The 72,089-nt window shown below is 36.4% G+C and overlaps 3 protein-coding genes across 3 annotated transcripts; 2 read left to right on the top strand and 1 right to left on the bottom strand.

Annotated features, from left to right (window-relative positions):
* Positions 1 to 18,119: 18,119 nt before the first annotated feature.
* LOC141388188 (uncharacterized) lies at positions 18,120 to 20,144 on the top strand. The gene has a single exon (XM_073958214.1). It carries the CDS (start codon positions 18,120 to 18,122, stop codon positions 20,142 to 20,144), a length of 2,025 nt encoding a protein of 674 aa, XP_073814315.1.
* Positions 20,145 to 20,921: 777 nt separating this feature from the next.
* Positions 20,922 to 24,939, top strand: LOC141388187 (uncharacterized). Its single transcript, XM_073958213.1, has 2 exons — positions 20,922 to 23,222; positions 24,820 to 24,939. Exons 1-2 carry the CDS (start codon positions 20,922 to 20,924, stop codon positions 24,937 to 24,939), a joined length of 2,421 nt encoding a protein of 806 aa, XP_073814314.1.
* A 2,574-nt stretch (positions 24,940 to 27,513) lies between these two features.
* LOC141388186 (uncharacterized) lies at positions 27,514 to 28,125 on the bottom strand. Its single transcript, XM_073958212.1, has one exon. The coding sequence runs from the start codon at positions 28,123 to 28,125 to the stop codon at positions 27,514 to 27,516; it is 612 nt and encodes a 203-aa protein (XP_073814313.1).
* Positions 28,126 to 72,089: the final 43,964 nt, after the last annotated feature.

The following is a 72,089-nucleotide window of genomic DNA, read 5'->3' as shown; positions in this document are numbered from 1 at the left end:
GCAGTAACCCTTTACCTGTTTTTGGATATGCACAAATCAATGTACATATTATGTACATAACTTCGAAAAAATATAAGTGTCTATAATCATAGAGGACTGACTATGTGACCAGTGCTTCTTACAGGGACGAATGATTTAGAAATATATATATAGAATTCCATTTTGAGAGAAAAAGTCCGTGTCATAGACCAACTGTTGTTATATGATACTTATCGACTTATCGATGAATTTAACTCTTTTAGTTCTTCTGATTTGTTTTCGTTTCTTTCCGGTGTCGGCTATTTATCGTGTAATTTATTAGTTCCTCGAACATCTAACAATACATGTATTGATAACATCCATAGTAATAAGAAATAGTAAAGAGTAACTTGAGAGAACGGTCGTGTTTTTGTTTAGCTCCGGTTAAAAAGCAAATTGTGGTGATATTAAATATATTTAAAATTTGAAAAGTGCTCCACATAATGTCTGAATATCGCTGAAGTGGTTGAAAACAATGGATATACGTTTCAACAGGAAAAAAGGCTCTGTTTTATAAATAAATTTTTCACGAAATTTCATGAATTTTGTTGTGCATAACAAAAAAGGAAAAAAAACAAATAAAATCAAGAACTTTGTGAGAGTGAGAGTCAACTGAGTGCATTTGACGTTTACCAAAGATAATCAAAGGCGAACAATAGATTTTTTAACATTATGTTAAAAAGCTTTCAATCCACACTCGAACCGCCAAAAATACGTTAAAAAATCCCAATAATTGCTTAATTTGAAATTATTTGAATATAATACAACATCCTAAAAGTATGCTTTAATTACATGTGTTAACATACATACATACATAAATATATCAAATCAAATCCCCTGTAGTAAACGTGACTAAAACTGTTACATTTTAGTTCCGGAGAAACTCCTTTTAAGAAATATAAAGTGAAATTAACAATGCCTTCAACAACTGGACGTAGGAGTTTGAGATCAAAGAAAATTTTTTGTGGTCAGTGTAAAATAGAAATCAGGGATGGAAAAGAAGACTTTATAGAGTGCGATGAGTGTTCAAAGTTTTATCATTTTACCTGCACAAAGTTGGATAAAAAAAGATTTGAATACTTAATAAAACACGGAGATGAAGAATATGTGTGTCATGCGTGTAATATAAACAGTGATGGCAATATTGGACAGCAGTTAAAACGCATGGAGGAAAAATTAGATAAAATTGAACGCATGGAGGAAAAATTAGATAAAATTGATCGCTTAACCAATTCAGTGGAGTTTATGTCATCAAAATTTGATGAGCTAATGAATGGCATAAATGCCAATGCGCAAAAAATAGAAAAAGTAGAAAAGGAAAACACTAAACTAAAATCTGAAATAAAAACATTAAAAGATTCTATAAAAATGTTGAATGATCAACGCGTTAAGAACGATTGTGTCATAAATGGAATAGTTCCATGTGATGAAAAAAGTGCTGCAGAAGTAGTTATTGGACTTTCAGAAACTATTGGAGTGAATATTACCGAAAAAAGTATTGAAGAAGCTTATTTTGTGAGAAATAAAAGCGTTACCAACAAAAGTCAATCATTGATTGTGAAGTTTAACTCAAAGTGGGATAAGAATAAATTAATGGAAGCCAAAAATAAACTTAAAGACCATGAAAATACAAAATCGATTTTTGTCAATGACTTTTTGGGAAAAGAGTCTCTTGAACTTTTTAACTACACCAAATCGTTGAAAACAATTGGATATAATTATATATACACCGTCGGAAGTAAAATCTATGCAAAGAGAAGTGCCATATGTAAACCTAAATTAATACGTAACAAAGAAGATGTAGACTCCATATTAATAGAGGCCACTACAAACAACCATAGAGGAAGAAGATCCTTGAGAATTGTTCAACCCTACGAAGAAGACTTAGATGATGATGGAAATGATGGACAGTCAGAATTTGCATCACCCGAAGATAATCGTAATTAATAAAAACTTGATTGCATTTTATTTATAATTATTTTTTTTTGTCTTTTATATAATGTTCAATAAAAACCAATTTAAAAGTATTGAAAGTTTCACGGAAAAGTTTAAAATTCATAACACAACATTTAGCATAATGTCTGTAAATGTCAGAAGCATTTCTTCTTATAGCAAATTTAACAAATTTAAAGCCTTAGTTGCACAGTTCCCCGTTTTACCACAAATTATTGCAGTTCAAGAAACCTGGTTTTCTAAAGAGTTAACACAAATTTATAATTTGCCTGAGTACAACGCTGTACATTGTTGTCGTATCGACGGGTATTGTGGAACGTCCTTATATATACGGCAAAATATAACCTATGCAGTTGAATTTTGTGAAAGCAAGAATTATATTGAAGCAATTCGGATCTCATTAGATGGATTCAGAATAAATGGAAATTCCCTAAAAATTACAACCTTTTATCGTTCGCCGAAATGTTGCTCAAATACATTCCTTGAGTACTTAGAAAATGAATTGTGTGCTCGTTGTGATACAAATTCTATTATTCTTGGAGACTCCAACATAGATCAATTAAACCCTTCTGAGTTTCCGAGAATTTACTCGGTTCTAGCTTCTATGGACTATGAAACTTGTCATAAACTAGTGACGCGGCCTTGTAGTAACACATCTATTGATCATGTGTATAGCAATGTGGCTGATAGATTGATTATTGACTCGATAGAATGTGAATTATCGGATCACAATGTCATATGGTGCCAATTAGAAAGTAACCTAACAAATATTCAGGTCACTAAAAAAATTATTAAGCAACAGAATATTAATAGCATAATAACACATATTCGAAATAATTCCACCAATTTTCATTACACCGGCAACCCCTCGATTGATATGAAGAACATCACTTCGATTATCTCAGAAGGTATAAAAGAACATACCGTGATCAAAGAAATTAAAGTTTCATCAAAATCATTATTGACTCCATGGGAAAATCATAATCTCCAAGCGTTAAGGAAGTTTAAAGATAAATTATTGGCCAAAAGAAGAAAGAATGGTAGAGATGCGGCAACGGAATATACTAAAATATAAAATATAATAAAAATAGCTAGTAAAAAAAGCATGAACTCGTATGTGAGCCACAATTTAGAGAACATAAGTGAAAACCCTCGTAAATCTTGGGAGTTTTTAAATGAATGCTTGGGGAGGAAGGAAAGGAGGAAAATATGTTTAAGAAATGATACGGATGAAATTGTTAATGATGGCAAAGTCATGTGTAACATGTTTAACGAATATTTCTTAAATATTCCAAAGATCTTAAAAGATAACATTACATGTCGAGAAAGTGATCACTGCAATGATCTAGACAGCCTAAGCCAATGTCAAGAAATATTTTCATTGAAAGCTGTAGATAAAACAGAAATGGAAGAACTGATTGGAAATATTGATACCAGTAAATGTCCCGGTTATGATGGTATTGGTGGTAGAGTATTAATTGGATCAAAAACTCATATCAGCGAACATCTAGCTGTCATTTTTAATGAAATAATAGATACATCTATTTATCCTGATGTCCTAAAAATTGCTAAAATAGTCCCAATTCCCAAATCAAAAAATGCTTATAAAACTTGCGAGTTTAGACCCATAGCTTTATTACCATTAATAGACAAACTATACGAGAAGTTAATTCATAAGCAGATATCAGATTTTCTGGAGCAAACTGGGCAAATGTATTCAATGCAATTTGGTTTTAAAAAATGCAGCGGGACCCAGGAAGCTGTTGTCAATGTTGTGAACCTAATTTGTGAAAGTCTGGATGCAAACTTCGGCGGAGTTGGTGCGGTCTTGTATGATTTCTCCAAAGCTTTTGATCTAATTGACCACGAGATCCTACTTGCAAAATTGCCTTACTATGGTATTCTAGGCAAAGAGCTCAAACTTGTGAAAAACTACCTCCAAAACAGGAAACAGTTTGTTGAGGTAGACGGAATAAAAGGAGACATTGGTGTAGTAGAACACGGAGTTCCACAAGGTAGTGTTCTGGGCCCCTTGTTGTTTACTATATTTCTCAACGACATATCGAATTTAAATCTATATGGGAGATTAATTATGTATGCGGATGATATAACCCTCTTATATCCATATAATCATGAGCTGGTTCTAAAGGCCCAAATGGAACATGATGCAGAAGTTTTAATGGAATATTGCAGAATTAATAAACTAGTAATTAATCCCAATAAGACGAAAATAATAAGGTTTAGACCTCGAAGTCCACAAATTGGCTCCAACTTTAATGTTTCCATAGGAGGAAAAAGCATATCTGAAAGTCAGTCTGTAAAATACTTAGGCATACATATGCAAAACAATCTGACGTGGGATGTACACATGGACTCATTACGTATGAAAATTGCTCCTGCTATTGGAATTCTACGAAAGTTCAGAAACAAGTTTAATATTAAAACCAAACGCTTACTATATAATTCACTAGTGCAAAGTCATTTGAATTATATGGCAATTATATATGCACATAAGAAAACTACTCACTTGAAGTCACTTCAAAGGACGCAGAATAAGGCTCTAAAGATTGTTTTTAACTTGCCTCAATTATACCCAACGTACGATCTTTATAATAATGTTTGCAGAGATGTACTTCCATTGTATGGATGCTATAAATTACAGATTCTGACATATATGTATAAATCTGTAAGGAATATTGGATTCAACTCAATTCAATTCAATGCCAATCAAACTTTGGTAAACACGAGGAACTGTACAAATTTAGGAGTTAAAAGATGTCGTTTGGAAATGACTAAACAACGTATTGAACATAGTGGATGCTTAGAATTTAACCATTTGCCCAATCACATTAAGAATCAATCACAAATATCTCACTTTAAAACTGAACTAAAGTCTTTCTTGTCAACAAATGTAGGAATGCTTCTGACGTAAGTCATCTGAAATCATATAAATAATAACATTTTTATTTTCAATTTCTTTTGATGTAATTAAAGTAATGCTAACCGTTCTTTAAAAACAAAATGAAATATTAATATAAAATAAGCCTCAATAATGCCTCAATGGCGCTGGGGCAATATTTAAGTAATGTAGATAAATAAAAATGAATTTAATAAAATACAAAAAACAAAAAAAAAAAAAAATATATCAAATCGGATGCGCATAATTCCAATTCCAATGCATTCATATCGATCATAGTACCTTATGGTGCCAAATGACAAATTTGTAGAACTTCCTAGACAGGGGACTAGAACAGACTATGTATCAGCGTATAAATATGGGAAAGGATCGGATTGGCATTTGAGTAGTATTTCGGAGCGCAATTTAAAAACGTCAGTGTAATCTAAAGATGTAAAGGAGTAACCTGAATAGAGTAAAGCTGTGTACTTACTAGTTACTAGGAGTTAGCTGTGTGCTAATATAGAAATAAACTCCTGCGTGAATAATTGAATAACGTCAATAAATCATTGTAAAATCGTAATCGAAAACGAACACTCGTTTTATTTGGTCAAACCCTAATTCCGTAAAAATTGGTGTCAGAAGTGGGTTTACGAAAAATCGTACAATCAAGTTCAAGGAGCTACAAGTGGAAGACTTGAAGAGAGAGTTTCACAAATTTGACTTTAAGACTTCCGGACAAAAAGCTCAGGATGAGTTTTAGAGACGCAATATACACATCGATATACATGAGTTCGACATTGCGTAAGAAGGCTTTCAGGAAGCTGCGGATAGACCTGATGTAAAAGCAATGGCATTAGTAATGCTGAAATTTAATGAAAACTCCAGGAAATGGAAGAGAACACAAAAAGACTAAAGGAGGTATTAGATGCTAAATTAGAAGAAAATTCTAAGAGCATGCAGAAAAATTTTGCCAAGTTCGGCGATACATTGGAAGAAAATTCTAAAAGCCTCAAGATGGAATTCAAAGAGAGCATAGAGCAAACATTTTCCAAATTCGATGATAAATTAGAGCATATTTCCAGAAAAATTAACTAGAAGTTGGCGAATGTTAAGCAAGTTATTGAAGACCGAGTGAAAGACGTAGAAGTAAAAATAGAAGATTTGGATAAGAAAAAAAATTTCTGGCTCACGACGCACAGTGTCACGACCGTGGCCAAAAATGGTAAAACTAAATACTTCGTTGAACAGCTTTATTGGTGGGTCGTGATAGAAAACATATTAATTAAGAAGAATCTGAATTTTGGTACTGATACGTGAAGTAGTTTTTGCTATATGAGGATTTAAATCCGACAATTTTAGTTAATACGTATTTTGGTGTGTGTTTTTTCTAAAATTAATGTAGAAAACAGCGGAGTGTTTTAACTAAACACAGTGGATATTTATTTCAGACTAACTGTATCATATTCATTGGTATAAAATCATTACAAACACTGCCGCTCACTTGAATAGAACCCCCCTGCAAAATTGTTTTCAACCTCCATTTTTTCGAATTATACAAGATATGAAGTTTTTAAGTTTCATTATATTTTGCTTCATGTTTTTGAAATAAACTTAGATATTCATTTGCATTCAAATCCATTTTGTATAAAAATTATGCACGAAAAACAAAATAAAGTCCAAAATTTAAGTAAAAAATTTGGCTCATTTGAAGAGAACCCCCTTTAAAACTTGGGAATACAGAAATATTGTATTATAATATCGAAGCATATTCACTCTATATTGAAAACGAAGTATTTTCAGTGATATTCAGTAAAATGTGTGATGTGTAACAAAGCTTGCTTTTTTCTTTCAACAAGTTTATTTTTAGAAGCGCACTGCCTCCTTTAGTCTTATATTTTACGCATAAGTCATTCCCATACATTTTAGAGAATATTTTTCGGTATACCAATCCATAATCAATGGTTCCATTTAAATAACGAAGAACTCTCTTTGAAGCTAACCAGTGTTCCGTATTATAATTACTGTTTAAGTTAGAATTGATCGTATTGTTTTATTTGGCCCTATGAATCGCATAGGCATATTCGTTGAAATCTCCTCATTCCCATTTATTACACCCCTGTAATAGTATGAGAGATTTTAACGAATATTTAATTGACAACCGCACTCATGAAGCATCCATGCAGATGTCAACACAAAACACAAAAACCGCGCTTTATCGTAAAATCTTAGTACATATCGTTGTATATACATAATTATTCTCAAAGGTAATATTGTTTACCAATAATAAATAAAGAGGATCGATCGACCGCTTGAATCGCAAGCAACAACTCCCGCGCTTTATTGTAAGCTCTTGCATGTACATATCGTTGTACATTAATTAAAAGGTAATATTGTTTACCATTAATAAATACGGCAATCGAGCCAAACCTTTTATTAAAACTATTGTGTTTTACTTCTTTCTTTTCATTGTTATTGACGGCCACTCGTACGCATTGGGCGTACTGGCTCCATTGGGGAGTCTTCCTACACTTGTTTCCCCCAAGTCCCTATAGTGCGGACTAAACATTTGGCCGCTTCTGGCCGAAAAAAAATTTGGTCCTTCGAGCCGGATTGGAATTGGAAGCAATCATCATATTGAAATACAGTCCACTACACCCTTGGATCTCACAATTTTATTGGTACGTATAGTGCATTGTGAGCATCAAAATAAATAAAAAAACAAGTGTTCGTTTGTTTGTTTGGCCGTTTTACAACGTCATAGATTCCCTCTTTTTTGTTAATCGGTCAAAGTCCAAATCGTGGACAGACATACGGGAATAGAAATATCAAAACAAAAATAATACATATTTGCTTCTAAATATTTCGCTTTAATTTTTGTTTATTTTTCTCTAAATTGTCGTTTACCTGTTTCTTATTGTTGTTGCAAAAGGTGTAGAAAATATTCCCTAAAATATTTCTAATTTGCATTGATTTCGTTTCGCTTTAGCAGTGTAAATATACAAACATATTTTCATAAATACATCGGTTACATATTTACACTGCACGGCCTATTCGTGGTCCCTTCTGTGTTGATACATACACGCTTGTATAGCTACATACTCCAGCATCGTCGCTCTGTCGTACCGTCTAGTCGGTCAGTAAGTGGCTTGCATGCAAATATATACACACACGCATGTACGCATAAATATTGCATTTTTGGACATTCCTCTTTCTGTCGTGTCCGTTTTTATTGCACAGTCTCCCGCCGGTGTATTATTACACAGTACCCGGTCAGTAAATTAGTATTGTGACACATATTATTATATTTTATAGTAAATATAATAAATCGGTGTCAGGGAACTTTTTAATATTTTTTTTGGACATTTTGGAATTGCGTGAACCCTACAATCGGTCGATTGGACCTTTTCTTGCGTAGGGAGTTATTTAAACAAATTTTTTGCGATTTGTATATTTTTGGAATTTCAATATAGTTTGAAATTTTTGTTGCGTTATAGGACACAAATACGCTACATTCGGTAGTTATTTGTATGCATTTGATATTGCACGCATCCTACAGTTGCTCAATTGGATTTGTTCTTTTGTAGGGAGTTTTTTACTCGATTTTGTGATTTTTTGGAATTTTGATATTGTTTGAATTTCTTGTTGGTTTTTTGAACACAAATACACTACAATCGGTGGTTATTTGTAAATATTTGATGTTGCATGCACCCTACAATCTGTCAATTGGACATTTTCTTGTGTATTGCGTTTTTAGCCATACCTTTTGAGAAATTTTGCTGGAATTTTGATATAGTTTGAATTTCCATTTCATTTTTAGAAACAAATGCGCTACATTCGGTAGTTATTTGTACAATTTCGGTGGATGTGGATATTTTTGTAAATTAGATGGTAATTTACAAAATTTGATATTTAACTATTGGTTTTAATATCTTATTGCAAATTTGTTGCCATAGACAATTGCTAATTATAATTAATAATTTTTGGTTGATTTTCCTTAACAATAATTTGGTGCAATTTGTGGGATTTTGAATATTGTTTCAGATTTCAGATTTTAAATCAGCACGCTACAATTGGTAGTTTGAGAATTTATCCTTTTGTGGAAAGTAATATATTTAATAGACCTTCATTTTTGCTGTTAAATTTCATTCACCATTTTGTTGGTTTAGATTGTCGTTTTTTACTAATATGGCTTTCACTCCTCCACATTTATTAATTCGTGCTTCCACGTCTATCGTGACATTCGCTGAACACTTCAGTACATTAAAGGAAGACGAACTTGACTTTTATGGCCTCGAAGTTTATTGTGAGGAAATTGAAAAATTGTGGAAAACCTTTCAGGAAACTTTTCAAAAATGCCTCTCTCGTATAGAAAGTCCCGAGAAACTTCAGTAAATTTATGAGGATTCGTATCAAACATATGTTAATTGTTCTTCAATAATAAATTGTTTGTTGTCAAAGTTTAGTAGTTCATCTAAATTGTCCCTGAACTCATTGAAAAATAGTTCGGTAGATTCCTTAACGGAACATCCAGGCGATATTTCTTCGGAAAAACAGTCTTGTGATATAAATGTTAAAAACAAGAGTTCGCCGCATCACACCTCTCAAGATGTTGGCACGCAAGCGACTAGTTCCACAATTTTTGGTATTGGGAATCCTAGATTAGGCTCGAGCTTTGTTGATGATCTCCCAAAATTTGATAGCATTCATAATCTTGCGTTACCTCCTTTGGATATTGAAGTTTTCGATGGAAACATTCTTAATTGGCCCACTTTTAGAGACTTGTTTGGTGCGGTTTACGTAAATAACTCCCAGTTGACAGATATTGAACGCTTGTGTCATCTGGTGAGTAAAACTAGTGGTGAGGCTCGAGAAATCGTCTCGAAGTTTCCTTTTACTCATAGGAGTTTCGATCTTGCGTGGAATGAATTGAATTCCACATATGACAATCCACGTTTGCTTGTCCACAGCCAATTGAAATCATTGTTTTCGCTTCCCGTACTAGATCAGGAAACTAGTTCGGGACTAAAATCAATACAATGTGGGATCACTAGTTGTCTTTCTGCAATGGCAATTTATGATGTACCAACGGATAATTGGGATCCGATTGTGGTCTTCATTTGTTTACAAAAATTGCCTAAGATCACACACGCTTTATGGGAGCAAAGTGTGACAAATAAGTCTCGTCTTTCAACTTGGAAAGAATTAGATGCATTCTTGACAGAGAGAATTCGAACTCTTCTGTGTTTGCATGAGATGAGAAGTGTTGGCACTTATTATAAATCGAATAGTGAAGTGTCTCCTAAATATTGTACTTCCTCTCCTCACACTTCTCCCAGTCCCAAACACTTTTCGGCACCTCTTCGTTCGTTTCCTAATTCTTGTTGCGTTCTTTGTACAGAGCAACAACACAAATTAAATGTTTGCCAGCGGTTTGTAAATTGTACGCCGTTGGAAAGATTTAAATTGGTCAAAAAGCATCATTTGTGTGTGAATTGCCTTCAGAAGGGACACGAAGTCAAAAATTGTAAAAGTCGTTTTTGTCGAATGTGCAATCAGAGACATCATACTCTATTGCACAGAGATCGCTCTATTGTGAGCAGTCCGAGTCAAATTGTGACTCCCAGAAGTTCGAAGTTGTCTGCTTCAGCTTCCACTTTTCGGCCTGGAACTTTAAATAGTAGCAGTAATTCTTCGTCTACATCGCGCGCTCCATCGGTAGTTCGGAAAACATTCCACGTTACGCAGGAAAGAAAAGTTCTATTGGGAACAGCGCTGGTGAATATCGTTCATCAGGGAGCTTCTTTTCCTGCTAGGGCGCTGATAGACCCGACTTCTGAGTCGTCTTTAATTTCGGAAAGACTTCAGAAGGATCTGAAACTCCAGGTTCAGTCCACGAAATCGTCAATCATTGGAGTTAATAGTACTGTCGCAGCTACATGTCGTAAAAGTTGTTCATTGAAACTTTGTAGTCTTGTGGACAGGTCGTCTATTTATGAAACTTCGGCGATAGTTGTAGATTCGATATCGGGAAATCTTCCCACATTTTCGGTCACTTCGGACCTTAAGACGGATATGTCTAATATAGTTTTGGCAGATCCTCAATTCGATGAATCTCGACCAGTAGATATTTTGATAGGCGCAGATTTGTACCCGAAAATAATTAAAAGTCATACCTTGCGACTTTCGGCGGGCTCACTGCTTGCTCAAAATACATCATTTGGATGGATTGTTACGGGTCCGGTCACATAAATTGTCGTTTTCGTAAATCGTACGGAAAAAAAGTTGTAAAGCGGCCTCAAACAAACATAACGAACGTTAGCTCACGTTGCACTATCGTTCGCAGGGTCCCTAATGGCCCTTTCGTTAGCCAGGTCTATAGTTATCTGCACAACTACTGGGTCCCTAATGGCCCAGTCGCTTGAATGGTCCCTTATGACCATATTTACCGCGGGGTCCCTAATGGCCCGGGGTCCCTAATGGCCCAATCGTTTAGTTTGTAAGCCTATCACATGGTCCCTAATGACCATATTTACCGCGGGGTCCCTAATGGCCCGGGGTCCCTCATGGCCCATCGTTTAGCATGTAAGAATGTTTTTGAAAAAATGATATGCTAAAAAAAAAATCAAAATTGTTTGAAAAAATTTAAAAGGTTATTGCTCGCGCCTGCACTGTGCTGAATTTGTTAAAACAGTTGGATGTTTCAAGGGAGGCGGCAAATGTCTAAGTTAGAATTGATCATATTGTTTTATTTGGCCCTATGAATCGCATAGGCATATTCGTTGAAATCTCCTCATTCCCATTTATTACACCCCTGTAATAGTATGAGAGATTTCAACGAATATTTACTTGACAACCGCCCTCATGAAGCATCCATGCAGATGTCAACACAAAACACAAAAACCGCGCTTTATCGTAAAATCTTAGTACATATCGTTGTATATACATAATTATTCTCAAAGGTAATATTGTTTACCAATAATAAATAAAGAAGATCGATCGACCGCTTGAATCGCAAGCAACAACTCCCGCGCTTTATTGTAAGCTCTTGCATGTACATATCGTTGTACATTAATTAAAAGGTAATATCTTTACCATTAATAAATACGGCAATCGAGCCAAACCTTTTATTAAAACTATTGTGTTTTACTTCTTTCTTTTCATTGTTATTGACGGCCACTCGTACGCATTGGGCGTACTGGCTCCATTGGGGAGTCTTCCTACACTTGTTTCCCCCAAGTCCCTATAGTGCGGACTAAACATTTGGCCGCTTCTGGCCGAATAAACAATTACTATTAAATTGGCTGAGAAAGTTGACTGCATACGCCGAGTTGATATGGCTAAATACATTAAAGAGCCAATTAAGTTCTGGTATGAATATCTTTTCATTATATTCAAATTTGGTTCTAGTGGCTTATCCGAGTTTAAATTCTGCTCCAATGGAGTTTTGAATGGTTTCGATGTTTCGATTTTAAATCGCTTCAGAATAGAGTTGGTATATTTCTTCTGGCTTAAACACAAAATATTATTTTTCATATCATGGGAAAATTCAATGCCCAATATTTTGTCACCTTCCCCAAGTCATTCATTTCGAATGAATCAGCAAGTGATTTCTGCCATTCGACATCATTTGTGATATTGAATAAATCATCCACACATATGGTGATAATCATAATCTTGTTGTTTTTTGTACTCAAAAGTAAACATGAATCTTGTTGGGATGCTGTGAGTCCTAATTCATGCAGTTTTCCGTCAACTTTTTGTACCATAAAAAGCCAGATTGTCGTAATCCGTATAAGGCTTTCACTAATTTACATACTGGGTTATGTACATTGTTCAAATCATCTTTCCACTTTTGTGATATTTTGCTTTCCTCTCTTTGTTTTTCGGTGTTTTTGCCAATTTTTTCTAGAAACGTTGGTAAATAATCGGGTGTTTCGATGTACACATCTTCCTCGAGTTCGCCGTTTAAATACGCTGTCACAAAATCCATTTGGTGTATTTCCAAGTTTCGCGCTGCAGCTATGGCTGAAACAAGCCTTATGGTTGATGTGCGTACATCTGGGGAATATGTTGTTGTAAAATCCCCCCTGGCCGCTGACAACACCCTTTGGCTACCAAACGCACTTTCTTCTTATTGTTGTCTTTGGTACAAAATACTAACCTGTTACCAATCACTTGTTTATTTGAAGGACGCTCCACAATGTTCCAGGTTCCATTAATTAATTGAGCTAGATACTCATCGTCTAGAGCGCTCTCCCATTTGTCTCTCTCGATTGAGTCCATTGCTTGCTGGTATGGGATGGGGTCTTCTGTAACGGCAATGTTTACATACTCACAATCCTCAAAATCTTCGTCTGTTTCTTTCCCCTCCTCGTTGTTGCTTGTTTCCACATTTGATTGCGCACTCATCTTCCTTGGACGACCTCTGCTACCGGACCTTAAAATGCGTGGTCTGCCTATGTTGAGTTTAGGAGCCAGCACAACATTATTTTCATTTCTTTGCTCTTCTTCTTCCATATCATTTTGTTTACTTTCATCGTTGTTTTGATTGGGTGTTTCATTAATTTCCAATTCATCTTCATTTAGCTCAGATTCCCTCTTAATCCAAATGTTTTCTTCTTTTTCTCCGTTTCCATATATTTCGTTTATTTGCTTCATCTCAGTTTCGCTCACGAAATTTACATCATGGCTTATGATTATTTTTCTCCTTTGTTGTGACCACATTCTATATGCCTTTGCTTCGTCGGAGTAGCCCACCAGAATGCATTCCTCCGACCTTGAATCTAGTTTTCTGTTGTACTTGTCTTATATCAGTACATACGCCTTCGCACCAAATGGCCTCATATGTTTTAAGCAGGGTTTCTTACCGCTCCACAGTTTATATGGTAATTCTCCATTTAGTGATCTAGTAGGACACCTGTTCCTTATGTAGCACGCCATGTTAACGGCCTCGGCCCAAAAATTTTTGGCTACACCCGCTTGCTTGATCAAACATCTAGCAAGGTTCGGTTTTTGCGTTCTGCAATTTCATTTTGTTGCGGCGTATGTGGTGCACTTAATCTCCTTTTAATACCTGATTCCATTAAGTACTTGTTGAATGATGAATTTATGTACTCACAGCCGTTATCTGATTGTAGAAACTTGATTTTCTTACCAGTAAAATTCTCCGCTAAATTCTTGAATTGTTTGAAGGCATCAAAAACGTCGGACTTCTGCCTAATAAAGTAAACTTCGCAATAACGAGAAAAGTCATCGATGAATGTCACAAAGTATCGGCTTTGTGAATGAGAGGCAACATGGATGGGGCCACAAACGTCACTATGTACAATCTACAGCAGCTCAGTTGTATGACTTTCTCTATTTTTTGGGAAACTGTTTTGTGTCTGCTTTTCGCTTAAACAAATTGTGCATGGTGACAGCTTGTGGTCTTTCTTAATTTTAATTCCATTTGCTTTATTTGATGTTGCAAGTTCTTTTAAGTCCATCCAATCTGCGATGCCAAATGTCCATATCGTTCATTGCCGGTTCGTTTGCCAAATACGAAGAATCTGTAGAGTTTTTCAAAATATATAAATTGCCAATTCTAGTTGATCTACATACAATTTTATTATTTTCAATAATTAGGGCCTCACTCTTTTTGAAATGAACCTCGTAACCTTTATCCACAAGTTTTGAAATTGGCATTAAGTTAGTGCGTAGATCTTTTACGTGCATTACTTCTTTTACATTGAAATGTGTTTCTTTATTGTTTTCTTTTTTTTCCTTTATTTATTCCAATGTGGAACATAGGGTTTCTACAATAATGTTATTTTATTTCTTCCCATGAAATGTTAATTCTACCGACATCTGCTATGGTTGTACGGCGCCAGGTATTTCTTGGACGGCCACGTCTTCTGCTTCCTTGGGGGTTCCATTCAAGGGCGTATCTTGTGATGCTGGCTGGAGTTTTCCGAAGAGTGTGACCTATTCATCTCCATTTTTTCTGGTTATCTGTTTGACAATAGGATCCTCGTTTGTTTTTTGCCATAAGTCTGCATTTGTAATAGTGTTAGGCCAAAAGACTCGACATATAATGCGCAAGAACTTATTAATTTGGGTTTGAATTGCTTTTATAGTGGAATCGTTTATTAACCATGTCTCGCTTCCATATAAAAGTGTTGTTTTCACACATGCATTGAATAACCGCAGTTTTGTATGCAGTGTGATTTGCGGCGATCTCCAAATCTTGTTTAGTCGTCCAAAAGTCGCTCGGGCTTTAGCTAGCTTGTATTTGACGTCTTCCTCCGTTCCTCCGTTGACTTTTTTGCTTTCTACATATAGTTTGTTGTTATTTTGATTGTTTATCCTCATCGCTTTTGTTTTTTGGATATTAATATGCAGTCCACTATTCTTAGCAAGTAGTACCAAGTCGTTTAATTTGTTTTGCATGTCTCGGTGCTTATGTGATATGAGGCATATATCGTCTGCAAAGTCTAGATCCTCGAGCTGTTGCTGGAAAACCCAAACGATTTCTCTTTTCTTTTTGCAGATTTCGGACATTATGCTGTCGAGGGTAACTGCGAACAGTAGAGGGGAGAGAGGACAGCCTTGTTTTACTCCACTATTGGTTTTAAATGCGTCACTATACAAACCGTCATGGCAAACCTGTAAAGTGGAGTTGTCGTACATCGCTTTTATGATCTTTATTATCTTTATATTATCGAATGCTTTTTTGAAATCAACGAAGCACAAGTATAGAGGTGAGCGCCATTCGACCGACTGTTCGATTATTATCCGCAGGGTGCTTGATTGGTCGACACAGCTGCGGTGTGGTCTGAATCCAGCCTGTTCATCCCGTAAAGATTGCTCAATGCCGTGTAGTCTTTTATTTATTATTACAACGGTTATTTTATATATTGTGTTGAAGCGACTTCAACAACTAGATTAAGAATTTGAATTATCATAAATGAACTATTTTTTGAATTACAACTGAAACTTGTCCTAAACGATCTGGTAGCCTCAAATAATAAAGCTTTTCCTCAACTCTGAGAGGCTACCATTTCATATCTTTGCTGTCATTTTTCTTTTGCTGAATTGTAACCAAAAAATTTATGCAAATGGCTGCATTTTTTTTCAACTCACTTGAATAAATACCGCCTCGTCATCAAGACGAAATATTTACAATAAAATAAAACCTTATTTTGTGTGCAACAAAATAAATCGATATCTACCGTTTTTCATTTGCTTCTACTGTTTGCAATTTCTGAAGGAGTTTGTCACCGCTTCTTTTCTCTAAACGCTACAGTCCGCTAAACGGCTAACTCTTCCAAAATTGTACATGGTCCTATCGAGCCGTCGATAAACTTGAAGGAAGCTTTGTATCTGGATTTCGTCTGCCGCATATTATCTAGCTTCTATTGGACACCAAATTATACAAAAAAAAAAAAGAATGGAAAAGAGGTACGTAGATTATATTTAATTGTGAGCAAGTAGGGTTTATATTTTGTTGGGGAAAATAACAGTTTGAATTAAATGCAAATTCCAAACGCTTGTTTCGCAAACTTAAAACTCAAGTCCAAGTCGCAACCCTCATAACCGCAAATAAAATCTCGTCTACAAGAGTATATTACCCGCATAAACGCTAAAAGCAAGAATACAAGAAAAGGGAATAATAATATTGCTTTGCAGAAAAGATTGCGCAACTACCATTCGAAGTTGTTGTTGGTCTCGTAACATCAAATCCCATTTCTCTCTTCTCGTTAGAATTTTGTTTGTGGGATACCCACGTCATTCCCATTTTACGTTGTAGTCTTCTCTTTCCCAACGGCTACAAGCATAGGTTTCGCAAATAATTTAACAAATGGAGAAAAGAGTATCGATGGAGTGCAATTGAGTTCTCTTAACCTCCGCCACTATACAAACAACCAAACACAAGAAAGTATTTCGTCGGAGAAAAAAGCCCTACAAATTGATAACATCAAAATCTCTTTGAGAACTGATAAGTGTATATGTATGCAATTATTACATTACAGTACGACATAGGCAAGCTCTTCACGCTCGTACCGCGCAAATTTGAAACGCTGCTTGACATCACACGTTACTTCAACCCATCTATACCACAGAACATCATTAACAAGCATAGTCTGTTAAGATTGTTTCTACCATTGACACTTTAACATTACTTCGTGGGGATATCCGACACTCTTCCATCTAATGACGTATTTAAACTCCTAATTGGAACAGCCATAAACCCGCTTTATACGTTGGCATTGCATTGGCTATAGATTATTGTGTCTGTGGCGCTATCAATCACACCACATACCTGTAATTCCCTAGCAGAGCACAAAAATAGTACACTCTTATGCCGTCCACACAACAGGCCAACATCAAGTGATACCATTCCCTAGGCCGCCGCACAGGAAAAAAAGTTCCTTCCCCAGAGTGAAACTGCAAAGAGCATAACATTGTTACAGATAATTCTGCACACTGTAAATTATATTCTCTTGCAGAACTCTCAGTGATCTAACATCTGTTGAAAATTCATCGAAGAAGAAGAAGGAAGAAATAGGAATTGTCAGTTGAAGTGGATTTCGTGGTTAAAAAAAAACACCGGCAAGGGATTAAATGCGAGATAAATAATTAAAAACGAGCGGAAACATTAAAACTTCTTTTGTGAAGAAATTGTTCATACAAAAAAAAAAAAAAATATATGAATAAGTACAATAGTTCATCCCGTGCACAAGTGAAATAATGAAAAGGAGGTTTTACAATTTTTTTTTTCCTACAAAAGAAAATACATACAAACATATGTAAGGTGCCTATAGAGAAAGAGGATAAATAACAAAAGAAGAAGAATAGCAGCAATATGACCAAAACATAGAAGGAGAGAAAAAAAAATAAAAAAAATCAATCTTTGCTTCAAGTAAAATTAAATTTATAATTGTACCAACAAGTAACAACAATTAGTAATTACCAAATCAAAATAAAGAGTATGTTCTGTGGCGTGCAGTAGTCTACGATTTTCCGTGCTCCTTTCTCATTAATGTTCTCTTAATAAAAATAAAATATAATACCCAGTTTCGCAAGTTAATATTTTGAAAAAAACAGAAAGCGAAAAGTGTTTTCTAGAAAAATCAAGTCAATTACAAAACCGACAGAAAGTTGGAAATTCACAATTCGTAATATTCTGATTAGAATATATATCTACAATTGGAAGCTTCAACTAAAGTAGAGAATATTTTGTAAAGTTGGTGTCTTGTTGGTTTTAAAAATGAGTACACATAACGATGTTGCTGGAAAAATTCCGCAAAAATTCATTTTCTTCTCCGATCAAGTTGTCACATTTTGTGCCAACTTCCAACAAACACCTATTGAGGACCATACGGCTTCTAGTTTGCAGGTGGAGTTGGATGACTTAGAAAGACGATGGAAGCAACTTGTTCAAATATATGAAAGTGAAATGACGTCCGAAGACGCCACCTTAACGAAAGACATGAGTGACTCCATTCATTCCAAATTTAACGAATCCTGTAAATCATACAAAGAATGCAAAGCTTCCATTCTTGATCTTATACATATTGAGAAACAGAAACTGGAAAAAGCTCAAACACAGTCTAATGTTTCCAAGAATAACTCAAATGATACAAACTTCTCACTGAAAATACCACCTTGCGACACTGAGATATTCAGTGGAGGCTATGACAAGTGGCCAAGTTTCCGTGATATGTTTTCGGCAATATATTCTACACACTCCCAATTATCTCCCGCTCAAAAAATCTTTCATTTACGAGCAAAAACCAGAGGTGAAGCTAGCCAAATTGTCAAACGGTTTCCATTAACAGATAGTAACTTCGAGTTAGCCTGGGACGCCTTACGTCAGCGGTATGAAAATAAACGCATTCTAATTAATCATCAATTAAGGAAAATTTTTGAAGTTGAACAGGTTAGTTCTGAAAAGGGTAAATCCTTACGAAATTTACAGTATACTATCAATAATTGCCTGTCTGTCCTCCGGACCTACAACATATCTTTCATCTCGTGGGATCCCATCTTGGTATACTGGGTTTCCTCAAAGCTTCCGGAGGAGACATTGACCGCCTGGGAAAATTCACTTTCAAATCATAAGGAAATGCCATCATGGGATCAATTAGATGATTTTATTTCCAAGAGATTAGATATGATAGAGTCCATATATGACATGAGGAAACCATCCAACAACAACCACAGTTCCCACAAAGTCAATATGTACAATGCATCTACTGACACATCTCATAAGGCATGCAAAGCATGTCACCAGGATCATTCTTTAAGATCTTGCTCCAAGTTTCGTGCCTGGTCATATTTACAAAAAAGAACATTTGTTTCTGAAAACAAAATCTGCGAGAACTGTTTGTCATATGGACACACTTCTAAGAAATGTAAAAGTAAATACTTGTGTCAAATCTGCAAGAAACCGCATCACACACTGTTACATTCTGGTGGAGACAATCATTTCCAACCAAATTCGCAAGTTCCAAGATCAGTATCCGCGTCTTATCACATTGAGGCTTTCGACGATGAGTTGCCTACCACATCCGCGGCTGCTTACTCCAATACATTTAATGTTCAAAATAATTTCTCACAATCTGGTCAAAAAACTGTTTTACCTACAGCCTTGGTGGATGTAGAACATCAAGGTATTAGTTTCACTATTAGAGCCTTTATCGACCAGGGATCACAAGAGTCCTTTGTTGCTAGCCGCATTATAAATCGTTTCAAGATTCCGACAACGAAATCACATACGATGATTTCAGGTCTGGGTGGAACGCTTTTAGAAAACTCTTCAAAGACATGCGAAGTAACGTTAAAGTCTAGGAAATCAGATTTCAAGGTGACCGTTTCCGCTATCGTGATCACAAACATGAATCACTTAATGCCCGCTTCCCCAACCGCAATTCAAGACTTTGCTCACCTGAAATCTCTGGAGTTAGCTGATCCTAACTTCTTTAAACCCGCTCCTATTGACTTCCTCATCGGCAGCGATTTACTACCAACAATTATAAAACCTGGACTTGAAAAGAATGTTTCTGGAAATTTGTTGGCCCAAAATACGGAATTTGGGTGGATCCTTAGTGGCAAGCCCGCATCGCAATCTGTCGTTTCATTTGCCTCTTGGACTGCAACAATTGATCCACTTAATAGTCAAATACAAACGTTTTGGGAAATAGAGAATGTTCCCAGCGAGAAACCCATGTCGGCTGAAGACGTGTGGTGTGAGGATTTCTACAAAAATACTGCAGAACTCTCAGTGATCTAACATCTGTTGAAAATTCATCGAAGAAGAAGAAGGAAGAAATAGGAATTGTCAGTTGAAGTGGATTTCGTGGTTAAAAAAAAACACCGGCAAGGGATTAAATGCGAGATAAATAATTAAAAACGAGCGGAAACATTAAAACTTCTTTTGTGATGAAATTGTTCATACAAAAAAAAAAAAATATATGAATAAGTACAATAGTTCATCCCGTGCACAAGTGAAATAATGAAAAGGAGGTTTTACAATTTTTTTTTCCTACAAAAGAAAATACATACAAACATATGTAAGGTGCCTATAGAGAAAGAGGATAAATAACAAAAGAAGAAGAATAGCAGCAATATGACCAAAACATAGAAAACTCACATTAAAAAAGTGTCACAAAAAAGGAAGGAGAGAAAAAAAAAATAAAAAAAAATCAATCTTTGCTTCAAGCTAAAATTAAATTTATAATTGTACCAACAAGTAACAACAATTAGTAATTACCAAATCAAAATAAAGAGTATGTTCTGTGGCGTGCAGTAGTCTACGATTTTCCGTGCTCCTTTCTCATTAATGTTCTCTTAATAAAAATAAAATATAATACCCAGTTTCGCAAGTTAATATTTTGAAAAAAACAGAAAGCGAAAAGTGTTTTCTAGAAAAATCAAGTCAATTACAAAACCGACAGAAAGTTGGAAATTCACAATTCGTAATATTCTGATTAGAATATATATCTACAATTGGAAGCTTCAACTAAAGTAGAGAATATTTTGTAAAGTTGGTGTCTTGTTGGTTTTAAAAATGAGTACACATAACGATGTTGCTGGAAAAATTCCGCAAAAATTCATTTTCTTCTCCGATCAAGTTGTCACATTTTGTGCCAACTTCCAACAAACACCTATTGAGGACCATACGGCTTCTAGTTTGCAGGTGGAGTTGGATGACTTAGAAAGACGATGGAAGCAACTTGTTCAAATATATGAAAGTGAAATGACGTCCGAAGACGCCACCTTAACGAAAGACATGAGTGACTCCATTCATTCCAAATTTAACGAATCCTGTAAATCATACAATGAATGCAAAGCTTCCATTCTTGATCTTATACATATTGAGAAACAGAAACTGGAAAAAGCTCAAACACAGTCTAATGTTTCCAAGAATAACTCAAATGATACAAACTTCTCACTGAAAATACCACCTTGCGACACTGAGATATTCAGTGGAGGCTATGACAAGTGGCCAAGTTTCCGTGATATGTTTTCGGCAATATATTCTACACACTCCCAATTATCTCCCGCTCAAAAAATCTTTCATTTACGAGCAAAAACCAGAGGTGAAGCTAGCCAAATTGTCAAACGGTTTCCATTAACAGATAGTAACTTCGAGTTAGCCTGGGACGCCTTACGTCAGCGGTATGAAAATAAACGCATTCTAATTAATCATCAATTAAGGAAAATTTTTGAAGTTGAACAGGTTAGTTCTGAAAAGGGTAAATCCTTACGAAATTTACAGTATACTATCAATAATTGCCTGTCTGTCCTCCGGACCTACAACATATCTTTCATCTCGTGGGATCCCATCTTGGTATACTGGGTATCCTCAAAGCTTCCGGAGGAGACATTGACCGCCTGGGAAAATTCACTTTCAAATCATAAGGAAATGCCATCATGGGATCAATTAGATGATTTTATTTCCAAGAGATTAGATATGATAGAGTCCATATATGACATGAGGAAACCATCCAACAACAACCACAGTTCCCACAAAGTCAATATGTACAATGCATCTACTGACACATCTCATAAGGCATGCAAAGCATGTCACCAGGATCATTCTTTAAGATCTTGCTCCAAGTTTCGTGCCTGGTCATATTTACAAAAAAGAACATTTGTTTCTGAAAACAAAATCTGCGAGAACTGTTTGTCATATGGACACACTTCTAAGAAATGTAAAAGTAAATACTTGTGTCAAATCTGCAAGAAACCGCATCACACACTGTTACATTCTGGTGGAGACAATCATTTCCAACCAAATTCGCAAGTTCCAAGATCAGTATCCGCGTCTTATCACATTGAGGCTTTCGACGATGAGTTGCCTACCACATCCGCGGCTGCTTACTCCAATACATTTAATGTTCAAAATAATTTCTCACAATCTGGTCAAAAAACTGTTTTACCTACAGCCTTGGTGGATGTAGAACATCAAGGTATTAGTTTCACTATTAGAGCCTTTATCGACCAGGGATCACAAGAGTCCTTTGTTGCTAGCCGCATTATAAATCGTTTCAAGATTCCGACAACGAAATCACATACGATGATTTCAGGTCTGGGTGGAACGCTTTTAGAAAATTCTTCAAAGACATGCGAAGTAACGTTAAAGTCTAGGAAATCAGATTTCAAGGTGACCGTTTCCGCTATCGTGATCACAAACATGAATCACTTAATGTCCGTTTCCCCAACCGCAATTCAAGACTTTGCTCACCTGAAATCTCTGGAGTTAGCTGATCCTAACTTCTTTAAACCCGCTCCTATTGACTTCCTCATCGGCAGCGATTTACTACCAACAATTATAAAACCTGGACTTGAAAAGAATGTTTCTGGAAATTTGTTGGCCCAAAATACGGAATTTGGGTGGATCCTTAGTGGCAAGCCCGCATCGCAATCTGTCGTTTCATTTGCCTCTTGGACTGCAACAATTGATCCACTTAATAGTCAAATACAAACGTTTTGGGAAATAGAGAATGTTCCCAGCGAGAAACCCATGTCGGCTGAAGACGTGTGGTGTGAGGATTTCTACAAAAATACTGTGAACCGTAGATCTGATGGTAGATACATAGTAAAGCTTCCGTTTAAACAACACATAACCCCTGATATGTATCTCGGATCCTCAAGACGTGCTGCTCTGGGTCAATTTCTAAGGATGGAAAAAACCCTTGAGCGAAATCCCGAGCTAGCCGCCGAATACAATAAGGTTCTTTCCGAATATGTATCGCTTGGTCACATGAAGCAAACTTCGAGTGTAGAAATAGTTGACAACGAACACTTCTTATCCTATTACCTGCCACAACATGCCATAGTTAAGCCTGAAAGAATGTCAACAAAGGTCAGAGTCGTTTTTAACGCATCCAAGAGAACTGAAAACGGTCTCTCGCTAAATGACATCCTTTACACGGGCCCCACCTTACAAAATGACTTAATGAACGTCGTATTAAAATGGAGACTTTTCAAATACGTATTTAATGGCGACATACAAAAAATGTACCGCCAAATTCTTGTGCATAAAGATGACCAACAATTCCAAAGGATTCTGTTTCGAAACTCTCCAGAGGAGAAAATTCATGACTATTGCTTGCAAACTGTTACATTTGGAGTAAACTGTGCCCCATACTTGGCTATACGTAATCTGCTACAACTCAGTGAAGATAGTGAAGTGTCACATCCAACTGCATCTTACATTCTAAAAAGTCACATTTACGTGGATGACATTCTTTCCGGAGCCCATTCGTTAACCGAAGCAAGATCTCATCTTCATGAGGTAATAGAATTACTTAATTCGGGCGGCTTTCCACTAAAGAAGATAACTTCAAATCATCCACAGATTCTACAAAATCTCCCCCCCCCCCCCCCCCGAGGATCTTCTTAGCGAAGAATTTCTACAAATTGAGGATGTCAGCGAAACGAAAACATTAGGAATTCAATGGAATGCACTAAAGGACTATTTCTTTTACAAAGTGTCACATATAGAGTTACCAACTGTTTCGATTACAAAACGAAAAGTTTTGTCTATAGTAGCAAAGTTATTCGACCCGGCAGGGTGGTTAACTCCAATTATAGTGGTTGCAAAAGTCTTGATGCAACAATTATGGATCGATGGAACCAATTGGGATGAGAAGATTAAGTCACATTCCTTTGAAAGATGGAATTCCTTTATTTCGAACTTTTCCGGTATACAGAACATAAAAATTCCTCGTTGGATTTACTACTCTCCTGAAAACAAAACTCAAATACACGGCTTCTGTGATGCTTCAGAGAAAGCATACTGCGCATGTATATACATCCGATCCACTTCTGCACAAAACGTTACATACACTAATCTACTTGTTTCAAAAAGTAAAGTAGCACCACTTAAAACTGTAAGCCTGTCCAGACTTGAGCTGTGTGGAGCAGCAATGTTGTCAAAGTTGGTAAAAAATGTCATTTTAAAATCTAAATGTTGCGAATCATGAAGTCCATTTATGGACTGATTCCACTATTACACTGGCATGGATCAGTAAACCACCTTACCATTGGAAAACATTTGTAGCCAACAAAGTTTCGGAAATTCTAGATAATGTCGGCAATGCTAATTGGAGACATATTTCAACCGTCGATAATCCAGCTGACCTTGGTACTCGTGGATGTACTGCCACCGAATTAAAATCCAGCAATTTGTGGTGGCATGGACCAAAATGGTTATCCGAAGACCCCCAACATTGGCCAAAACAATGCAAATTTCAAAAAGTTGTCCATGAGCAAAAGATAATTGCACTCCATACCCAAGTAAGTGGAGGCTCACTACTTGAACGTTTTTCTTCCTGGGATAGAGCATTACGGGTGTTTGCATATGTGTTCCGATTTATACACGGATGCAAAAGGATTCAAGCTGGTGGTCTGCGGAAAAACGTTTTATTAGCCCCTGAAATTTCATTTGTCAAATACAGATTCATAAGACTAGCACAGATGTCTCACTACGCCTGGGAATACGAGGCCCTGGGGTCCAACCAACCGATTCCCAAAAGGAGCCGATTACTTACCTTGAATCCATTCTTAGACAAGCATAAAATACTTCGCGTGAATGGCCGACTTGCCAATGTTGATGGCAGTTACAATGAGCGTCACCCAATAATTCTACCAGAAAAATCGATATTCTGTAAATTGTTCATAGAATTTATACATCAACTTCTATTACATGCAGAACATCAAATAATGCTAAGGGATATCCGCCAAGAATTTTTCGTAATCCGACTAAAAAGTGCAGTTCGCCATTGTATCCGCAAATGTCATAAATGCACCATTTACAAACACCGCACATCACATCAAATCATGGCCGCACTACCGCCGGAACGATGCACCTTTTCACTGCCCTTTACGAACACCGGTCTTGATTTCGCTGGCCCTTTTGACCTCAAAACTTCCAATCTTCGCAACGCTAAGCTTCAAAAGGGTTATGCAGCAATATTTGTCTGTTTCTCTACTCGAGCAGTTCATTTGGAGGTTTGCTCAGAACTGACCTCTGAAGCATTTCTCGTAACATTTAGTCGATTTGTTGGACGAAGAGGCCTTCCAAATCAACTCTTTTCCGACAACGGTACCAATTTTGTCGGAGCCAGTCGCATATTGTCCCAAGAGTACAAAAAGTTCTTGAAGTCAGCTGAACAAAACCTTGTCACCAAATACAACTTACACGGCTTCACCTGGCATTTCATCCCGCCCCATGCCCCACATATGGGTGGACTTTGGGAAGCGGCAGTCAAGAGCATGAAAGCCCATTTGCTGAAGACTGCTGGAAACAATAAATACACCTATGAAGAGTTTTCGACATTGCTAGTTAGAATCGAAAGCATTTTAAATTCCAGACCTCTCTCTCCTCTAACGGATGAACCAAATGAGCTCGTACCTCTAACTCCTGGTCACCTGTTACGCGGTGCACCTCTTGTTGCTATACCTGAGCCGTCCTCCGACAATTTGTCTCTAATGAATAGGTGGAAACGCTTAAAAACAATACAGCTTCATTTTGCCAGACGTTGGAAAAGCGAATATGTTTCCGAATTACAACGCAGATATAAATGGAAACGAGTTCAACGAGATTTAGCTCCAGATGATTTTGTTGTTATCAAAGATGATAATCTTCCTCCTACTGAGTGGCGACTTGGACGAGTAATAAAAATTTTCAAGGGAAAAGATTCCAAAGTTCGTGTGGCAGAAATTCGCACGCAAAACGGAATCATTGTTCGCCCTCTAGTAAAACTCTGTATCCTCCCCAACTGTTAGTTTTAACCGTTATGCTCACATTTTATATAATCTTACGTTTCACAATCCTTCTAGCGTACCAAAGTGCCGCATATGTCAAGAACGGCACTTTATAAAATACTGTCCTACCTTTTCAAAAATGACGGTCCAGAAAAGACGATCAGAGGCCCAGCAGAAAGGATTCTGCTTCAACTGTCTGTGTACCGCCCACACTCGGGAGTTGTGCCCGAGTCGCAAAACCTGTATGGTGTGTGACAAGAACCACCATACAATGCTTCATATGGACGCAAAAAATCACACAACCTCTTTTAAGCCCATCGTATCTCGTCGTTCACCATCACCAAATCGTAGCCCCGATCACACCAGCACTAAAGCGAGACAGAATCAGTCCAACAAGCGTCAAAACAGAACTCCCGCTAACAAGCCGAAGCCATCTTCCTCCGCAGTTGCGCAACGACGTCGATCCAACGTGAGCGAAAGACTGAGCTGCCGTGCAAAAAGACACATCTTCTTACCAACTGCCCTGGCAAAGGTAATAACCACAGAAGGATGTGATAAAGTACGGCTGTTACTAAACTCAGGAGCAACCCAAACACTCATCTCCATGAACTTAGTAGAAAGGATCGAATTACCAGTCACCCAGAGAGGAGGAAAAACTTTTGCCACGCTCAACCTTCAGTCCTTTCATGATCACACGGTGAAAATTCAAATCACGGGAGAAGTAAAGAAACAACTCTCACCCATCTTGGCAGAACCAACCACTGAGAAGACATTACAATCCATCTACAACCACTTGACGGATCTAGCAGATCCGCATTTTTACAACCCAAAAAATATTGAACTCCTCCTGGCTAACGACTTCATTCCTAAGATCCTCAGGGCAGGATTAATTCAAACGTCGTCTAGTACCCCAATCGCACAAAGCACGGTCTTCGGTTGGGTTATATCCGGAGCCTGCGATTACTAAGTTGCGTCAACGCAAGGGAGGCCGCCATGTTGAAGCGACTTCAACAACTAGCATTAAGAATTTGAATTATCATAAATGAACTATTTTTTGAATTACAACTGAAACTTGTCCTAAACGATCTGGTAGCCTCAAATAATAAAGCTTTTCCTCAACTCTGAGAGGCTACCATTTCATACCTTTGCTGTCATTTTTCTTTTGCTGAATTGTAACCAAAAAATTTATGCAAATGGCTGCATTTTTTTTCAACTCACTTGAATAAATAAGGCCTCGTCATCAAGACGAAATATTTACAATAAAATAAAACCTTATTTTGTCTGCAACAAAATAAATCGATATCTACCGTTTTTCATTTGCTTCTACTGTTTGCAATTTCTGAAGGAGTTTGCCACCGCTTCTTTTCTCTAAACGCTACAGTCCGCTAAACGGCTAACTCTTCCAAAATTGTACATATTGTATTTAGGAGTGTAATGCCTCTCCAATTATTACTGTCTGTCAGATCACCTTTTTTGGGCAGTTTAATTATAGCTCCTCTAGTCCATTCTATCGACAGCCGTTCTCTGTGCCACATCTCCAATAAAAAGGGGTGAATAATGGATGCAGATGCTGTGGGATCTACTTGCAATAGCTCCGCTGGTAAACCATCTTCTCCAGGCGATTTGTTTCTTTTCAGGGCCGTTACAGCATTAACAATTTCTTCCATTGATGGGGGTTCCTCGTTGATATTATGTGTATTTTCATTTCTAATGTGTTGAATTTCGTCGGCGTTGTCATCTGTGCTGCTAATTTGTTCGAAGTGCCGTTTCCATATGTGGGTTTGCTTTTCCGTGTCAGTTATTAGTTCTCTGTTTTCATCTTTAATTCCTCTATTGCTTTTAAGTTTACAGTTTGTTAATTTTCCGACTATCTCAAAAAGTTTGCGCATGTTGTTCGCGCCAGCCGCATTCTCTGCGTCGGTTGCAATCGATTCTAGGTAACGTCTTTTATCATTTCTAGCGGCTCGTTTAACAGCCTTGGCTGTATCTTTGTACATTATACTTTGTCGTGGATCGTTTAACATCTGTTGTTTAAGTTGGTTTCTCCCCTCTATAAGGTTCCATGTTTCATCTGTGATCCACACCTTCCTCTCAGTATTCCTTCGGTATCCTATTGTTTTTTCTGCGATTTCTCTGAATTCGCTGCATACATCTTCCCAGTTCTGATTATTGCTCACTACCAATTTCTCCCTTATGCGGTCGCCTACTTCTTTTCTTTTATCCTCATTTTTGAGCTTGCTAACGTCGATATGTTTCCTTTGCCGCCGGATGTTTGCGTCTCTATAATTCTTTTTCAATTTTATTTTAATTGTGGCTACGATCAGCTCATGATCGCTGTCAATATCTGCACCTCTTTTTGTGCGCACATCCAGAAGTGAGCTTTGCCAACGCTGATGAATACATATGTGGTCAATCTGGTTCTTGATATTACCATTGGGGGATGTCCAGGTATATTTGTGTATTTCTTTGTGGGGAAAAATGGACCCACCAATGACCATGCTAAATGTTTGACACAAATTTATTAAGCGTTCACCATTATCATTTCTTTCTCCCATTCTATGTTTCCCCATTATATTGTTTAGTCCTCTGTTGTCGTTTCCTATCTTGGCATTGAAGTCGCCAGAGAGTACTAAAATATCTCTTGACGGTACTTTGTTCATGGTCGAGACTAGCCTGTCATAAAATTCTTCTTTCACATTTTCTTCAGCATCTTCTGTTGGAGCGTAGCATTGTATTATGCAAAGTTGTTTTTTCAGTCTCGTTTGTAGACGCGCTAATATTATTCGGTCGCTTAACGCTTCCCATGATTTCAGAGAACTTTTTATATTTTTTGATAGTATAATGGCTACTCCGCTTTCGTGTTTTGTCTCTTTTCCACTATACAAGATTAAGTTGCCGTTTGCAGTTTGATATTTATCACTTTTGCACCATCGCATTTCACTAACTCCTAGTATTTCAATTTGATATTTTTGCATTTCGGATTCCACTTGCGCCAATCTTGATGCCTCTCTTAACGTTCTAACATTCCATTGAGCAATTCGTGTCCTTTTCCGTGTGCCAATTGTCGTCATAGAGTGATATGTTGTTTCTTCTTCATTTGTAGAAATTTCGTAAATCGTTTTGTTTCGGATAAATGGGTGATTAGTCCATAGTATCCTATGATGGTAGTGGGGCTGCCACTTCAAAGCATCCACCCGTGCTTTTTTTCACGAACCGCTACAAGACCGACATTCGCTTTTTCGCTGTACAGATACCGCTTCAGTGGTTCCCACCACGCCACCTGCTTTCCAAAGACAGCCATACCAGTTGTTTCAACATTTGCCTATCTGAGGAACCAAGGAACCAGCTGCCGTTCCTTGGGCTAGATTTTGGTCACCCCCGGGTATTTTATTTCCCCGGTACCCTTCTTATTTGGTAAGAATAAGATGAGCGTCCCCAATTCGCCAATGGGAGGGTCCCGATGGAGGTTCTAGCTAACCAAAGATGGAGGTTCTAGCTAACCCCACAACATTTAATTTCATTTCACCGATTCCCGATATTTCGCTCGTTTGCCCATTTGCCAAACATAGTGTTTTCTTTATTTTTGATCTCTTGTCATCCACTTATCATCCTTTACTACAACATTCGATTTTTTGCCATCCACATAATCCCATAAGTCTACCATGATTAAAATTGCGTTCATTTGCAGTTTTCCACGTATCATAATTGTGGGCGCTCAGTGGCTCAATTCTAACTGCATTACTTGCCATAGTATTTAAAATTTAAAAGTAACGGTCGCTGCTAGAATGGTTCCTAAGTTCTCTTGGGATGTAATAAACTTGGCTACACTTTTGTTTGCATGTAGATATTAATCATATGGTGTTTACATTTACCCAAAAATGTATTACTAAGTTTATTAATTTTCTGAAGCAAATTTTAAATTGAGTGGAGTGAGAAAAAAATTGTATAAAATGTATATCGATATTTTTTGCTGTATGCGTAGTAAAAAGTGAGTACTTCAAATATATAAAGGTCCCAGCTGCAGAGGTTTGCAGACGAATGTATCATTTCTCTTTTTCAGCAACCACCTTACTGAGAGGATACCCCTTTTTTACAAATCGCTTTGCGGTGTTGGCTATAGCACGAAAACAAATGAACCGGTCATCATATACTTTTGTGGGCTTATTAAGTACCTAATAATCTTGCTTTAAAACGAGAGAATTTTAAAAATATCAATTTTTAAAAAAACTGTGAACAGCAAAAATCAAAATTCGATTTTTTACAAAAAATTGAAAAAGTGCTCACAAACAATATGAAGACTAAACACCAAATTTCAGTCATATCGGGTGGATATCGAAAATGAGGAGGCACGGTTCTATGGGGCTATAGGTAGACAAGGACCCATACCAACGGAGACTTAATACCAATTTTCAGCCAATTAGGTGTGATTATCAGGCTAAAACCTCCAAAATACCGAAATCTGGAGGTACCGTCCTATGGGGGCTATAGGAAAGCGTGGACCTATGCAGACAAATTTCAAGGTGAAGGTATAATGCCCCTACGAAGACTAAATACCAAAATTTAAATCTTCAAAATACCGATAATCGGGAGGTACCGTTGTATGGGGGCTATATCAACCGTGGACCTAAGCCCACAATTCTGCGTTGGAATGTTTCAAAATATCGAAAATCGGGAGGTACAGTTCTATGGCGTATATATCAAAACGTCGACCGACCAACCCAATTTTTTTGATGCACCTACGACAACTCCTTCTATTTTTGGCCACAGTTAATATGAACTCGCGACATTGTGCGACGAGAGAATTCAGAAATGAAAATCAAAGGTGGTAATTTTAGAAATATTGATAACACAATGAGCATAAAAACTCCTCAGTTTGATGGAACTACATCATTGCTGCCGTCAAACTTCAGTTTTGCACTGTGGCTTCCAGAAGTTAGAGCCACCGGTAAATTTTAATAAGCGAAGAAATGCAAAAAGCCAAACAAAAAGTATACTGCTGCCAAGTGACAAAACAACAAGTGAAGAACAAACATCATATAACAGTGAGATAAAAAGAAACAAGTAAAACATAAAGATTTTTAAAGAGAACAATTAGTACAAAACAAGTTAAACACAAAGTACATATGTACAAGTAAGAACGGAGTTAAGTTCGGACGGGCCGAACTTGTTATACCCACCACCACGTATGCATGGAAGTAAAATTGAACAATTAGTTTCCCTTCGTTTACGCAGAAGACTAAATACCAAATTTCAGCAATTTCGGAAAATCTTTGGAAGCTGTATCAAAACATCGATCTATACCTACACACTTCTGGCGGAAAATTTTTAGACTCAAAGAAGACTAAATACCAATTTTCCTATATTTCGGTAAAATTATGCTAAAACCTTCATAATACCGACAATTAAGAGGAACGCTTCTATAGGGATATAGGAAGACGTACACCTATACTAATAATTTTCTTCTGGAATGTTTTATAACCCCATGGAAGACTAAATAACAAATTTCAGTCTTTCGGTGGGATATTGACGTCACAACATTCACAAATACGAAAATCGGGAGGAACCGTAGTGGCTATATGTAAGCGTGGGCCTATACCGACGAAGTTCAGCCATTTCGGTGGGTTGTTGTGGCCAGAACCTTCAAAATACAGAAAATCGGGGGCTAAATGCAGGCTTGGACCTGTACCGACAAATTTCGGGGGAAAATTTTATATCACCATTTCGTTTGGCTATTGTGGCCACTATCTTCAAAATACCGAAAACCGGGAGGTACCCTTCTACGTGGGCTATTTGCAGGCGTGGACCTGTACCGACGAATTTATGGGGGAAAGTTTTATATCACCAACGAAGACTATTTACCAAATTTCAGCTATTTCGGGGGAATATTGAGGTCACAACCTTCAAAATACCGAAAATCGGGAGGTACCGTTCTATGCGGGCTATATTAAGGCGTGGAAATATACCGACAAATTCCATATGGACTGTTTTGTACCCTCGAAGAACACTAAATACAAAATTTCAGCCATTTCGATGGATTATTGTGGCCTCAACCTACAAAATACCGAAAATCGGGAGGTTCCTTTCTATGGGGGCTATATGAAGGCGTGGACCTATACCGACAAATTTCATATCGAAAGTTCTGTACCTCCAAAGAAGACAAAATACCAAATTTTAGCCATTTCGGTGTGATAATGATGCCAAAACCTTCAAAACACCGAAAATCGGGAGGTACCGTTCTATGGGGGTTATATTAAGGCATGGACCTGTACCGACAAATTTCTAGAGGAAACGAAGACTAAATACGAAATTTCAGCCATATCGGTGGATTATTGTGGCCACAACCTTAAAAATACCGAAAATCCGGAAGTACCGTTCTATGGGGGCTATATGAAGGCGTGGACCTATATCGACAAATTTCTGGGGGAAAGTTTTGTACCCCCAACGAAGACTCAATACCAAATTTCAGCCATTTCGGAGTGATAATGAGGCTAAAACCTTAAAAATGCCGAAAATCGGGTGGTAGCGTTCTGTGGTGGCTACATCAAAACGTGGACCGATATAGCCCATTTGCAATACCAAACACCCTGGGAGTTAAAGAAACTTCTACACAAAATTACAAAGCTCTATCTTAAAAACTGCGAGCTGAATCTTGATTTCAACAGAGGGACGGGCGGACGGACAGACGGACATGGTTATATCGACTTAGAATATATATGGGAAATGTTGCCAATTATTTCATATTCCATTTCCAAAAAATTGAATTTTTTATTTTCGCGCTACATTAACGATTTTTGGTACATAGGTTAAGAAAAAATTCCCCAGTACAAATCCGCTCGCGAGCAAATTTTTGTTGTTGCGGACAAATGTTATCGCGGTTTTACTTCTGCTTTTAAGAAAAAATTATTATAAAAACGATAATTATTTTATTGAGCACAATTGTCACTAAAAAGTTTTCACGAAGTGACGTCATTAAGTAGATTGCATAATATTTGTAAAATGTTATTCAGCATTCGCGGAATTTACAAAAAATTGACAAAATTTTTAATGTAATCCGAATTTTTTGAAAATATAGGTCCATTTACCCGTCAAAAATTACAAAAAGGTAACAGTTTTAGAGAAAAACTTTACGGGGAATCGAATGAGACCAAACTTGTAATCATCGGCATAGTAGTTAGGCTATTATAGCCAAAATAAGCACATATTTGTGTAACAAAAATCAAATTTTGGTTTGGAATAATAGTTTTCACATGCATTCTAGAGTTGAAAATATTGGAAAAAATTCTATAGGAGTACTTCTTTTATTTTTCTTGAAACTCCCAAGGAAATGGGCGGATTTTGCTTTATCTACATTCACATAGAAGGTTTCCCATTGAGGAAAGTTATCGGGTTGTTGAAATAAACCATTAGACTTCTTACACGGAAATAGAGTTCAAATAAACCGCTTTAACTTATATGCATTACTAAAATATGTGTAAATCGCGTAATTATCAAAATCGTTTTATCCGCATGTGATTTTCATGTACAGCAAGATCATATCTTTTAATTTGTATATATTTTTCGAAATATAATTTGGACGCTAAGATGTAGCATCGGCTGCATCTTAGCATTAAAAACCCTATAAAACATCGCTTATTTGCGCAAAGTTCATACAATTTCGTTCCGCAACCGGTTTTAGTGTCACCATGAAAATCTGCATCGATATATACCTATTTCAAGGCAATCAGTCAAGAACCGTGGATGTAGCTTCGCACACTATTTTTGGGATAAAATGAATGTAGTTCCCTTGTCAGTGAAGTTTTTAAATCTCTGTTTCCGCAAAAAGGAAGATGCTGCACTAGTTTTTTCATAGTAGTGCAAGCGGCCGACAGAATACGCGATAAAATGCGCGATATTTTCAAAAACAATATTAGGTGATTTTCCTACCTTGGAATTTCTCCTATCTCGCGTTTTAGTAGATGGATTTTAACTAATAATGATTTATTAAATCCGCAACGTAAAAATCCAAAATTTGCAATCATACACGATTAAATCGAATGCCAATTGTACAAATTAGACCCGAAATATATGATTTTTAGAAATTTGTTCGCACAAAATTTTCGTATTTGGATACAGATTTCTCTGAAGCTGTGTAGGATACATTCACGGCACATATGTCAAATAAACCAGAATCGTGAATTCTTCATTCCTATATATGATTTTTTGAAAAACCTGTTTGCGTAACGAAATTATAAGGAAATTTAAAAAAACTCTTAAAATCTGGCTTCAAAATGTCAGAATCATTTAATCGTAGACGCAGATCAAATTTTGAAAAGTTATACATTGGTGGGATGATCCTCATTTAGTTGGCTTCTACTTTCACTTTGACAGGAAAATCGGGAAAAATGTGGTTTAATCACAAATCGAGAGAAAGCAAAAAAAGTCACGTTGGCTTCAACCCATTTTTACCCATTTTTTAACATAAATATAGCCACAGCTTCCACGCAAATCAACTTTGAAGGCCAATATTTTTTGCCAAGTCTAAAAACATTTCATTTTATCCAAAAGCATTTAAATTGTACAATATACAACCACTATTCGCGAGTTATAAAGGGGTAAACCTTGGCTTCAACGATGTTAAATTTTCAATAATATTGCCCATATATACTTTACTAGCAAAATGCCCGCTACTTCGTATGCGGAAAGCATATAAAAAACAAATAAACAATATATAATATGGAAATGACAAACACTGAAAATTTGGTCGCACTAATACCAATTTTAATCAATATTTATTTTTATCTTAGTACTGTACGTACCCTTTAAGTTCTATTTTCAAAAAGATCAGCCGTATCTCACCCTTACACATTAACAGCGAGATCAACGTTGCACACCAATACACACCCTAACTCCAAAAAATAAAAATTCCAGCACTGTCCCTACACCCAAAAACAAATTGAGTACCATTAAATAATTTTCGTATACTTATGGTACGTATTTCGACGATATATCTCATCCATACACTGACATTAATACAAAATAATTACAGTAAATTCCATAATAATTACAGTATTTCCAAATCTCAAGATTCCAGCTGTATCCGTTCGTCCAATTCCAAATTGTACCAAACTTAGTATCAAGTCAAACTCTTCGTATCCATAAGATTTTCCAAAACTACCTCAATCCTTCACTTTAGTAGTAATCTTACTTCCAAATTTCAGGATTCAAACTCTATCCCTTAAACCAAATTAAAATTGTACAAAATTTAGAACAATTTAGAATTTTCGTACCAATTTTCAAAACTTCCTCAACGCAACAGGGCTACAATAATCATACTTTCAAATTGCAGGATTCCACCGCTATCCGTTCACCTACATACAAATTGTATTAAATTTAGTACCATAAGTTTGCTTTTTCAAAACAACCTGAATCCTACTCTTCGACTGTAATCGTAATTCCAAATTTCAGGATTCCAGCTCTATTAATTCACCAGAATCCAAATTGTATCAAATTTAGTACCATTTCATTCCCAAATTTTCAGGATTCCAGGTCTACACGTTCACCCAAATCTATATTGCACCATATTTAGTACTTCTCGTACCCATACGTACGACTTTTCAAAATTTCCTCAATACTACACTCCTACAGTAATCTTAATTCCAACACTATCCGTTTACTAAAATTCAAATTGTACCAAATTTAGTGGTTTTCGTACCCATAAGTACGAATTTCCAAACTACCTCAATTCTACTGTCCGGCAGTAATCTTAGTTCCGTTCATCCAAATCCAAATTGTACCAAATTTAGTACCATTTAGTACTTTTCGTACCCAAAGGTACGAATTTCCAAAACTATCTCAATACTACACCCCTACAGTAATCTTAATTCAAAACTTTAGGATTCCATCTCTATCCGTTCACCCAAATCCAAATTTATTACTGCTCGTAATCATAAAAACGAACGAACCAAAACCATATCCTTATTTCAACGCCATTCCCCAACCTTGATTCCCATACCAAATTTGAAGATTCTAACTTTATCCATTAAAAATATGCAATTGGTACCAAATTTAGAAACTTTTAGTACTTTTCGTACGCTTATAGGACGAGTTTCTAAATACCCTTTGGTACATCTTCCTAACTCTCCACCAATGACCACTCGTTCAAAATTTCAGAATTCTAGCTCTTCGCGTTTGCCTAATACAATGGATTCCATATTTAGTACACTTTAGCACTTTTCGTACCTTTCTACGACGAATTTCCAAAAACCCCTTTACAAAAAAACAAATTGTACCAAATTCTGTACAATTCGATTTTCCAAAACAACCTTAATCATTCACTTAAACAGTAACCATAATTCCAAATAACAGGATTCCAGCGCTATCCGTGCACTCAAATCCAAGTTGCACCATTTGGTACATTTCGTACCCATAAGTACGAATTTCAAAAACTACTTCCATCTCAATCTTATACTCCAACAGCAGTCTGACCGAATTCCAGGATTCCAAATTGTATCACAGGTAGTACCACTTAGTAATTTTCGTACCCTTACTACCTCAGTCCTACACTCCAATATTTCAAATTTCAGGACTCAAACACTATCCGTCACCCAAATCCAAATTCTACTCTATAGCCTACCGCGAACGGGTTTCAAATTCTAACTCTTTCCGTTTACTAAAATTCATACTTTAAATTAAAATAAATAAAATTAAAATACTTAAAATTCAGGATTCCAGTTCTATCCGTTCACCCAAATCCAAATTGTAATAAATTTAGTACCATTTAGTACTATTCGTACACATAAATACGAATTTCCAAAATTTCCCCAATCCTATGCTCCAACAATAATCTCAATTTCAAATTTCAGGATTCCAGCTCTGTCCGTTCACTCGAATCCCTATTGTACCAAATTTAGTACTTTTCGAACACATAAGTACGACTTTCCAAAACCACCCTCATATCTCAGTCCTACACTTCACAGTAATCTTAATTCCAAATTTCAGGTTTCCAGCTACATACATACGTTCACCCAAATCCAAATTGCACTAAATTTAGTATCATTTAGTACTTTTCGTACCCATAAGTACGAATTTTCAAAACTACCTCAATTCTACACCCCACCAGTAATCTCAATTCCAAATTTCGAGATTCCAACTATATCCGTTCACCCAAATCCCCATTGTCCCAAATTTAGTACTTCTCATTAACATAGGTAAGAATTTCCAAAACTTCCCCAGTCCTACACTCCAACAGTAATATCAATTCCAAATTTCAGGAATCCAGCTCTATACGTTCACCCAAATCCAAATTGTACTAAATTTAGTACCATTTAGTACTTTTCGTACACTCAAGTTTCCAAAAACCGTTTGGTGCATATTTCTTACTCTTCATCAGTGATCCTCAGTCCAAATTTGAGGAATCAAACTCTATCCGTTCACCCAAATCGAAACTGTACCAAATTTAGTGCTATTTAGTATTTTTCGTACCCTATGTACGAATTTCCAAAACTTCCACAATACTAAACTCCACCAGTAATCTCAGTTCCAAATTTCGAGATTCCAGAGCTATCCGTTCACCCAAATACCCATTATACAAAATTTAGTTCCATTTAGTACTTTCCGTACACATAAGTACTAATTTCCAAAACCACCCTCATATCTCAATCCTACACTTCAACAGTAATATTAATTCCAAATTTCAGGTTTCCAGCTCTTTCCTTTCACCCAAATCTAAATTGTACTAAATTTAGTACCATTTAGTACTATTCGTACACATAAATACGAATTTCCAAAATTTCCCCAATCCTATGCTCCAACAATAATCTCAATTTCAAATTTCAGGATTCCAGCTCTGTCCGTTCACTCGAATCCCTATTGTACCAAATTTAGTACTTTTCGAACACATAAGTACGAATTTCCAAAACCACCCTCATATCTCAGTCCTACACTTCACAGTAATCTTAATTCCAAATTTCAGGTTTCCAGCTACATACATACGTTCACCCAAATCCAAATTGCACTAAATTTAGTACCATTTAGTACTTTTCGTACCCATAAGTACGAATTTTCAAAACTACCTCAATCCTACACCCCACCAGTAATCTCAATTCCAAATTTCGAGATTCCAGCTTTTATCCGTTCACCCAAATCCCCATTGTATCAAATTTAGTACCATTTAGTACTTTTCATACACATAAGTACGAATTTCCAAAAGTTCTTCAATCCTACACTCCAACAGTAATCTCAATTCCAAATATCAGGATTCCAGCTCTATCCGTTCACCCAAATCCCTATTGTACCAAATTTAGTACTATTTAGTACTTTTCGTACACATAAGTACTAATTTCCAAAACTACCCTCATATCTCAATCCTACACTTCAACAGTAATATTAATTCCAAATTTCAGGTTTCCAGCTCTATCCGTTCATTCAAATCCAAATTGTACTAAATTTAGTACCATTTAGTACTTTTCGTACCCATAAGTACGAATTTTCAAAACTACCTCAATCCTACACCCCACCTGTAATCTCAATTCCAAATATCGAGATTCCAGCTATTATCCGTTCACCCAAATCCCCATTCTATCAAATTTAGTACCATTTAGTACTTTTCATACACAGAAGCACGAATTTCCAAAACTACCCTCATATCACAATCCTACACTACAACAGTAACCTTAATTCCAAATTTCAGGTTTCCAGCTCTTTACGTTCACCCAAATCTAAATTGTACTAAATTTAGTACCATTTAATACTTTTCGTACACATGATTGGTAATTTTCCAAACCATTTCCTTTTAGAAGCACCACTTCCCAACCTTGATTTCCATACCAAATTCCTATATTCCTGGGGCCTATTATTGATTTCATTAATTAGTTATCGATTTCTTCAAATTACAGATTTTGAAATTGAATAGTTATGACTGTACATCTCCATATACGATAAAATTCTTAATTGCAAATAAATAGTGGTAGTATGCACAATTTTATTGCACTTTCATTGATTTGCAAACATTTAGTTATTCACGACATCTGTTGCAATGGAAGATAACAAATGTCTTGTCTTTCTATTATTTAGTGGTTTACGGTAAAATAAGTGCGCCTAGAAGTAAACTACAAAATTTGAAATTATGTGTGATCGTTTACGGTATCATGAAGTTATAGCATTGTTAATTTGACACATGTCTTGCAGAGGGCCAACTAAGTGCATAAGTACGTAATAATAATGAAAAATAAGGATTTTTGTTGTTGTTATTTTTTGTGGTTCCAGGACGAATTTTCTAAAACCCGGCCTTATCTCGCACATTTGCATCAACAGTGACCCACTGGTAAAATTTCAAGCTCCTAGCTTTAGCCGTTTTGGCTGGGCGTTGATGATGAGTCAGTCAGTCAGTCAATCACTTATCACCAAGCTCATTTATATATATAGATAGGGTCTCTGATGAATACTTCTATGTGTTACAAACGGAATGACAAATTTAATTATATCCTCTATATTATGGTGGAGGGTATAAGAACACAAATTGTAAATTTTCCTATATAAACTAAAGAAATTACCATAGATTAAAAACTAAAATTGTTCTGATAAAAACTAAAGTTTTGCTAATTAAAATATTTGAAACTACCCAGTTAAACCTACAAAAATTACAAAATACCTAATTAAATGTTACAAAATTACCTAGCTAAAATTTTATAAAAGTACTATATATTTGCCTAATTAAAAGCCGATGAATTTGCTACATTAAAATATTGTGAATTTACCTACTAAAGCTGCTAATTTAGAAACCTAAAAATCTGCCTAAATATAACATTGTGAATTTGCTATTGAAAAACTCTAAAATCTTAACTGAAAAAGTGCCTAAAATTGAGTTAAAAAATTAAAACTGGCTTATTATTTAGTGATAAAAGAACGTTTGTATAAACATTTTGTGGACCAGTCGAGCCAGAAAAGTGTAGAGTTTTATTTTTAATAATTAAAAAACAAAAATTTTACAAAATCAGCGTGAGTATAAATGACAAAATGTACAAGATCGTTTGAACAAAATAAAAGGCAAGCTACAAAAAACAATTAACAGTGTACATAATGAACGATACATAAAAAGAAACAAGTAAGAACGGCTTTAAGTTCGGCCGGGCCGAACTTGTTATGCCCTCCACCAGAAGTGGTATTAAAGTAAAATGGAGCAATTAGTTTCTTTTCGTTTATGAAAAAGACTTAATACCAAATTTCAGCAATTTCGGTAAAACAATATCGCTAACCTTCAAAATACGGGAATTCTGGAGGTACCGTTCTATGGGAGCTATATCAAAACGTCGAACTATACCGAAAAATTTCTGCCGTAAAGTTTTTAGACTCAAAGAAGACTAAATACCAAATTTACGATATTTCAGTAGGATAATGTTGTTAAAACCTAAAAAATACCGTAAATCACGAGTACGCTTCTATGGGGGATATAGGAAGACGTGGACCTAATTCTTATCTGGAACATTTTATAACCCCATGAAAGACTAAATAACAAATTTCAGTCATTTCTGTCACATCCTTCACAATTATGAAAATCGGGAGGTACGGTTCTATAGGGGATATATCGAAACGTGGACCTATACCGTCGAAATTCAGTCGGAAAGGGGGTTATTTCCAACGTAGAGTAAATACCAAATCTCAGCCATTTCTGTTTGTTGTTGCGGCCACAACCAAAAAAAGGAAAATCGGGAGGTACCGTTCTATGGGGCCTATATGAAGGCGTGGATCTGTACCAAAAAATTTCTGTGGGAAAGCTTTATTATTATTACTAGCATATGCCCGCTACTTCGTTAGCGGAAAATCCCCATGGTATAAAGCAGGACAATAAATAAATTGACCAAAATTCAGAATATATTGTCCCCATTTCCCAATTACAGCTTTTTTTATCAAAATAAAAGCCAGTAATGCTACTTACGACAGTTAAGAGTTTTACTAATTATCTTTTTCTAAAAATCAAGTATTTAGTTTTCAATAAGAACTACATAAATCGAATCGTTCGCGATATAGTTTGACGTAAATCGACTTATCTCCAAAAATTAATGTATACAATCGTAAAGCAAATATGTCTCTCCCTACCTCCTTCCCTTCGCATCTTATGGTATTGTATTTTTTGAAGGCAAAAAAATGATTTCTTTGTTAGTTAATACCAGCACTTCAATGTTAATTAGCATTTAGTAATATTCGTACCGCGAAAATACTAATTATCAAAAACTCTACCCGTTTGTAAAAATTGAGCTTGCTTCTAGTTCTGTCTGTTCAAACAACCCCAGTGATCCCCATTTGTAAACTTAGAGAACTATATTTAAAAATCACCACTTTATCTCAACCAATACTAAATATCAGTTTAGAAATCTATCTGTTCACACAAAACCAAAGGTACCAAATTTAGTACGCAAAGTAAAACCTTTTTTACATTTCCGTTTTTTATTGAATTTTATTGAATTCGTTAGATAAGTACCCAACACAATTTACCCCTCGCAACGCCTTAAAAACGCATTTAAAAGTAGTACTTTTGTTTCATAATTTTTTGTAAGGAACAAACGATATGCACAAATCTATCTATAAATCTATCATTCTTAATATTTTACAAAACAAATATATTTTACTCTTAAGATCAGAAATGTAAAAAAAGTGGAAATTTAATGTTGAAATTTAATCATTACAAATGATGATTTCTGTGATACTAAGAATCCTCTCGCAAATGAAACGGTAAAAATAGAAATGCAGTAACAACCTGAACTTAATGTAAGACATTCTGTATAAAATTGATGGTATGATGATGGGCCAAATTCGATTGAAAGTTTTGTCTTTAAACTTTAAAATACTTCAAAACCTATACCTATGTTGCTAATATTTCGCACGGAGGATTTCTATATACAAAGAACAACAAATGTCAAATTACAACAAAATACGTAGGAAAATGTATCCTAACGGCCGGTATGGTTAAAGAGGGCTATACCAACGTGTATTGAGAATATTTGTACATATTCCGAAAACCCTATATTCTAAAGCGGGGTACACACGATCAGTTTTGACTGTCGATTTTTCGGAAATATCGATAAATGTCAAACTATCCAGCAACCACAAAATATTTTATGATGACTGACAAAAATCAACAGCCACACTGGCAAGCAACCGATTACTTGAGCAAAACTGACAGTCAAAACTGATCGTGTGTACCGCGCTTACAGGGGAGTACACACTATCAATCAAAAATGACAGCCAGCGTACTTGTAGGAAATTTTTCCTGCAAATAACAACTTTTATTTAGCGAAAAACCTTTTAAATACAATATATACGGTATTATTTAGATATTACAAAAGAAATTTTTCAGTTAGGCTTTGATATTCACGAAATAGACCTCGATGACTGTCAGTTTTGCTTGTCAATGTGTACTATACTTAATTTGCAGCAAAATTGATTGAATGAGTCTATAACGCAAAAATGGACGCTACCGCTACATTAACTTTAGAGGAAACCGCGTGTCTATGTGGTAAATATTTAGCCTCGCACTACCAGCTAATATAAGTGGAATTTTTGTGTTTTACTGTAAAAATTAGTAACCTTTGTCCTTCATATGAAACTACAAATGTTTCGAAACTATCAAAATTCGTAACATTTGTACTAATTATTAAAAATTATCGAGTACACGGACAAAGAAAAAATCACATTTTTTATTAAAACACCAACTTCCCCAGCTTTATATATCACCGTGGGTCATCTTGAAAACAAATAAAAATCAAACCCTTCATACAGCACTAGAGTTTCTGGTCGGGAATTCCCGACCCGGGATTTCCCGGGAATTCTCGATTTTTTTTCGAACGGGATTTTTTTTTGGTCGTTCCCAACGCCTCTCTTTCCCGCCCTTGCCGACCGAGAGGGCCACCTCCCCTTAACGTAGGGAGCGCGTACACCTCATATTCCGGAATATGGGGGATTAGTAGACTAGGGAAAACCAGCTACAGGAAAACATCAGCCGGTTAGAAAGTTACATTTTAAAGACAAACACATCAAAAAATAAAATAGGTCTAATCTAACATATTGCCTGGCAACTGCTACAACAATACTAAGAACGTAAGATAAAGTTTTTTATGACATGCAGTGGTTCCCATAAAGACATCCTATTATATAACTTGTTATATTCATCACATAAAGATTGGAGTGGATTACTTATTTCATAATTAGATTTCGCTAACGTTAATTTAAGTGGTATGTAGTTACGAGTATTACGTGAAGGTACATTAAAATTTATTTCGCCAATTAAAAACTGTGATTCAATTTGTCCACGCAAAAGTTTAATAATGAATATAGATCTGAGCATTAAACGTCTTTTTCCAACGTTGGAAGGTCAATTAACTTTAGACGGTTTTCATATGGTGGAAGAGATTCACTTGTGCTCCACCCTAAGCCTCTAAGAGCAAATAAAAGAAATTGAACTTGTACTGATTCTATCTTATCAGAATAACATTTGTAAAAAAGGACTCCAAAGTACACAACCGTATTCCAATGTTGGTCGGACAAGGCTAATGAATAAGCGTTTGGTCACGTATGGATCGTCAAATTCCTTAGACCAGCGTTTCATAAAGCCAAGTAATGACTTGGCTTTATTAACACAAGATTCTATATGTAAATTGAAACGCAATTTACTGTCTAAAATAACTCCAAGATCCACAAACGAGTCTACATTATCCAATTTGTGCGAACCTATGAAGTAATCGCAAGGATCAGGACGAGATCTATAAAATGACAATTTTTTTACATTTTTTTAAGTTTAATGACATACCGTTGACACTACACCAGTTGGAAAGAGAATACAAATCATGTTGTAGATTAATTGATTGATTATAAGAATCATGATTGCTAAACAGTTTAACATCGTCAGCAAACATAAATACTTTAGAGCAACGAATAACAGATGGAAGGTCATTTAAGTAGAGTACAAAAAGTAATGGACCTAAATGGCTACCCTGAGTAACACCAGAATGCACAGTTATACTTTTTGACAGAATATCATTAAAAGAAACCCTTTGGGTACGGTCCTGTAGATAAGAACGTATCCAAGACAAGAGTATTGATGGGAACCCCATAGAATCAAGCTTATATATTAACAATTCGTGTACAACGGTGTCAAAGGCCTTACTGAAATCTGTGTATATAACATCAGTTTGACATTTATTTACGAATCCATTGTGAACGTGACATGTAATTCCCAATAAATTTGTCAAGGTAGACCTACCCTTAAAGAAACCATGTTGATAAGGTGATATTATAGATCTAGCGAAATGAGTTATTCGTCGTGAAACCATTTCCCGGGAAATTTTTTTGAAATTCCCGGGAATACGGGTATTTGTATTTTTCGTATATAAGTCTTATATTATTTCTCTTATAATTATTTAATATTGAAAATATAGTGGATAGCGATTATTCATGTCCCGATAATTCGTAATTCCCGATCATTTGTAACAAACTTAGGGTCCATAGTAAAAATCGCGATAATTCGTGTAAAGTACATACATTTTGGTCCTCTCAATAATTATTGTTTTTTCTGGAATTCGAAGTCTGTATAACCTCAATAATTCTGAACTTTTTGGAGCCATTTCCTTGTTGTTCTAGTCCACATTTTTATTAATGGCATTCTTGAAGTATATTAATTTGCTAAGATATAAACTCTGTGATCGATCCGAATTGTTGTTTTCTTCAAAATTATTGTATGTAATATTAAAAACTGTATAATGTGCAAGTGGCAAATCGTGTACATTAGGAATGAAAGTCAGTAATAACTATAGTATGTATGTTCATATAAATACGCCTCTATATCTTTGGTGCCACCGTGGTGCAATTGTAAAGCTTTGTACACAAAAGGTCAACCTTGTAAAAATCTGTTATCAACGGATTTATTCTATGATCGACACGCCCTTCGAGCCATGAAAAGGACTTCCCATATCATTGACCTAAAAAATGGAGTAGCACAGCACTCTTTGATAAGAAGAAAGCCTTTGCGACGATGATCGTGGGAAACAACAATTTATATAAGCTTTGTTCTTTTACGTTAAAGTTTCTTCATGTTTTACCATTTTTAACTAGGAAAGCGTTCCTTAACCCCAAAAAGTATTAAAACTGAGAGAGAGACAAAATGGCTTTCTCTTTTACTACTTTCTTCTCGACAAATTTCGTTGTGTAAAAAGTGGAAAATCTGTCAGACTGCTGATTTGACATTTATTTGACAATTAAGGCAAAAGGAAAAAAGTAAACTACGCGCTTTGTCAAAACAAAATAAAATGAAATAAAATAAAAAATTTAAACCAGTGAAATAAAAAACTGTGAAATTTATTTTGTTTGTTATTTTTTTTAAGCAGCCATGTTTGTTTTTTGACATAGCTGCCAGATCTACTATTTTTCCGTTTCTTTACTTTTGTGCAAAACTTGTTATGTGAGAGCAATTTTCACAGTTCTCTGATAGAAGAGAGAACTTCTCTCTTTTGCTACTTTTTTTATTAAAAGAGTAAAGGAACAATGCTATAATCTCCGCAAATTAGTCAGGAAGAATTGGTTGGCTTGAACAGCTGCCATATAGGATGTATTGGTACTTTCAAGATTTTGGCGTTTCGTCTTAAAATTGTTCCATATTGTTCCAAAGAGATAACTAATGATACAACTATACATATAAGGAGTATTTATTTCCTTTATGTTTGCTCTCTGTCACGTCTATGCCCCACAAACTAGATTTCTCATAGTCCCGGGAATTCCCGGGTACCCGGGAATGAGAAATTTGTATTCCCGATTTCCCGGGAATGAAAAAAGTCGGGAATTCCCAAACTCTCTACAGCACGGAAACAACTCGAGTTTAAGACCGCCATAATCCGGTTTATAGTCTGGTCTTCAATCGTTTTGCAATTGCACTACTTGTGATGCTTAATATTGCTATTGTCACCTGAGATTTTTGAACAGTTTCGTTAAAACGATACGAATACAAATGTGCTCAAATTGCTACCTGAGTTACGTTTTGTTTATATATGAGTTATTTTTGTTTGTTTTTTGTTTTTAGTCGAACAAAAATTTTCTACACCGAAAGACGTTTGGTAGTAATTCGAACGAATTTGATTTCGTATCGTCTAAGAAATCAAATATATTATAGTCATTCATTAACCATCATTCAAAACACAAATTTGTTTTTCAGTGAACACTAATTTTAAATGTATGTTATATGCATAGGTAAGGGTACTTTACACGATATGAAAAAATACATTTCAAAATGTCATATTTTATTGGTATTTTTTCCATTGATCTTTATTAAGTTTCGCATATTAGTGGAGGGTCTTTTTCCAGCTTTTTTCCTCAGGTGAATCCATAAAGTTTTTGTAAATAAGATTTACGTCTAGAATGACTTGACTTGGTAGATTTTATATTGTATTTACTTTTTTAATTTTCAGGTTCAAAAAACCACAATTTTGACGTTGTCGTTAAATAAGTTGTAGAAGATCTTCAAATAAACCTCAGAAAACTTATTTTACCTAAAGCCATTGCTTCATATACAACCCTTTGCCATAGACAAATTAAATGTACATATAGACAAAGGAATGCTCTAAACAATGTTCTTAACATACTTTTTGGGTCACCTCGTAATAATACAACATAATGTTCGTCTCATTAGAAACTATAACGTCATCAAAGTACTTTAAAGGGCTTGAAATCTTCTCTGTAGAAAATTCGTTTCCCTATATTTTACGGGGAGAGCCGTGGTTTTTCCTATCCCTTCGTGATAATGCTTTTCTGACTTTTTCACGTAACGCACATATTCCAAAATCGTTTTCAATTACAAAACAAAAATTTGATTCTGGTTTGTGTTCTATTATTGATTTCCTAAATTATTTGGTGACGAAGAGTTATAGACTCTACATTTCTATATACCAAGAACGCCATAAAAATTCTTAATTGCAAACAAATCGTGGGAATATTCACAATTTTATTGCACTTTAACTGATTTGCAAACATTTAGACCAAAGCCAAGAAATCAAGTACATACAGTTTTTGTTGTTATTGTTGTTGTTGTTATTTCTGGCCGATTTCTGATTTTATTGCCTTAATGATATTTTAAACAGTAAAAAACTTAATATTATTGAACTAAATTTTGTTTTAATCTTAAATTAAAAATTAAATTTTCCAAATTCGTTGGTAATAATTTTTTTGTTTAAAAAAGAAAATCTGTTGTGCGACATTTGTTAAGTGAAAACAAAATTACTCCAGACACGTAAATCTATACAATTGCGACATCTGTTGAAACGGAAGAAAAACTTTTAATGTGGTTTTATAATTTAGTGGTTTACGATAAAATAATACGATAAAACCTGCGCCTAGAAGTAAACTACAAAATTTGAAATTATTTGTGATAATTTACGGCATATAATATTTTTACGGTATATAATAGCAAAATATAAGGGTTTTTGTTGTTTTTTTTTTTGGGTTCCAGGACGAATTTTCTAAAACCCGGCCTTATCTCGCACATTTGCACCAACAGTGACCTACTAGTAAAATTTCAAGCTCATAGCTTTAGCCGTTTTGGCTGGGCGTTGATGATGAGTCAGTCAGTCAGTCATCACCAAGCTCAAATATATAATAGAAAAAGGAAAAAGGAAAAATTCACAAATACAACAACACAACGGTTCGGCACGGGAAACGAATAAAACATAAATTCAATAATCAACAAGAAGAGGCAAGTACAACAACAACGAACATCTAGTGGACAGACAGAAGGAAGAACCAGCAAAGTGAGTACCCCGTTTTCATGTTTTTTGGAACACAACCAATCAAAAAGATATTGGGAGCAAACAAATATACCCTTATTGCATAGAAAATGCCCTAAGACTTGGTTACATTTTTCACTAACATTACATAACCTAAAATTGACACAAAACCCAAATGAGCGGGGAGCTCGAACCGTCGCCATTTTTTTTGTTTGATACATAAGATAACACTGTGCAACATTTTTAAGGTAATCTTGTGCAAACAATTTGAGCTTAGGATTTTTTGAAAGTACAGACCCAAACGACAAAACCCCTTGTTGGATTTTGTTGTGTGTCAGATCCAGCTTGGATTTTATGGCCCCATCTAAACATGGTTAAATATTGACTTTTTAAAGAAATTCTGGGCTGTATCTCTGAAACTTATGTTAATCTTCAACTGACCTCTGAAGCAAATTTGTAGATAAGGTCAAGAATAAAATATTTGGAGAAAAAATGAACTCAAAAACTACATTTATTGCCTTAAATATTATAAAGTATCGAAAATTCCGAAAATCTCTAAAACCGTTAATTTTTTATTAACATTTTCTTTTGGAAAAATATTCGCTGGAATGTAATACACAACTCTTCAGAACATGTCATTGCTGTAAAATTTTTTGTCAACGACGATTTAATAAATATGTCAAAAATGTAGTGAAATCCGAAATGCGAGAATAAACTATTGGTGTAAACTATATTTGAAATACGGTGTAAAAGATATGATGCAAAATACCGCTGAAACAACCTGAAGTAAGCATTTTAGAGTTTCAGAGTGTTCTGTAGAATTGCTGAGAACTTTATTTGGAATATTTTTGCAAGGGTTACTTGATTTAACTCCCAATAGTTTAGCTGATACTGACCAGAATTTTAGCAATTATGTCAAATTTTCTATATTTTATTGATTTCGATGCCGTAGATTGAGTTTTTCTTATGTGGTCTGTTCAGAAGAAAAATTGTACTAGTTTGGGGGCTACAATATTGCCAAAGACAGCAAAGCCAAATTCCTAATCGTTTCTTAGATAAAGTCGTAGTTTTAGCCCTGATTAGATGAGGCCATAAAACAAGAACTTGATCTGACAGAACAAAACCCTACTAGGGTTTTTGTAGTCTCAATATGTACTTTCCAAAAATGCATACTAGAAGTTGTTTGCATTTTCGGTGTTGCATAGTATAATACATAATATACGCTGAATATTGGAAAAATTTTTACTTAAGCCATACTTACTTAGTAAGTCCGCCATATTGCTATTTACCCAGTTAACGTGCAGTTTACATAAATATATTTACATAAATATATATATATATATATATATATATATATATATATATATATATATATATATATATACATATATACATGCATACTTAAAAAACAAATGCGCCATTTCTAAATTATTAAAAAATCGTCAATACATAAACAAACGGTTCTGTCCGGTGGACAGGCAAATTTTACCGTTGGTTGGCAAAACACATTGCAAAATAAATCGTCTGGTGGACGGCTAAAAAAATACTTAACCTAAAAAAATATTTTTGGAAAGTTTGGAGGCCAATACCAAGGTGGACAGACCGAGATTACATTAACCTACAATTCGTCGACACTTTGAAAAACTTTTTTGAAAAATAAAAGTCTGGTGCACAGACTGATGCTTACATCAAACCATAAACTCTTCGACAATTTTGAACAATGTTTTTTGACTAAACACAGTCTGGTGGACAAACAGAAAACAGTAGTGGAATTCTGTAACTAATTTTTTGAGTTACCGACAAAAATCGGTAAAATGAAAAGTCAAAATTATAAATTAAAAGTATCAATAAAAGTTGACAACACTGTTGCTATCGGTAAGACTTAGCGACAACTTTATTTTGGTTGTTAACCTACCGAAAAATTTTGTTAATTACCGAAATTATAAGCATTTTAATTTTACCGATTTTTGTCGGTGTTTACGCCGGATTTCCCCAATTGGCAACCCTATTTATATTTTTCTTGGTTCCGAAATATTCGCATTCGGCATCCCTAGTTCTGCTCAGAATTGTACCTGTATGCTCTCATTTGCTCTTTCTCTGAACCTTCTTGCTAAACTTACATTGTAATTTCTTTTCAATAAACACTTGTTAACTAAGCATCAACCAGTACTGTTGTCCTTGGTAAGCGGTAGTTCCTGTTCAAAGAATTCAATAAAGAACCATTATTGTTCTTTTTCCAAATTTCTAAACACTGCATTTTCTTTCCTTTTTCTCTTTCCATTATGCTTTGGTGGATGAATCTTGAGAAAAATATTTCCACTACTGAAATATTTTCGAGGCTCACGGCAAGAATCCAACCGCCCTTCATTCTAGTGAGAACACCCACAAGTGGCGTTTTCATTTTGGTCCTAATCGAACCGGATTGCGAGTTTTTGTTGCTGAGATTTCTTCAAGTTCATGCTTATTTTCATCTCCATTCAATTTCATCTTCATATTTCATCGATAAAAAGGTAAGTTTGTGCTTTGTATATTCAGTTCCCTAAAGTGAAACAATAGTGCATACAAGAAGTGATAATTTCAAGCCCAAAGTTCAAGTGCGTTTTGCCGTCGGCAATTTGATTTTTCAATTTTTATTTCGCGCACAGTGTTCCGAATTCTGTTTCCAAATCTCTCCATATAATTCAATTCAATTTCCTGTAATTAAATTTCATTATTTAATTATTCATTCAATTCCCAATTAATTTGTTCATTTTAATTGGTTCGAAAATTATTATTTTTTGAAATAATAATTTTATTAAATTCAATTCTCCTATTTCAATTTTATTTCATTATTTTTCATCCATCGATTCATTTTTTCACTCGAGACAGTGTGCTGTCTGCATAACATTTCTTCTTTCCACTTTGCCGCGAGAATATTCCTATTCATTTCTATTGGTTTGTGTGTTTGTTCATATTATCCAGCATCATTCTATTCCACTGCAGTTGTTGTTGCTCTTAGAGAAATGTCCACTGCTGACCAGTCTCTCCAACAACATAACTGCTGATCCACATATAGACACACACATATTGTTTCTTGTTGATCGCTATTGAGTGGTTTGTCCGTTTAGCCAACACAGTGCTTGTTGGTGGTTCCACTCAACAGTGATCGATCTCTTCGTTGATCTTCTCTTCGTTTATACGTGCACCCTACAGCAAGCCCGTTTATATGGTCGGTCTGCAACTTGTTTGTGACACATAATATTTTTATATATTATCGTGTATATAGAGGTGAGGTGTTTAGCTACCTCATTCTTGCCGACATATAGTTATCCATATTGCCGCTAGAGGGTGCTGTTTATATACGAAAATACCTGGAAAACATTAATTTTTTCATAACTCTTCCTGATTTTTTCGTGATCTTCGAAATTATTTCTGTTCTTTTGGGCGAATATCCAAGTCCACAACACGTCGCCACCGTTAATTTCGTTTTCCGCCGATAGGTGGCGCACCACAAATAACGAAATAGCCCAAAGAAGGCTTTTTTCCATTATTTATTTTCAAATTTTTTGGGAATTTTGCTAATTCTTCCGAATACTCTTCCTAGCTGTCGATTTGATACTGTTCCGGAGACGTAGCGTCACATACCGCCGCTAGAGGTCGCTATCCATTTTATTAAAATCGCTGAAAATTCTTATTTTTCAATATTTTCGGGATTTCCATTCATTCTCACTGTTACTGATCAGTAGTGCTCCATTTTTCCGCGCTATATAAATACAAAAGTAACTGAAAAAGTTTCATTTTTCAAATTTTTCGTGATTTTTTCCACTTTTTTCGAAGCAATTTTTTGTCTTTGCAATTTCTGTTGCCTGTTGCAGACTTATATTGCACCCATATTTTGCTAGGACTCGCTCTATAAAAAGAAAGTAGCTTCAAAACGTCCGTTGTTCCATTATTGAACAAATTTCCTTCGGGTCTTCTGTACTTTTCCGGATTCTTTTCCAACCCTTGTGGTCTCCTACAATTATCCTGCCTTGTGGTGCATGCGACAGCAGCTAGAACACGCATTCCATATAAGTAAATACTTATAAAGTCACACTTTCTTCAATATTTTCCTACGCTATTTCGGAGCAAATCTTTTCCGAAGTGCTTCTTTCTCCTTTTAATCTACAAAGTTCCTTATTTCCGAAGGAACACTCATATTTTCGATTGCTGAAGTTTCTATTGCGTTCAGAAAACACTATTTTTTCTCAGTACACGTTTCGGTGCGAATATAACTTACTACGATTTACTTCCTTTCGATTCGATTTACGATTTCCAGTGTGCTCATTACTACTATTTCCTGTTTTCGATTTCTTTTTCGAAGTTCCCATTGGAAAACGAGAACATTACTTTTCTCGGTTCCTTTTCCAACTCTATGTACGTCCTACGATACAATTTTCGGAGTTTTCAATCCTTTTCCTAATATTTTCCTTCTCCTAATATTTTCCTAAACAATCGCAAAATGGCCTATCCTAAGTTCGTGAGCTCCATTAGTCGACTACTACAGTTGAATTCCTGTGTCAGTCGTGGCATTGTTCCACTAACTTCTGCTCCGCTGGTTAAGATTCACATAAGCGAGCATACGATAAATGTGTTGTAGAAAATATAACTACAAATACCCTGCACGATAAATTCGAAAAGGCGTCCAGAACTTATTCCACATGCTTGGCGGAATTGAAAGGAGTCATGGATCATTTTCCTATTCCAAATATCTCATCTGCCCTATGTAGCATTCCAGATGAAACGGCTCCATGCACTTCAACTGTTTCCACAAGTTCTACTCCAAAATGTCGACTATGTTCGTCATATTCCCACACAATCCGAAAGTGTCCTAAATTCATTTCATTAGATCCACGACAACGTTCGGCAACGATAAAAGAAATTGGTCTTTGCTGTAACTGTTTCTCCAAGACGCATCGTGTGAGCAATTGTCCCTCCAAGAGTACATGTGTCCATTGCAAAAGCGACATCATACACTGCTCCATGATGATTCTGGTTACACCTCTCCACCGACTCAATCACCTACCACAATTTCCAAATCAGGTTTGAATGTCGACTCCACCCAATGTTCCGACTCTTCCATACAGTCCACTTGTTCCACTGAAGGCATTCAACCTTGTTCTCCAAATTCCAAATGTGGTCTGTTAGGTGCTGATTTGGTGAATAATTTTCCTTGTGGTGTTACTTTTCGTGTTCGTGCATCTATTTCTTCCTATCCAAAGGAGCCCTCCATTTTCGAGAGGCCTCCTGATACATCCATTTTTCCAATATATGATGAGTTTCCTTCCAGTGTTACTCATCCAGTTCTTCCACTTCATGCTTCCAACCCAGAGCAGCCCTCCATTTCCGAGAGGTATCCTGGTTCATCCATTTATCCATTCCAGAATAAGTCTTCTTCCGGTGTTACTTATTCAGTTCCTGTACTACGTGATTCCGATCCAGAAGAGTCCTCCACTTCCGAGAGGTCTTCTAGTGTATCCATTCTTCCATTCCAGAATGAGTTTTCCTCCAGTGTTACTCATCCAGATCCTGTACCTCATTGTTCAAATCCAGAGAGGTCCTCGTCTTCCGAGAGGTCTCTCTGTGTATCCATTATTCCGTTCCAGAACATGAATTTGTCTGGCATGATGGAGTATAATAAATCTATTTTCCAATTCATTGATCCAAACAATGAAATTCCAATCCAGAGGTATTCTAAATATTTTCCAATACTTATCTATTTCAAAGATAAGATTCATATCCTGCACTATTCAGAATATGATAACCTAATTTCAGTATTTATTCGACTACGAGAGATATTTCCGATCCGATCTTCCAATTCGAATAAAAGAAACTCAGTGCTGACAGACGCCACTACTGCGAATTTTCCAGCAAATATATTTTCCGATTGATTCCCAAGTTGAATTTGGTTCTTTCTGGCAATCAGACTCCAAATTTGAGTCTATTGCGGGATTCGAGATTTCAAAGCCATCCTCCAAAATTGAGGTTCATCCGAGACAAATTATTCATTCACAATCATACTCCATCCCAGATAATTCATTATAGCAACCACCCAGGTGATGCAATTCATGAATTCCATTTACAAACCGGTACATTATTTGTCGTTTGTAAACCGTACTGTACTATTCCAGTTTTCCTTCAACCAGCTGATATTCCATTCACAACCACAAGTAAGATTCTGCGTGATGTACTTTGTAGTACACATTCGGATGAAGTTGTAATCCAATTCGAACCACTTACAAGTTTCATTTTTCCCTCAGCTTGGCGAGTACATAATTTTTCTCCAGACTGGGTCAAAAGTCGTAGCCATAACAGCTATTCCTCATACACTGATGTACAGTCTTTCGGATTCTTCCCAGTTCCAAGAATCTCATCCTTTATTCCGTTCCACCTGCGAATAGCCACATGTACGTCCGCATACGCTCACCTGGGTTCCTCCAAAGTAAGTGTTGCTCCAGTGGAAACACTGTCCGTTCCGAAAATCATCCATGCATTAATTCCAACCGAATGCAATTTCCATTCTTCCTCTTTAGTGTACTATATCCGAAGTACAACTAAAACATTTCCTTTCCAAGAGATATTTTCCATATTTTTGAACTATTTCCGGAGTACAATTCCAAAATTATATTCCCAGTTTCCTTTTTTATACTTTTGTACTCATCCAGTGGCACAAATTCGACATTATATTTCAAAAAAGCACTTTCCGTATTGTTGTACTGCTTAAAAAGTACAAATTCAAGTCTTCAACAAGGATTTCCTATGCTGTTGCACTCTTTCCGAAGTACGAATTCAAGATCATGTTTCAAATTCACTTCTGTTCATCCGATTATTTGTAAGCACTACTGTAGTTTCCTCCCTACAAAGCACAAACTGCCTTTCCAGATATCTACGCATTCAATATTCCGAACGAGAGCCGCTAATCTACTCCGCAATGGGACATCCCACCACGGAAACAACGTAGCAGTATACTTTAACTATAATTGCATTAGTTTTAAGTTCAAACTTTTAATTCATTTCATAATTTACTGTTCTATTTTAAATTTTATATTACGCAATGAGAGAGTACACGGTACAGTCGAGTCATGTTTTATTGCAGTGATACTGCAAGGGGCCCGGGATGTTTACGCCGGATTTCCCCAATTGGCAACCCTATTTATATTTTTCTTGGTTCCGAAATATTCGCATTCGGCATTCCTAGTTCTGCTCAGAATTGTACCTGTATGCTCTCATTTGCTCTTTCTCTGAACCTTCTTGCTAAACTTACATTGTAATTTCTTTTCAATAAACACTTGTTAACTAAGCATCAACCAGTACTGTTGTCCTTGGTAAGCGGTCGTTCCTGTTCAAAGAAGTCAATAAATAACCATTATTGTTCTTTTTCCAAAATTCTAAACACTGCATTTTCTTTCCTTTTTCTCTTTCCATTATTCCTTGGTGGATGAATCTTGAGGAAAATATTTCCACTACTGAAATATTTTCGAGGCTCACGGCAAGAATCCAACCGCCCTTCATTCTAGTGAGAACACCCACAATTGGCGTTTTCAGTCGGTAACTCGAAAAATAAGTTACAGAATTCCACTACAGGAGCCTTTAATTATAAGATCAATATATTTTTTTTATTATTTAGTGAAATTTTAACAACTTTTTAGCAAAATTTCTGTGACCTAAAATATTTTCAGCGAGTTATTGCAGAAACATTTTGCTGGTATAATTTTCGCATAACCACTTTGTGGTGAAACTTCAACTTTTAGAAAAAATTTTTCTTCACATTCTGGAATTTTTACGGGATTTTCTTTTTATTGTTTGATCCAAAATGTTATAATTATGTATAATTGTTCCACAAACATCCCATAAGGGACAAGGGAGACTTCTCTCATATCATATTAGCTCAATGAGAGGGGACCTACAGTCTATCGCCGAGTCCTAACGTCGTGTCTAAGACACCAGTTTTGTAGAGATGTTATTAAATATTAAAGTTGTTAAAAATCTTTACGGTTTTTGGGAAAACTCAAGGCATTTTTAAAAATACTTGTTGACTCAGACAAATATTTAGACTCGATTCAACAAAGCAACTATTGATTAAAGAACATTGATGCCATATTCATGTTGAAATCCTCATGCAAAGGGATAACAAACGATTTTAGTAATTTACTGTGATACTTAGGAAAAAAAGGAAGGCCCTCTATTTGAACTTTCATTCAGAACCCAGCATACATTTTCACGATCTTTCATTTTTTTTACAAGGGAAATAGTTAGTCACGTACCGCTGACCAATGACGGATTTGAGCTGGCATGGAAAAAACTCACAGATAAATATGAGAATAAAAGGATGCGAGTATATGACGAAATAAAGACCCTTTTTAACCTGCCTGGAGTTTCAACAGACTTAAGTCATTCAATCCAAAAACTACAAATTACCAAGGAATTTTTGGAGGAATTCGAGAATTCACTAAGCAATTGCAAGGTACTGCCAAAATGGGAACAGTTTGATATTTTTCTGACAAATAAATTCAAAACCATGGAATCTGTTGGAAATATAAAACCTTCGACATTAAAAATTCGCACAGCCGAAACCACACAAGAAGCCTAGATTTCTGTACCTTTCAAACAAATACTTCAAGGAATATGACCGCTGATAGACTCAGGATCACAGTCAACATTTATCTCGGAAAAATTGAAAAACCTTTTGAAATTGCCAACAAGAAAAAATTTAGTGCACGTTACTGGTCTAATTAATTTGTTTCGGAGACTTCAACAAAATCCTGCCTTTTTACAATGGAATCAAATTTTGACCCAAGCTTTAAACAAGAATTTGGGTTCCAGTTTTAAAGGCACCACCTTCGAATTTGCCACCACAAAACTTAGACAAAACATAACTTATAGATGTTCCATCATTAGAACTGGCTGATCCGAAGTTTTACGTCAGTCGACCAATCGATCTACTTAATGCAATGGACATGGGACCATTATTATTCTCAAATTGGACTCCAATGAAAACTTTTGGAACAAGTTTAACACATAAAACCAAGTTTCGATGGTTTGTTGGAGGATCCATTCCTGGGAACATGTCCACTGGCTGGTGGACATACATTTGCAGAAGCGATAAAATCTAAAAAGGAATTAGTCGCAGCTCTAGACTCAGCTGGATTTACAATTATGAAATGGACCTCAAAGGATCACAAGTGGATGAAGAATATTCCGGAAGAAGATTTATTGCCATTGAACTGGCTTAAATATTTCGGAAGATGCTTCTACGAAAACGTTGGGTGTACGATGGAATATCTCTGAAGATTTCTTTTCTTTTACACCTCCAATAATGGAAAAACAAAATAGATACACGAATAGAGAAGTGCTATCAACCATAGCCAAGTTATTTGACCCATGCGGATGGTTAGCACTAGTAGTGGTCGTAGCAAAACTAATAATGCAGCAAATCTGGCTGGACAATATTGATTGGGACGACACATTGAAGCCAATGACACAAATGAATTAGAAAAACTTTGTAAAAAACAGCCAAAATATCGAAGATGAATAAATTTCACTTTCACAAGTTCTGTGGCAATTCATGGCTTCTGTGACGATACAGACTCGGGTAGCTCCGAGTAAAAAACTATCGATACCACGACTAGAATTATGTGGAGCAGTTCTTCTCTGGAAACTGGCAGTTTCAATAATGGATAATATTCAAATATCTAGCTATTCTACACAATTTTGGAATGACTCAACCATTGTTTTAGCATGGTTAAAAAAGTCCCCTTGTCATTGGAGCACTTTCCTAGGAAATAGAGTTTCGGAAATTTCTGAGAATGTCGGTCAAGAAAACTGGAGACACGTTGACTCAGAAAATACCCCGAAGTACCATTCTCTCGGCTAGTATGGACCTCACGTTTTAAAAATGTCCAAAGATCGATGCCCATCACATTAAGTTCAAACTGATACAAGTTTGGAAGCGAAAGCTGTTAGAACCGCACGCCTTTCCAGGAAAAATACCTCATCTTTGGCCAAAGTTTTTCGCTCATATGCATATGCTTTACGGTTTTGGAAGAACGCGGGACAAAGTAGACAACATCTTAGAACATCATCTTTGGATCTTCCGGCCGCAGAAATTCAAGATGGAATCGCTCAAGCATATTACCAACTCAAAGAATTTTCTACTTAAATGAATACGAATCTTTGCGCAAATGGAACCCCAATTTCAACTCCACCGTATCTCTGACGAAAAAACTAAATATAAACGGACGAGAGAAAGTTATATCAATTGACAGACTTAAGTCTGCATATTTCTTCAATCCAGATTTAACGGAAGATACAAGTTCAATCCACATTTTCAAACCCGAAACCAGTCAACGCCAAAGAAGAAATCAAATAACCAATATGCGAAGACGAGTAATGTTTCGTTAGAGATGTTATAAACACCATCTCTGGGGGAGTATATGTGGCACTCTAAACTATTTTGTAATTAATTTTTAATCAACTTACATTTTTCATTGTTTGTCAAAATAAAATATAATTTTCAGCCTTAATAAAAAAACCTTATTGAATAGTTCAACAGAGTGATAAGATCAGAATTCTGTATATTTAGACTCAAGTCGCTGGTCAAAAAGACCATTCAGAACTGCATTGTAAGCATACCTCACGAGACCATTTACAAATACAGGAGTTGACTTTGCGGGACCCTTTAATATTAAGATCTATTCGGGAAGGGCCTGTTACCTCACTAAAGACACGTCTATTCCATCTCCAGCCGAGGCCGACATGTCCGATAATGATCTCAGTTTAGTTAGTCGTTGGAAAAGACTCAAGGTTATTTCTCAGTATTTTTGTAATCGATGGAAAATGGAGTATCTATATGAACTTTAGGGAAGAACCAAATGGGAGTATGAAAAATATAATATTAAAGAAGGGGATTTAGTCGTGATAAGAAATTACAGATTAGCTCCTCAGGAATGGAAGATGGGTCGAATTGATAAAACATACCCAGGTTGTGATCAAAATGTTAGGGTTGTGGACGTACGAACATCCGGCGGCATAATTAGTAGACCCATTGCAAAAGTGGTCAAACTTTTCTCCGACTGCCCAGTTACATATTCACCAAAAAACACGGTACTCACATTTCTTTCGTTACAGATATGGCAGCTTACCTTGGCAAACAACAACAAGTCGCTGAGAGAAATACATGGATACCAAACCAAATTGGACATGGTGTTTTCCGGCCCCATAAAAAACTTGCCACTCGACAATTAGAGAAGAGAGTACACTTGGTCACGGAGTGGGGGAATGTTTGCTGCGTGCGCTTAATTAGTACACACCTTAAGGAAGATTATGAGTTGTTGACTGTGACATTTGGAATGAATTGTGCACCTTTTTTTGGCACTAAGAACCCTCATCAAATTAGAACAGGATGTTAAAGACCTGTATCCAAGAGCAGCCGACATAATTCTAAATAATTTATACGTTTCTGATGTACTGGCTGGTGGACATACACTTGCAGAAGCGATAAAATCTAAAAAGGATTTAGTCGCAGCTCTAGACTCAGCTGGATTTACATTTATGAAATGGACCTCCAACGATCTCAAGTGAATTAAGGATATTCCGGAAGAAGATTTATTGCCATTGAACATGCTAGATATTTCGGAAGACGTTGGGTGTACGATGCAATATCTCTGGAGATTTCTTCTCTTTTACATCTCCAATAATGGAAAAACAAAATAGGTACACGAAAAGAGAAGTGCTATCAACCATAGCCAAGTTATTTGACCCATGCGGATGGATAGCACTTGTAGTGGTCGTAGCAAAACTGAGAATGCAGCAAATCTGGCTGGACAATATTGATTGGGACGACACATTGAAGCCAATAACACAAATGAATTGGAAAACCGTCGTAAAAAACAGCCAAAATATCGAATCTCTCAAGGTTCCAAGATCAATATATTTCACCTTCACAAGTTCTGTGGCAATTCATGGCTTCTGTGACGCTTTGGGAAGCGCATATGGGCTGCTAAATACTGTAGCTCCGAGTAAAAAACTATCGATACCACGACTAGAATTATGTGGAGCAGTTCTTCTCTCGAAACTGGCAGTTTCAATAACGGATAACATGCAAATATCCAGCTTTTCTACACAATTTTGGAATGACTCAAGCATTGTTTTAGCAACGTTAAAAAAGCCCCCTTGTCATTGGAACACTTTCCTAGGAAATAGAGTTTCGGAAATTTCTGAGAATGTCGGTCAAGAAAACTGGAGACACATTGACTAAGAAAATAACCCGAAGTACCATTCTCTCGGGTAGTATGGACCTCGCTTGTTAAAAATGTCCAAAGATCGTTGCCCATCACATTAAGTTCAAACTAATACAAATTTGGAAGCAAAAGCTGTTAGAACCTCACGCCTTTCCAGGAAAAAGACGACCCGTTGAAAAATACCTCAATGGCCAACGTTTATCGCTCATACGCATATGCTTTAAGGTTTTAGAAGAACACGGGACAAAGTAGACAACATCTTAGAACATCATCTTTGGATCTTCCGGCCGCAGAAATTCTAGATGCAAAACGCTCAAGCATATTACGAACTCAAAGATTTTTCTACTTAAATGAATACGAATCTTTGGCGAAAAAGACTCGAATTTCTGCCACAAGCTCACTTTTGACATTGAATCCCTTCTTATACTCACGAGCATTGGATAGCAAATGGAAGATTGGTACAATCGGGTGTTCTGACTTCCAGTGAACGCCATCCAATAATACTCGCGCATCGAGCCATCTTTAGTGAGTTGCTTGTGGACTTCATTCATAAAATTACATTGCACGGAGACAATCAGTTGATGATCCGAGTTGTGGCACTCTAAACTATTTTGTAATTCATTTCTAATCAACTTACATTTTTCATTGTTTGTCATAATAAAATATAATTTTCAGTCTTATTAAAAAAGCCATAATGAATAGTTCAACAAACTGGTGACCCCGATATTACGCAACCTTTGTAAAATTCTATATGCCACTTACAGGCTCTACATCTGGAGGCGACGCGACGAGTGGTGCTGCAGGGTATAGCTTAATCACAAGCCCAACAATAGCGGTTAAAATTCCGAAATTTTGAACAGAAAATCCCAAATTATGGTTTGCACAAATTGAAGCCCAATTTCAGCTTCACCGTATCTCTGACGAAAAAACTAAATATAAACGGACGAGAGAATGTTATATCAATTGATAGACTCAAGTCTGCATATTTCTTCAATCCAGATTTAACGTTAGAGATGTTATAAACACTATCTCTGGGGGAGTATATGTGGCACTCTAAACTATTTTGTAATTAATTTTTAATCAACTTGCATTTTTCATTGTTTGTCAAAGTAAGATATAATTTTCAGCCTTAATAAAAAAACCTTATTGAATAGTTCAACAGAGTGATAATATCAGAAGTCTGGATATTTGGACTCAAGTCGCTGGTCAAAAAGACCATTCAGAACTGCATTGTAAGCATACCTCACAAGCAAAAGACTCAAGATCGGGTAATGGCCTCACCTTCACCAGAACATACTTTCTTGTCGAGACCATTTACAAATACAGGAGTTGACTTTGCGGGACCCTTCAATATTAAGATCTATTCGGGAAGGGCCTGTTACCTCACTAAAGGCACGTCTGTTCCAGCTCCAGCCGAGGCCAACATGTCCGATAATGATCTCAGTTTAGTTAGTCGTTGGAAAAGACTCAAGGTTATTTCTCAGTATTTTTGTAATCGATGGAAAATCGAGTATATTTATGAACTTCAGGGAAGAACCAAATGGGAGTATGAAGGGGATTTAGTCGTGATAAGGGATGATAGATTAGCTCCTCAGGAATGAAAGATGGGTAGAATTGAAAGAAATACCCTGGTTGTGAACAAAATGTTAGGGTTGTGGACGTACGGACATCTGGCGGCATAATGAGTAGACCCACTGCAAAAGTGGTCAAACTTTTCTCCGACTGACTAGTTACATATTTCCCAAAAAACACGGTACTCACATCTCCTTCGTTACAGATATGGCAGCTTACCTTGGTAAACAACAACAAGTCGCTTAGAGAAATAACCGCCCCAGTCGTCGGAACGAACACACAGACAGTCCTGAGAGAAGCTGGTCCAATCAGTGGCGAAGAGATGAGAAGTAGGCCAAATCACTGGCAATCATGCGCTTAGCTCCTGCAGCCGTTTCCTCGACCAATCCCCGTATCAGCGCTACGAAACGATTGAGAGTCGAAGTTATTGTCGGAACTGCCTGGCCCGCAGCCACTTAGTGCCTGACTGTCCGTCACTAGTGGGATGCCGGCGCTGTGACTTCTGCCACCACACACTTATCCATGGGCCCCACAGTTGAAAGACCCTCTTCGACCGGTGCCAACGGAGGACACTAGGCCATTTGCATGGGACTTGGTGTTGGTCCCCACAGCGATGATAAAGATCACGACCGAAAGCATTGAAAATTGGGAAACATTGAGAGCATTGTTAAGTCAAACCGACTGGTCGCTGCAAGAAACGGAAGAGTTGCCCTATCGACCATATAATGAGGCTATTATTGAAGTCCCTACCCGCAATTTTGTTCAAAACCAGCTGATTGTATGACCATTATCTCAGAAACGATTAGGAATTTGGCCCTAAACAAGTAGAACTTATATTTGAACAGACAACATAAGAAAAACTCCATCTAGGGTATCAACATCGATAAAATATAAAAAATATTTCACATAATTTCTGAAATTCTGGTCAGTATCAGCTTAACTATTGGTAGTTGAACCAAATAACCTTTTGCAAAAATACTCCAAATAAAGTTCTCAGCAATTCTCCAGAACATTCTGAAACTCTAAAACGCTTACTCCATGTTGTTTTAGCGGTATTTTGCATCATATCTTTTAGAACACGTATCTCAAACCGCCCCAGTCGTCGGGACGAACACGCAGACAGTGTATATGATTGAGACATTGTCAACAATGTTCCTAAAAACTATTTTTAAAGAAAAGTGCAAAAATGTTGTTCTATGTCCTGATTTTTACCTCTATCAGGGCAACGCCGTTAAAGACTAGTATAATATAGGACAAGCCTGGCTAATGCAGGACTTTCCATATATCATTACATTGTTTGAACGTACTGTGGACATAACCGTTAATTTTTCATAGTCATTTGTTGGAAAATAACTTCAAAAACTATAAATTTCTAGCCAAATTGCCTACAAAGTGACACTAATTACGATCATGTCAAAATTACTTCAGGAACATCAGTTTTTCTACCGTAATCAGTGACAAGACTACTAAAAATGATAGGAAACCAATATTTACACCATTTTGATTATTAAAATCACATAAAAAGCGAATAATTTTGAAATTATTAATCGATTATTGTATTGCATCATTTTCAATGCTCAATTTAAAATATCCCATTTTTTGTTTTCCCGTAAAATTGTAATATAACGGTGCTGTAAACGGAATAGTTTTGTATGCCATCTTAAAAACAGCTTTTCAGCCTACAATTTTTTTTTTTGAATTGGTAAAAAATCTCAACTCATTCCCATGTGAATGGCCAAAAAGGGCTCCAGATTCTATTATATTCTAATTTAGATGGCACATACGAAGTGAATAAAAGCTTTAACGTATACGGGTCATTGAAGTCCGAGCAGTTGCGTTCTATAAATGCCAAGGTGGAATAAGCTTTCGCGATAATATTATCTATGCGCTGGATGAATGTAAGTTTATCATCAAAGATAATTCCTAGATCTTCTCTTTCATTAACCTTTTTTAGGACATTGTTATCTAAATAAAATTACTGTTGCAATGGAATTCGTGATCTATTAAAGGACATATGGAAACATTTCTTTAAATTCAAATTTAAACTGTTTCTCGAGCACCACAGTTGCAAATTATTTAGGTCATTTTGGATTTAAAATGAGTCCATTAATGAGTTAGTCCTAAGGAATATTTCTAAATCATCAGCATACAACTGAATTTTTGTATGCTTGAAACAAGTGAAAATATCGTTTGTGAAAATGTTAAAGAAAACAGGTCCAAAACTTCCGGTGTACCACAAGGTGGATTTTTAACCTTGTGGTACACCGGAAGTTTGGTAAAACACTACAGATTCATATTCACTTATTTTCACAGCACATTTCCTGTTGTGAAAATAAGATCTGATCAATTTAAGAACTATAGAGTGAACTCCAAAATCAATTTATTCTTTTTTTCAAAAGACAGTGGGAAATGGAATCAGACGCTTTGGAGAAGTCAGTATAGATTGTTTCAACTTGATATTCAGATCCAAGAGACATAAAACAATAGTCAACAAACACAACAAGTTTGATATAGTGGACCTACCACCAAAAAACCAACTTGCTGAGGTATAATTATTGATTTGAATTTGAAATTTAATTTACTATGGATGACATTTTCAAAAACTTTTGCAATAGCAGTTATTTTTTCAATTGGGCGTTAAGACTTGACATTTTCTCTACAATCATACTTAAAAATGGGATTTATATATGTAAAATTCCATTTGTCTGCAAAGATACCATCAAACAATGATTTATTAAAGCGAAAGCGACAAGAAAAAAAGTGCAGGAGTCGTCAACAAACGAAATACAAAAAATTTCATCAGAGAGCGAGAAACCCACACTCAATATGAATCTAAATTCTACTAACAACAGTCCAACAACGGTGCAGCAACATCTAAAACAATCCATGGGACACCAGTCATCACAACACTGTGAGTACAAGGCCCCTAACAGCACCAGTCACCTTCAAATAGTCACCACAGTCATCTGAACAGTTATCATCGGCAACATGAATCAGCGGGAGCAGAAACAAGAAGATGATTCCATTAAAAGTACCAACACTATAGTAAAGAAGGAGAATTGGAATAATGGAAAACTAGAATAGCGGCTGATGCAATGTCTGAAGCCTTCAACAATAATAAATCCGAAGATGAATTCTTGAAGATTACCCACATCGCACTTGAAGAAATGTCGTTGATTGTCACAACAACAAAGGCAGTAATATTGATAACATTACCATATTCGATGCTATTTCTGAAGAGATTTGCAATGATACATCAAATAACCTAAGTGGAAAGAAAAAAAGTATGCATCATCAACAGCGGTAACAACAACTTTCATTACTAGCCTAAAGAAGAAACAAAAAAATTTTCAACAAGACGATACCATCGAATCTAACGCTGAAAACGAGATGATGCCGAGGCGTGAAGTGAGCAGAGCGGATGCTGGTGAGAAATTGAGATGACAACGCGCTCTGAACAACGAGACAGAGAGGTATGACGGCCCTAAATCTTGCAATGAAAAAGGGCCGACAAATTCAGATGCTTGCAAAATAAGGTTGACGGATAATGGTGGAGGAAACAGATTGCCGGGTGCCATCACGTAAATGCGGTATTTTGCATCATATCTTTTAGAACACGTATCTCAAACCGCTCCAGTCGTCGGGACGAACACGCAGACAGTGTATATGATTGAGACATTGTCAACAATTTGCCGTGATGCCGGGTGCCATCACGTAAATGCAGATGTAGATTTTTGGTCACATTTATACTATATTCCCGAACGTATTTTAATTTCAAATTTATTGTAATTATGTTCTTATATTTTTAGAAAATCCTACATACTTAAGGCCCGCCCAATAATGTTTAATTCTTAAACATAAATTTCTTCTAATTGTTACATGGTTTTATAGTTATCTTAGATACAGTCCACAACGAATCTGTAATTTCATTTATTTCACGTATTTATATTTCAATCCTCATAATGTACAAATAACTTTTGTATTAATTAAAAATAAATCTTCCAAATATTATTCTTACCATATTTGCTTACCATTGTTATCGTAAGTTGTAAAAATATGTTATGAGGAGAGGTAAAGATCCCACAGCTAGTTATCGTTAGTGATTGTGTGTACATTGCTTGTTGCACTTATGTATGAGTTGTTGCACTTATGTTTTATGACACACACGACGCACAGTGCGAAATATGAGCACTTTAGCGGAACTTTGCTAATAACTTCTAAAGGAAAGGGCGTAGATTCCTAAAATTTTGCAAAAATTTCTATTATATTAGTGGATAGTGTTTGGCTCAAATTGGGCCACATAGGCCCGCGGTTTCCCGTAGCGTTCATGTAACTCCTGCTGCCGTTTTTACATTCATTTTTCAATCGATTTTGCTGCAAATTGGTATATTCAGTTTTCAGCGGATAGAAAGCTTATGTACAAAATATTATCAATATAGGTTCGCGTTTAGGTATAGCCCCCATTGAACGGTACCGGTAGATGGGACCTATTTTAAATGGTACAGACACATTTTCCAATGTATTTGGTTGCATTTTAGTATTTTATGTTCTTCGTAGATAGAAAAACACTGTGCGAAATATTAGCATCGTAGATACGCGTTTTTGGTATAGCCCCCATATGACGGGTTCCTTCATGTTAGGTATTTTAAATGTTGAAGACTGAAAATGCCGGTATTGGGTGTTTCTGGAGGGAAGAAATTGCTGGATTTCTGCTGTTTCAGATTGAAAAATATTTCTAGGAATTCGAAATATTTTCCTCTCGTTTGCAGTTTTGGCAGGAGTGGAGTAAAAAGAAATAAAACAAGCGTATAAGTTGTTTGAAAGAACAATAATGGTTCTTTATTTGGTATTCAAATTTGGATATTTGAATAGCGCTTACCGAATTGACAACAATATTGGTTGGGATTCTGGTAACAAGTGTTTATTTACAGGCAAAGTTATTAAGGCAAATGCAGTAAGAAATCGCAAAGAGAGAAAATGAGAGGATACATGGCGCAGGTTTGAGTAGAATTAGAGATGCTCAATGCAAACATATAAGAATGAAGGAAAATGTGTATTAGGGTTGCCGGTTGGGAAAATCCGGCGTGAACTTCCCGGGCCCCTTGCAGTACCACTGCAATAAAACATGCCTCGACTGTACAATATATTCTCTCATTGCATAATATAAATGAAAAAAATTATCAATTGAACAAAGAATTATGAAAGTTTGAAACTAATGAATTTAATGTAAATATATTCTGCTATAGCGAATCCAGGGTAAGGATATTCATCGCAACATCGATTGACAGCTCTCCTTTGGAATTTGGAATATACAGGTATCTGAAAAGGAAGTTTGTGCTTTGCAGGGAATAAAATACAGTAGTGCATTCGAAGTGTTGGATGAAGTAATATTAGTTTGGAACATAATTTCCAAATTGTCCCTCGGAATGAGTACAAACGTATAGAAAATGGATAATGGCAAGATAACTTTGGAGTTGTACTTCGGAAATAGTAAAACGATATGGAAAACATTTTATTGGAATGGAATTTTTTAGTTGTATTTTGGAAGAAATACAACAAGTAGGAAGGAAGAATCATGCATACGGATGGAATTAATGCATGAACAATTGTTGAATTGGACAGTGTTTCCACTGGAGCAACACTTACTTTGGAAAAACCCAGATGAGTGGATACGGACGTACATGTGGCTATTCGCAGGTAGAAAGGAATAACAATCGAGGTTCTCGGACGTTGAATGAAGCCGACAAACTGGATATCAGAGGATGGAGAATAACTGCAATGGTTAATATCTTTGATCCAATTTGGAGTCGGTGTAGGTTCTCGAAATGAACACCTAGCTGATGGTAACACACGTTTAGGAAGTGGTTCGAACCGCATTGCAGCTTCATATGAATGTGTACAACAAAGTACATCACGCCGTGTTCTGCTTGCATCAGGAATTGGAAATCGACCTCGTTTATGGAAAATCAGAATAGCCCAGTACGAGTTACAAACGACAAGCAATGTGCCGGTTTGTAACTGGAATTCTTGGATTATAACACCTGGGTGGTTGCTAACATGAATTACCTGCGATGGAGTATGATTGGAGTGGCGAATGTTGGGTATATGGATAATTAAGTGGTTTTGGAAGGACCTCAATTTTAGAGGATAGCTTGGAAAAGTTGTATAACGCAAGAGACTCATGTTTGGAGTCTCATTGCCGGAAAGGAACAAATACAACATGGAAACCAGTCGATATGTATTTGACGGAATATTCGCATTAGTGGCGACCGTCAGTAATGAGTAGTTGTTTTCCGAGCACAGGTGCTGAATCGAAAATCTGCCTTTAATTGAAACAAATTCTGGAAATAGTTTATCACATTCCCAATAATGGAGAATATGAATTGTATCTTTGAAATAAATGTGTGTCGGAATGGAGTTATGATACCCACGAATTGAAAGGTCATCTTGAGGACCAATGTATTTGGAAATGGTCTTATCATACTCCATCAAGCCAGAAAAATTCACGTTGTGGAACGGAATAATGGAAACACAAGGATACCTCTCGGAAGTAGAGGGCTCCTTCGGATTGTAACCATGGGGTGCAAGAACTGGATAAATAACACCGACATGGAAATCATTCTGGAACGGAGAAATGGATGTATAAGGGGACCTCTCGGAAGTGGAGGGCTCCTTTGGATTGGAATCATCGAGAGATGGATGAGTGACAACGGAAAGAAACTCATCCTGGAAAGGAGAAATGGATGTACCTGGATTGGAGCCAGGAAGTGAAAGAACTGCATGTGTAATACTGCCAGGACAATAATTGAACAAATCAGAATCTAACAGACCACATCTGGGATTAAGAGAACATGTTTGAATGTCTTTACTGGAACAAGTGGCCTGATCATACTCTAATTGAATGCTTGGGTGTTGGAGTAAGCCGCTCTCATTGCTGATAAATTGAGAGACCGCGCTTGGACGGGATTGTCTTAGGAGAATTGCCTCTGGAAAGACTTCTTGAAAGGGAAGGCGAACGACATACCTGCCATCTTTGTTCCTCGTCGTAGTGGATTCAACCAATTCCTCACAGAATTGATCAGATTTGGAAGTAAACCTGGGAGAAATCTCGCAGAAGTTGGAGACTATAGTGGACGATGGAGAAGAGATGGGAATTGGACCAGTGAGAATCCATCCAAAGATGGTCTCTTGGCCCATCAGGGATTCGCACAAATTATGCATCACCCCGGATCGCATGATTTCAGGAATAAAATCACCTCCTACTAGCAGATCAATAGTGGAACTTTTATGGAAATGCGGGTCTGCCAGCTTGATGTTAGGAAGACGAGAGAACAAAGACGTCGGCAGAGTCTGCGAAGGGAGATTTCCAGATAATTGCGGCACTACAAATGCCTGAACTTCAACTTGAACGGACTTCTCAAATCTGGAGCATAAAAGTATGGAGCAAAGTTTACGAACGGAAGCTGCAGTGGTATTGTTGAGACCGGAAATCTGCACGTTCGTTCTCTGGTACGGAAGCTTCAATTGGTTGAAGAACTTCTCAGAAACAAAGGTTCCTTGTGAACCGGAATCGAGAAGCACACGAGCTGGATATGAAACACCTGAGTGAATCACATTCACCAGAGCAGTCCCCAATAAAACTCCTCTTGAGCTTGTTGTGAAGCAGGATTGGATAACTCCGTTCCCCGGACTAGTGGACTGTACGGAATTAGGAGTGAGCTGAGTTATTATTGGGGTTGGAAGAATAATTGGAGGGACGACTATGCACGGAACTGTCATGGAGCATAGTGTTGTGTCTTTTCTGACACTCGAAACAATTGTTCTTGCTGGAACAATTACGCACATGATGCGTCTTAGAGAAGCAATTTAGGCAGAGCCCTAGCTTCTTAACCTCGGATAAGCGTTGTTTGATGTCCATTGCGATGAACTTTGGACATTTTCGAAGGTGCCACCGTGGTGCAATGGTATGCACGCCCGCCTTGCACGCAGAAGGTCGGGGGTTCGATTCCCCGGCCAGGCAACATCAAACATTTTTCAACGGTGGCAAAATACCCCTCAGTAATGTTGGCGACATTTCCTGAGTATTTCAGCCTTGAAAAACTTCTCCACAAGTGGTGTCTTAAGACACGCCGTTCGGACTCGGCGATAAACAGTAGGTCCCATATCATTGAGCTAAATATGAATCGGGGTGCACTCATTGATATGAGAGAAGTCTCCCTTGTCCCGTATGGGATGTTGTGGAACAATGTTTTTTTTGTTTTATGCGCGGAATTGGCGCACAGAGGACAATTTGGAACAGAAACATTAGTCTGAAATGAACTACACTTTGAAATTTTGGGATTGGAATGGGGTTTCCCTTTGTTGTCCTCCGACTTTGAATTATTGCGCATCTCGGAAACGGACTCAAGAGTACGATACCGGTTTGTAAGAAAGGAATCGAGGTCTTCCCACTTTGGAATGACAGTTTTATCGGTAAGACCTTGCTCCCACAATGTCAGAGTTGAATCTGGAAGACGGTTGGAACACAGGAATACGAATATTGGATCCCAACTCTTGACATCGATATCGTACAATGAAAGCGCAGATCTACAGGAATTAATATCTCGCTGCATGGACTTTAAGGCAGAGGCAGATTCGGATTGTATAAAAGGAAGATTGAAAAGAACCTTGAGCTGACCATTCACAAGAATTCTTTTGTTTTCGAATCTAGCGCATAAGTCCTGCCAGGCTAATTGGAAACCTTGATTAGTCAAAGGCGATCTTTGGACTATGTCACGGGCTTCACCTCTTATCTTCTGCGTTAAGTGGAATAAACGCTCGACTGGACTGAGCCCGGAGTTCTTAATGTACACAGCCGTGAACATGTCTCGGAATGTAGGCCATGACATATAATTGCCGTCGAAGACTTCAGTGTCGCATGGAGGAAGGCGGAAGGAATGACCGCAACTGTGACGATCTTCTGCAACGGGACTATTGGAGGGCAAAGATGGAGAAACGGAAGATTCTTTTGGATTATGATGTGCTTGGAAGTCTTCCAAAAGCTCGGACAATTTAGCTAGGCAAGTACAATACGTCACGTAAGTGCTCTTGTACTTAGCCTGGAAGGTGTCCATTTCGGACGCTACCTCTTCGTCGTCATTTTCTTCTTCACCCTCTTCATTAGCCCTTTCGGCCATAAATTGTTCGAATGAGGACTTTGCACGTTCCCACAAGGCCTTAAATTAATATGAATTTTAAGCAACTGGGCGGAGGTTAATGGAATAGTGCCATCAGCGACTCCAGCATTGAATGAGACCAGCTGGTCAGCATTGCGGATGAATGAGTCCAACGACATTCTGGATTGGAAATAATGGAAAAATCGGAAGGAAATTTAACTCTTACTTGAGAAAGCGTCGATTTAATTAGGAAAATCGCTTTACTTTATCTGTCTACAGTGAAATTTCCTCGTTGGAATAGGAAAATTCTCCAAAAGAGGCATATAAAATTCCCCAAAAGTTGGAAAAATTTAAGGAAAATATGGAAAAATCGTAATTTTTGAAATATTTCTCTGCAGGAACGGCGACCCCTAGCGGCGATATACAATACTACACTTCGGAACAGTACCACAATTTGATTACTTTGGAAGAGTACTCCGAAAATTATGGTAAAACTTCAAAAAGATCGGGAAAATAGGTAAAAATTCGCAATTTTCCAAGTAATTTCTTCAATGGAGAGCGACCTCTAGTGGTGGTATGCAGCATTACGTACTCGAGACAATAACTGGGTTGGCGATAAGGACGGACTGCTCCAAGAATTAGAAAAAATCCCGAAAAAGTTGGAGAAAACTTGAAAAAATATGGTTTTTGATGTAATTTATTCCTTGTAGGGCGACACCTAGTGGCTGAAAATGACACTACTGGTGACGGCGGTTGATGGAATTGGCCAACAGCTCCAACGGATGGAAGATAATGGCCAAAATCGGAAAAAATTGGAGAAAATCGGAGAAAAAGTAGAATATCTCTGCTCTTTTCGTATATCTACAGCGCCCTCTAGCGGCAAAATGGAGAACTATTTGTCGGCAGGAATGAAGTAGTTGGATACCTCACCTCTATATATGCAATAAATATAAAAATATTTATATGTCACATACACGTTGTAAACCGACCTTATAAACGGGCTTGCTGTAGGGTACACTTTGAGTAAAGAGCACAACGAAGAGAACAACAATGGATAAATCGGATAAATCAGTCACTGTTGAGTGGAAACCACCAACAGACACTATGTTGGCTGAGCGGACAAATAACTCGACAGCGACCAACGAGAAATAAATGTATGTGTGTTTATATGTAGATCAGCAGTTATGTTGTGGAAGAGATTTTTCAGCAGTGGAGATTTCTGCAACAACAACAATAACTG

The sequence above is a fragment of the Musca autumnalis genome, unplaced genomic scaffold, assembly GCF_047663935.1.
Source record: "Musca autumnalis isolate F117 unplaced genomic scaffold, ASM4766393v1 scaffold_7, whole genome shotgun sequence".
Taxonomy (NCBI): domain Eukaryota; kingdom Metazoa; phylum Arthropoda; class Insecta; order Diptera; family Muscidae; genus Musca; species Musca autumnalis.
The sequence above is the reverse complement of the archived record's forward strand: the minus strand, read 5'-3'. Positions and strand labels throughout refer to the sequence as shown.

Excerpts from the sequence above, each read along its gene's own strand:
- LOC141388186 (XM_073958212.1), bottom strand. The coding sequence starts at position 28,125 with ATGTACAAAGATACAGCCAAGGCTGTTAAACGAGCCGCTAGAAATGAT.
- LOC141388187 (XM_073958213.1), top strand. The coding sequence starts at position 20,922 with ATGAGTACACATAACGATGTTGCTGGAAAAATTCCGCAAAAATTCATT. Across the intron at positions 23,223-24,819 it reads CTGAAAGAATGTCAACAAAG|ATTCATAAGACTAGCACAGA; the intron begins GTCAGAGTCGTT and ends TGTCAAATACAG.
- LOC141388188 (XM_073958214.1), top strand. The coding sequence starts at position 18,120 with ATGAGTACACATAACGATGTTGCTGGAAAAATTCCGCAAAAATTCATT.